At 34.1% G+C, this 72,089-nt stretch overlaps 6 protein-coding genes across 8 annotated transcripts in view; 5 read left to right on the forward strand and 1 right to left on the reverse strand.

Annotated features, from left to right (window-relative positions):
• Positions 1–2,738: 2,738 nt before the first annotated feature.
• Positions 2,739–5,974, forward strand: LOC113176415 (olfactory receptor 8G50-like). Of its 2 annotated transcripts, XM_077797765.1 has the most exons (2): positions 2,739–2,753; positions 5,036–5,974. In XM_077797765.1, exons 1-2 carry the CDS (start codon positions 2,739–2,741, stop codon positions 5,972–5,974), a joined length of 954 nt encoding a protein of 317 aa, XP_077653891.1. The 2 variants fall into 2 exon arrangements, with proteins under 2 accessions (XP_077653891.1, XP_077653892.1); XM_077797766.1 differs by lacking the exon at positions 2,739–2,753 and having other exon boundaries at positions 5,030–5,974.
• Positions 5,975–16,462: 10,488 nt separating this feature from the next.
• On the forward strand, positions 16,463–17,431 carry LOC113176420 (olfactory receptor 8G50-like). The gene has a single exon (XM_026380899.2). The coding sequence runs from the start codon at positions 16,472–16,474 to the stop codon at positions 17,429–17,431; it is 960 nt and encodes a 319-aa protein (XP_026236684.2). The 5' UTR covers positions 16,463–16,471.
• Positions 17,432–29,376: 11,945 nt separating this feature from the next.
• Positions 29,377–30,303, forward strand: LOC113176411 (olfactory receptor 8G3-like). Its single transcript, XM_026380894.2, has one exon. The coding sequence runs from the start codon at positions 29,380–29,382 to the stop codon at positions 30,301–30,303; it is 924 nt and encodes a 307-aa protein (XP_026236679.2). The 5' UTR covers positions 29,377–29,379.
• An 8,799-nt stretch (positions 30,304–39,102) lies between these two features.
• Positions 39,103–40,030, forward strand: LOC113176418 (olfactory receptor 8D1-like). The gene is given in 2 exon segments (XM_026380898.2): positions 39,103–39,360; positions 39,362–40,030. Coding segments are annotated over 2 exon segments (927 nt in total).
• A 13,140-nt stretch (positions 40,031–53,170) lies between these two features.
• Positions 53,171–54,170, forward strand: LOC113176406 (olfactory receptor 8G5-like). Its single transcript, XM_026380890.2, has one exon. The coding sequence runs from the start codon at positions 53,235–53,237 to the stop codon at positions 54,168–54,170; it is 936 nt and encodes a 311-aa protein (XP_026236675.2). The 5' UTR covers positions 53,171–53,234.
• A 16,949-nt stretch (positions 54,171–71,119) lies between these two features.
• Positions 71,120–72,089, reverse strand: part of LOC113176405 (olfactory receptor 8G1-like) — a 2,905-nt gene continuing 1,935 nt past the window's right edge. Inside the window, exon 2 of one of the 2 annotated variants that reach the window (XM_026380888.2) lies at positions 71,120–72,055. In XM_026380888.2, the coding sequence (XP_026236673.1) occupies positions 71,120–72,055 (936 nt within the window). Of the gene's footprint in view, positions 72,059–72,089 lie in introns of those variants that run through there. The other variant, XM_026380889.2, reaches the window with a different exon arrangement.

The raw sequence follows: 72,089 nt of genomic DNA on the forward strand, positions 1-72,089 counted from the left end.
TAACATCTCTATAAAAATTTCACTGAGCAGGGTCCACGCATTCCCATTCCTCTTGAGGGAAGTCAGTGACCATTTCCCTGAAATTCAATAGTTCCATTTCCTGGCTTCTATGGTGCCCAGCATTCTCCTTTTGAGTCATCAAGCATCTGTGTAGCAGAGAGATCTGTGCAACTGAGCCTAGAAATGGATCCAAAGAATTTATTGCAATTTTTATCTCAAAACTCATACATTATTATATAAAGAATGGTAGCAATATTAAATGTAAATTTACTTCCAAATGAATAATTTATTGTGAAGATAATTTTTACATTACAAATATTTTCATTGTCCTGCAACATTTTTCTTTCATTTATAGATGGAAAAACATTTTTTATCATTCTTTATTAGTCAGGAACTCCTCACCAATATCTAAATTTTAAGATTATGTCTGAATGAAACCATTCTATTCAGCCCCAAAGTTACCAATCCCTAGAATTCCTTGTTTATTAATATACATAATCTAAATGTATCTACTAGGATCAAAAAAAATAAAAACTATCTAATTTATACACTTTTGGTGGTATTTTCTGCTTTTCTATTTTTCCCTAGTAGGATAATGATTTAAGAAAATTCTTCTAGTGCATATTTCAATTTTTTTGAAAATTTTAATTTTTATATGTGTTGTCATGAAAGTCACTGAGTTCTAACAATATATCTTACCACATTATTTTTAATCCATAATCAGACAAGAACAATGAATTGCACAAATATGACCATGTTCAACTGTTGAGAACCAAATTTGAAAAAGGAAACTTGTGAATTTTCCCCTGAGTACACACTTGTAGTATGAGATTCCCATGAGAGGCCATTATCATTGATTACTCTTAATCACACTCTGATTAACTATACAGAGTATACAAAAAATAATCATGATCATCACATCAGCCAACATTTGCAGAGGGCCAAGTGGCTTTGGGCATCAGCTTCATGAGAGCTCAAGATTAGTGACTCAAAGAATACCTTTGGTCTGTCACCACCTCTTACCATCAAAGTCATTTTTCCTCCAGAGCAACTAAGTAGAAAAAACAAACAATACAGATCTCTTTTAGAAGAACAAGGGGTGAGTCTGAATTCCAGATCTTGACTTTTAAAATCTTAAAATCTTCTGCTGAACTCTCTCTTTCAGACTTAATAGAAATGCACATGGTTGTTTTATCTGTTTCTCCCTGTTATCAGGGAAGAGTCAAATACCCTGGTGAGCAAAGATTCCCTTATCATCTCTCAGTGTCTTGCAGTATTGAATCATGGAAAATGCTTCTTTGTTTACTCATTACAACCCAGGTAGTGTGAGAGCATTGCTCATTCATTTGGATTCTGTATAAGCTTGTCTATACACTTTTTGCAGTTATGTTATTGATCAAATCTTCATTGAGACTTGCTAAATGCAGGGCACTTACAAGCACTGTAATAAATTTACAATTAAGTGTATAAAAGATCAACTGGAATCAGTGCATGCTACATAGAGGCAAAACTAACATACCCATGGGCACACAAAATTTGTTCTTATTATCTGTGATGTCACTATTAAAGATGGTATATCACATATATTGTCATTGTTCAGCAAATTTTTTTAAATTTATAAATGGGAAAACTATTTTATCATTCTTTATTAGTCAGGATTATATGGGATCTCACAGGATTAAATGATAGAGAAAAAATAAAAAGAATTATGAGTTAAATCTGAGAAACTACCAAAGGTCCTTTTAGATAATAGTTATAACATGTGATACTTGTTTGGACATAGAAGACACTGAGCTACAGCCCCAGGCCCATTAACAATACATGGAATTTTGAGAACATTCAAACCATAGTAGTATGGGAACTCAGATTTATTATTACAGGCAAAATCAGAAAATATATTAAAATTAAAAAACTGAAGAGATAAATATAAAAGTGTGGGAGTTGGGTTTACAAAATCAGCAACATTTTGGCTCAATCGTGAAAAAACGATTTCCTAATGTAGACATACTTCAGCTTTTCTTCTTTTTGGATAGCTTTTGTAGTAAAAATTGAATTGGCCCAGAATTAGGGAAGTTTGTGCTCTATAGGAGGTGACCAAATGGAAAGTCAGAGCAGATATCAAGAAGCAAATTCCTGGTACTTCACTTAAAGCTGCTATGTATTTCTGACAATTTTACAATTGTACTGCAATTAAATCTTGCTTAATAATATCTATTTTTTAACTTGTTGATTTTTGTCTGATAAAGACATAGAAATAATACCTTAATTGGGCATGTTTCTGTTTTGCAGCTACAATTTCTTAATAGTCAATAGCAAGATAGTGCTATGTTTTTCCTGTTTTGTGTTATGTAGCACAATTTGGTGTTACCTGATAAATTTGTAAGTTGTTTGAAGAGAACTTGACAAAAATACAGAGGTGAACATCAAGGTATTTAGGAGAGTAAAAAAAAGTAAGTCATAATAGAATACTGTTTGTGTTTAGAATGGTGTCATTATTATTTTGAAATCATTTAAATTTTTATAAAATATTTGCTGAAATATAGCTGACATAAAATCTACCTTTTCAACTCTTTAATTCAGTGGTTTCTGTATGTTCATATAGTTATACACCTGTCACCATGTTTTAATTATAGAACACCTTCCTGAAAATCCAAATAAGACCCAGGCCCTTTAGCAATCCCATCCAGCACATTCCTGCTCATATCCCTGGGCAGACACTGATCTGTCACTTTATAGCAATGGAATTATACAATGTGTCCTCTTTTCTGTCTGCTTTCTTTCTTTTAAAGTGTTCCAGGTGCATTCATGATGTGCCATATCTCAGGGTCTTTTATTGTTCTTATATGTTCCATTATAAGAATATGCTGCCTTTTGTTTGTCTATTCATTCCTGAATGGACATTGGGTGGCTTTCACTCTTTAGTTCTCATAAGCAGAGGTGCTTTGGACATTCACATATAACTTTTTGTTATAGATGTATGTTTTCTTTTCTTGTGAGTACTTACATAGCAGTGAAATTTTGGGGCCAGGAGATAACTCTACATTTCATATTTTGAAAACCTGCCACAACTGTTTTCCTCCCAGTTTATTTCATTTTGCAGTCCTACCAGAAATTGATAAAAAAGATGAAGACTCACAATCCTTCCCATTCTTGCCAAGACTTGTTTTGATCATAACCTTCCAGATGAATGTGTACTGATTTAGATATTAGGTATCCTACAAAAGTTAATGTATGAAACAATGCAAGACTTTTTAGAGGTTAAACAATTGGGTTATTAAGGCCTAAACTAATCAATGCATTAATCCCCTGATAAAGATTATCTGGGTGGTAACTAGACAGGTAAGTTGTGGCTGGAGGAGGTAAGTCATTGGAAGCATGACTTTGAAGTATATATTTTGTCCCCAGTGAGTGGTACTATCTGTTCTCTTTGCTTAAGGATTATCATGTCCTGAGACACTTTCCTCCATCACACCCATCTACCCTGTTGTTCTGCCTCAAGTCAGGCCCATAGCAATGGAGCTGCCATCTGTAGATGGAGGCCTCTTGAACTGAGAGCCCTAAATAAATTTTTCCTCCTCTAAAATTGTTCTTGTCAGATCTTTGGTCACAGTGCAGAAAAGCTGATTAAAATAATGTGAAATGTGTTATCACCATGATTTCCTTTGAATTTCCTTAATGATTGATGATGCTGAACATATTTATAGATGTTTATTAGTCATTTATGTATCTTACTTAGAATAATGTCTATTAAATTCCTCCAAATTTTTAAACTGAGTTATTGACCTTTTCATTTTTAAATTATTTATGATGGATCCTGACCACAAGCTCCTCCATGATATTGCTAGTATCCACAAAATTTAATTTGCATTGAAAGTATGTTCACAATTTTGTGTATTGTTACAAAATCTCTTTCTTAATGATATCCTTTAAAGGACTTTTTAAAAAAATTTATGATATCAAATTTATTTTTTCCTATGATACTCTGGTTTGGGCATCTTATCTAAGAAATTATTATCAAATACAAAGCCCCAATTATTTAGATTTTTCTTCTAATGTTACTGTCATGTCTCACATTTAGTTTTATGACCCATTTTGAGTTAATTTTTCTGGGTGGCATGAGAAAGATGTTCAGATTAATTCTGTGCAACTAGCTATCTTGTCCCAAATTGTTGAAAAAAAATATTCTTTACCTATTGCATTGCCATGAAACAATTATAACAATTGGATATTTGCCATTAATATGCAATGCATTTTGTGGCTTTTATTTAGTTTATTCCTAAACATTTTATTATTTTCCATGTTTTATAAGTAGATTTATTTACTGTTAATTGTAAATGTGTAAAACAATTGAATTACTATACTGACTTTGTATTCTACAACAGGCTTAAGAATTAAAATATTTAAATAGATTTTCCTCTTATTTATAGGTTCCTTACAGTTTTCTGTATACAAGTTTTTGATACTTACAAATAGAGATAATGTCACAGTTTGCTTTCCAATTAGGACACTTTGTGGTTTTATTTTCTTGCCTGATTTCCCTAGCTAGATCCACTAGTATAAAGTTGAATAAATGTGCAAGGAATGGACATTTTCTCTTTTTCAACATCTTAGGGGAAAGTCTTTCAGTCATCATCATTAAGTATAATATTGGTGTAAGTCCTTTTCATGCTATTGTTATTTTAACAGTGAGAAAAATACATTTCTTTGCCCAGCTCTTGAGAAGACTACTAAAAAATCATGGGAAGTTTTGGAGCACTCAATAAAAATTATCATGGCATTTTCTTGGGTGGTCAGGGAGAAGTTTAACTAAAATCCACTCTCATAGCATGGAACACAAATAGAGACAGTTCTACTTGATATTTATAGGAATTATTGGTATCACAAGGTCTATGAGTAATGACAGGGAAAGAGCTTGTAGAAACCTGGAGATACACGGCTGAATAGATGTTAACTATATTTTATCCTGCATTGTGCAATGGATCAATAATATCGATTACAAACTATTTCTTCTCTTTCTGCTTAGAACTCTCAGAAGAAAATGGCACAAGGGAATCTTTCCATAGTGACTGAGTTCATCCTTTCTGGATTAACAGACAAACCAGAGCTCCAGCTGCCCCTCTTCCTCCTCTTCCTGGGAATCTATGTGTTCACAGTGGTGGGGAACCTGGGCATGATCACACTGATTGGGCTCAGCTCTCACCTGCACACACCCATGTACTATCTCCTCAGCAGTCTCTCCTTCATTGACCTCTGTCAATCCACTGTGATCACACCCAAAATGTTGGTGAACTTTGTGACAGAGAAAAACACCATCTCCTACCCTGAATGCATGACTCAGCTCTACTTCTTCATTGTTTTTGCAATTGCAGAGTGTCACATGTTGGCTGTAATGGCATATGACCGCTATGTTGCCATCTGTAACCCCTTGCTTTACAATGTTACCATGTCTAATCAAGTCTGTTCCTGGTTGCTAACTGAGGTGTATAGCATGAGCTTGATTGGTTCCACAGCCCACACAGCCTGCATGCTAAAGGTGCTTTTCTGTAAGGATGATATAATAAACCATTACTTTTGTGATGTTCTTCCACTATTAGAGCTCTCCTGCTCTAGTACTTTTGTTAATGAGGTAGTAGTTCTGTGCTTCAGTGGGTTCAATATTTTTGCCCCAGCCCTGTCCATTCTCAGCTCCTACATCTTCATCATAGCCAGCATCCTGCGCATTCGCACCACTGAGGGCAGAGCCAAAGCTTTCAGCACCTGCAGCTCCCACATCTCAGCTGTTGCTCTCTTCTTTGGTTCTGCTGCATTCATGTACCTGCAGCCATCAGCAGTCAGCTCCATGAACCAAGGAAAAGTGTCCTCTGTGTTTTACACCATTATTGTGCCCATGCTGAACCCTTTGATCTACAGCTTGAGGAACAAAGATGTCAAAGTTGCCCTAAATAAGCTTCTCAAAAAAAGTAACTTTTCATGAAAAGTGTACTTTCCTTAGAAAAAGTTTATAAACCATAGAATTTTGATAAATAGACAATTAAGAGAACAATGTTTATAATTAGTCATGAGATTACTGCTATTACTTCATTGTTTGGAAGAAATGTACCAAGGGTGGACTGAAATCGCAGGATCACACACAGAAAAGGCACTGGGGTTTTTCAGAATTCATCTAGCTGGATTAACCTGTATTACAATGGAATGTTTTTAAAAATAATTCAAAACCCTCAACATGTTTGATTATGCATAATACATATAAAACATGACTCTGAGCATGACTTATTTGTCTTAATTTGTAGAATAAATACATTTGATGATATTCTTTTATATTCTTGATATTTGTGTATAAAACATTCCTTGCTATATAACTTTGGAATTATGCTATTTCCTGATAATTTCAGACGGATATTCCCATACAGATATTCTGAAAGAATATACAGATATGCTGAAAGAAACCATGTCTTTTTCTTCACACATGTATTATTTCTGATTTAGTAGTGTTATTCTTTTAAACATGAGGTACACCCCCCTACCCCAGAAAGTTTAGAGGTGAAATGATTTAGGTTATAAGAGTTTCAACCAAATCTGTGCAATAATACCCTGATAGGGATTAACTGGATGCAAGGAAGGCAGGTAGGTGGCAGAGGTGAATCCTGGAGCTCTATATTTTGTCTTTGTTAAGAGCTCTTTCCCTCCCTCCCGCTCCTCTCCCCCTCTCCCCCATCCTCTTCCTGGTGCCTGTCTTGAGCTGCTTTCCTCTGCCACACTCTTCTGCCTCACCTTGGTCCCCAAAGAACAGGGTCTATGGACTAGGACCTCTGAATCTGTGAGCTACAAAATACACTTTCATCCTCTAATTGTTGTTGTCCATTCTTTTGGTTACAGTGGCAGAAAAAGGGACTGAAACATGCAGTCATGTGGGGTACTTATATAGTTAGGAATGTTAAAATTCCCAAATTGTTTTCACAATAAAGATGAATACCTCTCACCCCAAAACTCACTATCCATTTTGAAGGAAAAATGATTTCTTTAATGGTGCAAGGAAAGTAAATTGCTACCAAAATAATTCCTCTTTTCTCCCTACCCTAGCAAGTTTCCAAAGGTGCCCTTAAAATAGCAATGAAAAAACTTGAGTAAGTCCTCCTGAGAGGTAACTCACTGTCCCCATCAGTAAGACCCAGAAGCTCTTTGTGGCATCCACTGGTTGCACAACTCCCCTTCCTTCTATTCTGTTGATGGCTCTATCCAGGTGATTTTTTCCCCTCAGTAGAAAGGTTTCTCAGAACATTAATTAATGTGAACATACTTTATATACAAACAGAGATATGAAAAATTGTGTTCTATATATGTGAGTGGAATAAGAATTTTGATGCATTCCACTGTCATGTCTTTTAAAAAAAATAAAAGCAATTAAAATTTTAAAAAAAGAAAGGTATCTCAGAGTTTTGGAAGTCAGATAAATTGCTTTTATGTGACAAGTCATGGCTATGTTCTATGTGTTCTAAGCTTCAAAGCTTTAAGTAGAGAAACATGGATGTCTCCAAGTAACACGTGATCTCCACTGTTCCTCTGCACTACTGTTCCCAGAAGCAGAGCATCAGACGTTATTCCTCTTTGCCCAAAATGAGCATGTAAATTTATAAGTTGTATTTAAAAAATCATCTGTCTCATTTAATAGGCATAAAACAGCACTTGCTTTGTCATTAGTTTGCCTTCAAATGCATAACAAACATTTTAATGCAGTGTCATGTTTTTCTCATGCCATAAAATCATAATTGTCATGAGAAAGGGGAGGCTATTCCCCACTTTGCAAACTAGAAGAAATTTTCTTCCTGATTTTCTGTGTCCTTTCCACTTGATTGTGTACTCCAATTTATGATACTACAACAATGTGTTTATATATCTCAATATATATGTAGGTATGTATAAGATGCTTATATGAAACCATGCCAATATGTAGCAAGCACATACATATGGGTTTTATGTTAGTTTTGCTTGGATATGTTTACAAGGTTTCTGTTCATAGAATTGTGAGATAATACTCTAGGAATTAAACAAATCACCTCCAGCATTTCATTTCATATTAATGGGTGATCAGTATTAAATGACTTTGAAATGTTGTTTGCATTTCCAAGCCTTAGTTTATGAATTAAAATTGTTTTTTTAAGAAAACAGAAATATCTGTTCTGCCTCTAGTAATTCTGAGAACTTGTGAAATATACGTTATTGAAATATTTGCACAACTATCAGATTCCTATTATGTTAAACACTAATCAGTGCCTAAGAAAGCTTGCAGTGAGATAAAAACATTAACGTAATGCAATGACATAGGAGATTGAGAGGAAAAGCTGACCACTTTCCTTACATCCAAGCTTTAGGTGAGGATCTAAACAGCGTGCCCTTGGTTGAATGTATACATAAACTTCTGAGCAGTAAGCATGCAACCTATGCTACATATTCCCTCTCTGCCTGTAGGTGTCGGCAGCCTTTCACTGTATCCTGACCTGTTGCCACCAAGGAGTGGGTGAGTAGTAAAATATCTAGAAACTCTCTGTTGAGTTCTCTAAGTTGTTTATTTGAAATCAATAAACAAAAAACTTGGGTTGCTTGCAATCCCGGGGTTGAAAATTTCCAAAATGGATAGGGAAGTGTACTAAAGAAATAAGTGTGCCTGGTGCTGTGGGTGTACGCCAGTAATCCCAGGGGCTCAGGAGGCTGAGGCAAGAGGATTGTGAGTTCAAAGCCAGCCTCAGCAACTTAGTGAGGTGCTAAGCAACTCAGTGAGACCCTGTCTCTAAATAAAATACAAAATAGGGCTGGAGATATGACTTAGTGGTGGAGTGCCCCTGAGTTCAATCCCCAGTACCAAAAAAAAAAAAAAAAAGAAGAAGAAGAAAAAAAAAAACAAGTGAGTGTTTGAAGAATGAGACCTATTACAAAAAAGGAAAAAGTAACAAGTAGTAGACCTTATTAAATATAATTACAGAGAAATGCGTATAATCAAAAGTTTCAATAATTGAAAGGAACATAGAAAAATAGTAATCTAAGATTACATCTCATCCCATTCAAAATGGCAATTATTAAGAATACAAACAGCAATAAATATAAACAACAATAAACGTTGGCGAGGATGTGGGGAAAAAGGTACACTCATACATTCCTGGTGGGAATGCAAATTGTTGCAAACACTATGGAAAGTGGTATGGAGATTCCTCAGAAAACTTGGAATGGAACCACCATTTAACTCGGCTATTCACTTCTCAGTTGATACTCAAAGGACTTAAATCAGCATATTATAATGATGCAGCCACCTAAATGTTTATAGCAGCTTAATTATCAGTACTAAATTATGGAAACAACTAAGTGCCCTTCCACAATAAATGGATTAATACATTATACACACACACACACACACACATACACACATATTACTCAGCCTTAAATAAGAATGAAATTATTTTCCAGTAAATAAATGGAGCTGGATAATATCATGCTAAGTGAAATAAGCCAATCCCAGAAAACCAAAAGCTGAATGTTTTCTGTGGTATTCAGATTCTAATTCACAATGGGGGGTGTTGGGGAAGAACAGAGTTATTTTAGGTAGAGAGGAGTAAAAGGAAGGGAGGAGGTACAAGAGTAAAAAGAATAGTAGAATAAATCAGACATTATTACCCTATGTAAATATATTACTAGGTAGGATTCTACATCATGTATAACCAGAAGAATGAGAAATTATACTCCATTTTATATAATGTCATGTATAACTAATTAAAACAATTTTAAAATAATATACAGAAAAGGTAGATCAAATGGAGTGGAGTAGTCCTTATAATATCTCAGGAAACCTTTCCTCATTCCTAAGGCCTTGTCTTCATTATCTCAGCTTCCCCATCCTGAAATGACTTCCTAATTCCATCCTGTCTTTGGAAAGTTTAAATACCATTCAATGAAAAGTGTAAGTTCATAATTCTCATGCATTTTTCACCTCTCCAGATTATAATCAGTTACAGCTCTGGTTCATCACACATGATATGATAATGATCTTGTGTCCAGAAATTTTTTTTTCTATTAATCTGTGCTTGTTAATCCTGTACTTACTAAAATATTGTCAAATTCTGGAGAATAAAAATTGGATCTTGTGTCTTGAATTGCATATTACTTCTACTTCTAAATTTTTTGAGGGGCGGGGGGAGGGGTTTACAGGCAATTGAACTCAGGGGCACTCAACCACTGATCCACATTCCAGCCTTATTTTGTATTTTATTTAGAAATAGGGTCTCACTGAGTTGCTTAATGCCTCACTAAATTGCTGAGTCTGGTTTTGAACTCACAATCCTCCTGTCTCAGCCTTCTGAGCCCCTGGGATTACAGGCATGTGCCACCATGCTGGGCTAAAGATTGATAATTGTTGATAAACAACATTTTTTAGGATTTCAAATTATATTTCTAAGTTTTTTCCCTTTAAATATTTAATGATAGATTTTAGAAACTACCAAAATTCCTTTAAACACCATATTATAGGTTCATATCTAAATTTTTGAATAATTCTAAAATAGGATTAATTGTGAAAACTTATTACTATAGATTGCACAAAATCATACAACATTTGATAAAATATTGGATAAGAACACTAAATATAATTTTATAATAGTTTACAGTGAAAAATTATTCCAATAATAAACATGCTTTAATTATCCTTCAAATTTTCTCTTTTTTATTAAGAAAAAGATTCTCATTTTATCTTTTCATCCATTTGAGATACTCCTCAAAGACGTTTGTCAACATATAAAACATTTTACCATGGAAGTTAAATAAAAGTTTAGCATGGTATTTGCCTGAGTTAAAATAATACAAGAAGCACTCTTACTATATGAATTAAATACAAGTAATAAAGGTCAGTGGGAATAAAAATATTTAAATCTAACTGTTTACAAATCCTGCTTTAATATTTTTTTCCATTGCATGGCACACTTTAGACAACTTCTTCAGTGTGCTCAAAATTTCCAAAAATTTTGATTTTTAAATGTCTTGACAGGAACTTCACAAGGTTGTAAGAGTTATCTCTCACAACCTTCTTTATAATCCACAGTCAACAAAAACAATGAATGTTACCCAAATGAAAACATTAAAAACTCAAGAATCAATATGGAAAAAATAAAATTCTAATGGTTGATTTTCCCCAGAGTAGATACTTGTGGGATGAGATTCCAGTGGGAGGTCATTATCATTGGTCCTAATTGGACTCTTATTATCTATACCCAGCATATAAAATCATCATATCAGCCAACCTTTGAAGAGAGAGTTTGACCAGAAATCAGAATTCATGACTCAATGTAAACCTTTGTCTGTCACCTCTTCACATCATCAAAGTCATTTCCCTCCAGAGGAAAAAAATAAAAAACAAACAACACTGAATTCTCTGAGAAGAAGGAAGGGTATGTCTGAATTCCATACCTCTACTATTTAAGTCTTAGAATCTTTTGCTGCAGACTCTCTTAGGAGATGCATGTCGCTGTTCATCTGTCTTTCCCTGTCTCTCTCTCTAAGAGCCATACACCCTTGATACCTTATGACTTCCCTTTCTCTGCTGTATGAAGCCATGGCAAATGCTTCTTTGTTTATACATTTCAACTCAGGCAGTGTGAGAGCTTTTTGTTCATTCATTTTGAGTTTGTGTCAACTCATCTCTGTGCTTTTTGCAATAATTTTATTGATCATAATTTATCAAGACTTGCTATATGCAAGGCACTGTGCTGGCCCTGTAATGCATTTATAATTAAGTATAGAACAAAAGCTGGTAAATAACTCATAGTAATTCATTAGCACAAGCTACATGGAGGCAAAGTAACATGCTCATTGACATACAGAATTTGGTCTTATTAACTGGGATGTCATTGTTAAAGATCTTAACAAAAGGGTCTTAACTGTCAACTAGAATTTCACAGGATAAAGTGATGAAAGAATAGGGAAAGAAAAGGAATTATGAGTTAAAACTGAAGACCTACCAAAGTTCCTTACAAATAATAGTTATATTTATATGATGCCTGTTAGGACATAGAAGAAGAAAAATATTTTTGTTTGTCTACAGAAGCATTCACTGACCCATTCTGGTCTAGAACCACAATACTTTTGTCCTGTAGAACCTTCCCAATCAAGGTGTTTACCACAGTGTCTACTTGGCCTCCCTGTCCCGTTCTTGGTTCTAACACTCTGAAGAGAAAGGATTTCATATTATTCATCTTGCTATCTTTAATACCCACAGAAAACATTTCATATATATGTTTTCTGTGGTATATAAATATATATATATATATCTTTAGTTTGGTTTTTTAAATTTGTTTTAATTAGTTACACATGACAGTACAATAATCTTGACATATGCTACATTTGAATCAGATGGGTTATAATTTCTCATTTTTCTGAGTGTACAGGTTGCAAAATTACATTGGTCATGCAGTCATGTATATACCCACAGCAATAATAATGTCTATTTTATTTAGTTTGTTTTAATATTAAACTTTGTGCACAGCTTAATAGTATATTCTTGAATCACTAACAAAGTTTTTAATTATTAGTTCATATACATTGTAGAGTTATTCCTTGCATGGCATATCTAAGTTATCGATAGATAAAACTAAGTAACTATAAAGATAAAATTATCTATCTCTCTACATATGTGTGTGTGCATGTGTGTGTGTGTGTGTGTGTGTATATATATATATAACTACATATATGAAATTATTGATTAATTGCATTTTTTTCAAGACAAGTCTAAACGCAATGTCCTTTGGGATAATAACTCAAGATTTCTCACTTCATGTGTAGTCTGTAGATGTCTCCTCAATTCACCTATGAAATATTAGTCTCTATTTTACCTACACCTGTAACTTTGTCATGTTCTTAGAATAGTCAGAAGAGATGCACCAAATAGTTTACTAAAATCAGGGTAACTCAGGAGTAAATCCCCTTTTGTACCTTATCAAATAGTAAAAATCTAATGAATCACAAAATCTGACACTTATGAACAGTTTTGAGTCATCAATGTTTTCTTTTCTAAGAACTCAAAATTATTTTCTTTCCCCCAAAGGGATTTTGCCATTTGATACAAAATGGATGAAATTGGAAGAAGCTATGCTATGGGAAATAAGCCAGTCAGAAAAGGACAGATGCTGAATGATCATACCTATATCATGTATTTATAATGGTCATCTCATAGAAACAGAGAATAGAATAATGGGTTTTCAAAGTCTTGTACACTTTGGTTAAAACTGAGTTAAAACTGAAGACCTACCAAAGTTCCTTTCAAATAATAGTTATATTTATATGATGCCTGTTAGGACATAGAAGAAGAAAAATGTTTTTGTTTGTCTACAGAAGCACTCACTTACCCATTCTGGTAATCATGAATTACCAATTTCCTATTGCAGAAATTCATCAACTATTCCAGGATAGAATTGACCCACAATCAGGGTTGGTTGCCTATGGCTGGAGATGGCCTACTGATGAGTCAGAAAACACTTGAAAGCAACATTTTAACATTGAGTACATGTCTTTCTGTGTCTGCAATTTCTTAATAATCAGTAGAAAGAAAGTTCTGTGTTTTCCCTGTTTTGAGACTATATAGCAATTTTTTTTTTGGCGGGTAAGAAATATACCATATTGTTTGAAGAAAAACTTCATAGGCACATTTGGCATGAATACAGAGATGAAGATCAAATATAACCTAGAAGACGAAAGCTTACTGGATGGTGTTTTGTAGGTGATGATGGAATGTTCTCTAGCACCAGCATGGTGTCATCGATATTTTGTAGTTTTTTTAATGATGTGTAACTCACATATTACAATATTGACCTTCCTCATGTTTAGAATTCAATGGTTTTTAGTGTATCTGTGAAGTTGTATGTCCATCACTATGTTTTAATTGAAGAATATCTTCACCACCACCACCACCATGAACATAGCCCAGCCCATTAGCAGTCCCATCCAGCACCTCCCAGCCCACAGCCTGTGGAAGACACTAAGCTACTTTCTGTCATGATGAATCTGCCTATTTTGAACACTTTGTATAAATGGTGTCAAACCATGCATGCTCTTTTCTGTCTGCTTTCTTTCACTCAGAGTGTTTCAGGCCCATCCATGATGTGCCATCTCTCAGTGCTTATTTCCCTTTTATTTATATTGAAGTGCTGCATTTTCCTTATCTATTCATTACTGAACGGACTTTGCATGGCTTTCACTCTCTGGTCTTATGACCAAAACTGCACTAAACATTCACATACAAAAACAATGTGAATGTGTGTTTTCATTCTTGTGGGTATGTATCCAGCAGAAAAATTGCTGGGTGACATGGGAGCTTTATGATTCATGAGATGAAGTAATGAACTGTTTTCACATTATTTCCCACTCTTCCCAACACTTGTATTAATCTCAACTCTTGTTCATAACCTCCATAATGAGTGTGAAATGTTTTCTCACTGTTTTGGTTTTAATTATCTTAATTGAGAAAAACATTTTCAGGTGCTTATTTGTCATTTGTGTATCTCACAGAAAAACATTTATTGAAATCTTTCAGCTATTTATTAATTATGTAATTTTCCTTTTCATTGTTAAATTGTAGAATATATTTTTTTAAAAAAATATTTTTTAGTTGTTGATGGGCCTTTATTTATTTATTAATTTATATGTGGTGCTGAGAATTGAACCCAATGCCTCACACATGCCAGGCAAGTGCTCTACCACTGAGCCACAACCTCAGCCCTGTAGAATATCTTTATGTACACTAATTAGTAACTCTTTTTTAGTTGTTGATGGGCTTTTATTTATTTATTAATATATATGTGGTGCTGAGAATTGAACCCAATGCCTCACACATGCCAGGCAAATGCTCTACCACTGAGCCACAACCTCAGCCCTGTAGAATATCTTTATGTATACTAATTAGTAACTCTTTTTTGGCATTATTAGTGTTCAGCAAATCCAATATATATTAGAAATATTTTACCAATTCTGTGTGTTGTCCCCAAATCATTGTGTTACTAGTATCCTTTAAGAGACCATTCAAAAAAATTTTTTCATGATGCCTAATTTGCTATTATGTGTCTTGTCTAAGAAACCATTATACAATTGAGGACCATAATGATTTATTCTTCTGTTTGTTTTTAGTGTCTCACGCTAATTTCTATGATCCATTTTGTGTTAATTTTTGTGGTTGGTGTGAGAAAGAGGTCCAAATTAATTGTTTTGTTCATAGCTCTCTATTTGTCCCTACACAATTTTGTTGAAAAACCATTATTTCCCTAAGGAATTGCCACAGAACACTTAAACTAACTCCAGCGATCATAGACAAGAGTTTATTTCTATGTTGTTAATTCTACCCAATGGTCTATATATCTATATTTAAGACAATCTCACATGGTCTTGATTGCTATAAATTTCTAGTTTCCAGATGGAGAAATGTGATCCCTCCGACTTTACTCTTCACTCTCATTTTTTTTTTTATTACTCTGGGTTCCTTGTTTATTCAAAAAAAGCTTTATGATAACCTGTCAACATCTACAAAAACACAGCTGGAATTTTCATGGGACTGCACTAAATTTGCATATCAAGTTGGGAGATGTTGCTGTTTCCACAACTTTAAAGCTTTTAACTCATAAATGTGAGGTCCTTCCATTTATGTAAGTCTTTAATTCCCTTCAACAATACTTTGTAATTTTAAGTGCAATATCTTGAATTATTTTCATTTACTTTATTCTTAAGTAATTCATCTTTCTTCATGCTATTGTAAATGGACTTTATACTGTTCATTTTCAATGTGTAATAAAATTGAATTGCTATGTTGGTCTTGTATTCTACCATTAAATTTAAGAATTTAATTACTTCTTAGGTTCCTTATGCTTTTCTATATGCAAACCTATGTCATTTACAAACAGAGATGGTGCCACATTTTCTTTCCAACCTGGATATCTTTAAATATTGTTGTCTCATCTGATTTTCCTAGCTAGATTCACTAAGATTGTGTTGAATAAAAGTACATGGGGTGAACATCTTGTTTTGTTAAGCATCTTAGGGGAAAGTCTTTCATTCTTTCATCATCAAGTGTAATTTTAATGTTTTTTTTATGTTACTGTTATTTTCTCATGAAAAAGAAAAACATTTTCTTATCAGAAGACTTGAGAGGATTATTAATAAGTCATAGAAAGTTTTGGAACATTAAAAGTTACCAGAAAAATTCTTTGGATGGTTAGAGATTCATAATTCTAAAAGCCACTCTTAACAGCACAAAACACAAAGTTCTATCTGATATTTGTTTACAAGTTACATATTACTGGGATCCCAAGGCCTTTGAATGATAACACAGACAAAGAACAGGTACAGAACTGAACTGAACAGACTTGTATTCTATTTCAAATTTCATTGTGTGGTTGATAAAAACCTATTCTAAAAATTTTCTTCTCTTCCTGCTTAGAATTCTCAGAAGAAAATGGCAGAAGGAAATCATTCCCTTGTGACAGAGTTCATCCTGGCTGGATTAACAGACAAACCAGAGCTCCAGCTGCCCCTCTTCCTCCTCTTCCTAGGAATCTATGTGTTCACAGTGGTGGGGAACCTGGGCATGATCGCACTGATTGGGCTCAGCTCTCACCTGCACACACCCATGTACTATCTCCTCAGCAGTCTCTCCTTCATTGACCTCTGCCAATCCACTGTGATCACCCCCAAAATGCTGGTGAACTTTGTGACAGAGAAAAACACCATCTCCTACCCTGAATGCATGACTCAGCTCTACTTCTTCATTGTTTTTGCAATTGCAGAGTGTCACATGTTGGCTGCAATGGCATATGACCGCTATGTTGCCATCTGTAACCCCTTGCTTTACAATGTTACCATGTCTAATCAAGTGTGTTTCTGGTTGGTATTTGGGGTGTATAGCATGAGCTTGATTGGTTCCACAGCCCACACAGCCTGCATGCTAAGAGTGCTCTTCTGTAAGACCATAATAAACCATTACCTCTGTGATCTTTTCCCACTATTGGAGCTCTCCTGCTCCAGTACATTTATAAATGAGGTAGTTGTTCTGTGCTTAAGTGCATTTAATATCTTTGCCCCAGCCCTGTCTATCTTTAGTTCCTATATCTTTATCATTGCAAGCATCCTGCGTATACCCTCGACTGAGGGCAGAGCCAAAGCCTTCAGCACATGCAGCTCCCACATTTTGGCTGTTGCTCTTTTCTTTGGTTCTCTAGCATTTATATACCTGAAGCCATCATCTGTCAGCTCCCTGGACCAAGGGAAAGTATCATCTGTATTTTACACCATTATTGTGCCCATGTTGAACCCTCTAATCTATAGCCTGAGAAATAAAGATGTCAAAGTTGCTTTAAATAAGCTGCTTGACAGATATAGTTTCCTATGGAAAAGAGTATTTTGCTTAGAAAAATGACTATAAATCACATATGTTCGATAAGGAAACCATTGAGCAATATCTATCAGTGAATTATGAGATTATTACTGATACCTGATTGTTTGGAAGACAGGTGCCCAGACTGGACTAAATTCACAGGATCACTCACTGAACATCTCTGGGATGTGTCACAATTCACATTTCCTGAGTAAATTTTATCACTTCTAGGTAGTTTTAAAAATACTGCAAAAACTCATCATATTTGATTATGCCTTATATCCATGATACATGATTCTTTCTGGACAGGATTTATTTATCTTAATTCAGAGAATAAATACATTTTTGATTGTATCCTTTGATATTCTTGATTTTTTCCTGATATTTTAACCTACTATTTGTGTTTCTAAAACTGTTTTCTCAAAATACACAAATTTAACCATTTTTAATATATAGAATATGATCTTATCTTGTTACTATGTATGTGAAACCACACTAGGAAATATGAAGGCTTATGATGGATGATATTTCCTATCCAGAAGAAAATATCACTGTAGAGGAAGAGATTGGGAATAATACACAAGACATTTTAACATGTATCTTTGCAATAATCCAAGCTTCATATTTTTGGGACTAGGCTCCCACCTCTACCTCCCAACACTTCCATACTCATTTTCCCTCATCCTAGAGAGGTCATGCCTCACCTCCTCATATAATATAATTTCTGGTTTAGTTGTGTCATTCTTTTCCTATTGCATCCATATGGGGCATTTATTCATGTAGAAAAGTTAAAAATTGCAAAATTGTCTTTTTAAATAATAAGAACCACTTCCTATTCAAAGCTCACTCTTCATTATGGGAGAAAAATAGTTCTTGGAAGAAAGGAGGAAGTCTTTCTCCCAAAAATGTTCTTTCTTTCCCTTGTCCAATTAAGTTTCTATTGGGACTCTTGGTAACATCAAGGAGAAAATTTTGAATTAGTCCTCCTGAGTGATAATCCTCATTATTGGTAAGTCTCATGAGCTCTCTGTGACATTCAAGATTTGCTCAGTTCCCCAACTTTCTATTCCTGCTGATATTAATATCGGATGATTTTCTCCTCTCTCCCTAGAATATTTTCTCAGAATCATAGAGACCAGATATATCTGTTTTATTTGAGGGTCACTTCAATATGTCACAGCATGGTTTTGTTCTGTCTTATGCTCCTAAGCTTCAAAGTCTTCAAAAATTTGCATTAAGGAGAAAAGCACAGACATATCCAAGTAACATCACATTCTTCTCTGTTTTTCTCTGTGATGCTGTGCCCAGTCAGAACACCTGGGACCACTGAGTCTTCTTTAACTCAACATAAGCATTGAACTTATTTAAGGTAAGTTTTCAGAATCATCTGCCTCATTCCAGATGGAAAGAACACTGCTTATTTTGTTGGCAGCTGGTCTTCCAATACATGACATGAACACTCCAATGTAGTACCATGTTTATCACTCTGCAAAAGAAAAACTTATAATGAGAAAGGAGACCATTCTCCATGTTGAAAATCAGAAGAAACTTCTTGATTTTTTATGTACTAAAAAATTATTTTCATGCCCCTATTTATGATGCCACAAAAATATATTTATTTATGTATAGCTATCCATACGTGGGTATATGTGTGAGATACTTGCATGTATACATGCTAATGTTTAACAAATATGTATATGTAGGTTTTCCATTAATATTGTTTGGGTATATTATATAAGGTTTTATGTATGTAGTAGTAAATTACTAGTCTAAGCATTAAATGAATAACATTCAGAAAATGTTTTCATATTAATAAGTGATAGATATAAGTAACTATCTATAAAATGTTAAATTATTTTTCCAATCATTTATTTATATATTAAATATGTTCAAAGTTATTTAGCAAAATAGAAAGGTCCATACTGTCTCTAGTAATTTTGAGATCTTATAAAATATATGCTGTCAGAGATATTCCAAAATGGAAAGAGAGCTCTACTTTAGCTCTTCTTTTTTAAAAGAAGAGTGATTAAGTAATTTTAAGAGTGAAACTGAATATCTTGATTCTGTAGCTAGAAGATGGCAGAAGGGAGCTAGTCAGTAATTCTTGATTTCCTCACATTTTAGAAAGGACACAATCAAGAAAAAGTAGAATCGAGAGTTAGGTGACAAAATGAATGCTATAAGATTCAATACTTCTAGGGGTATAGCTCAGTTCATATAGTGCTTGCCTTGAATGAACAAGGCCCTGGGTTTAATACCCAGCGCCAAAAAAAAAAAAAAAAAAAAAAAAAGATCCAATACTACAAATAATTCTGAAACGTGAAAAGACTTGGAGATTAGTTACTGAAGTAGAAAATAAGTGTAGGTTTTCCTAACCCAGAACCGGAACTAGGGTGGGGGAAGCAGAAAAACTTAAGCTCACTCATTTAAAAACATTCAGAAAGACAGGCAAAATTTTACGTGTTACCAGACAGAAATGTTCCTGAAGCAATTTAAACAGCTTAAAACCAAATTGTGAAAAGAAAGTTGTGCTGGAAGCCCACAGCCATTTTTGGAGACCCTTAATTCATGAGTCACCCCTTTAAATCAACACAGTATCTTCCCACATCCAGATTCATATTAAGCCAGAAGGAAGTCCTCTGCAGTGGGACATGTTAAGAATCTGGCTACAAAGAACTCCTGGAGGAAGCACTCCTAACTGAAAATCACTAAAACTCCCCCCCCACCACCATGAAAAAGGGGACCAGGTGGAGCAGAGCTGTGTAAGGGAGTATGCCTAACCCAGAGCTCTGCTCAGCCTCCTTGTGACAAAAAGCTCTGCATAGCTGCCACAGGACCCAGGCAGAAACAAGCAGGAAGACAGTCTTGACCCCAAAGAGAAGAAAGTGTATCCAACAGGACCACCAGCCCTGATCTCTCACAATACAGGGAGGCACCAGGGGAAGTCTATGGACTGTCCATTTGATCATGGGTCCTGTACCAGAAGGAAGCTGCCTGAATATCCAGTGACATAGAGATCCTATTTCCACATGGTGGCAGCCATTGGCAGAAGGCCGCTAGAAGATATTGCATGGTACCCCAGAAAACATAAGTGGAAGGCACTTGCAACCTCATCCAGAGAGAGGCCAGTTATGGTAGAAAATTGCCACCTGTCTCCAAGTCTGAAACCTGTCTACAAGTGGCAAGTAAAAGGTCACTGTCTGGACACTGGCTGGACTTCACATCAGTCACCATCAATAGAAGGAATCTGACTTCCATTCATAACCTGGGGCAGTAGAAATTAGAATCCAGGTAAACCACCTGAGTCCCTTTACTACAGTAAAGAACTGCATCTGCAGGGTAATGCTTCTCTACCATGGAACATCTGCAGAAAATCCACAACCAGAGGACCTGTGTTTTTAGATTGCTACAAAATACTGTGCCACCTTGGAAAGAGTCGTACAGAGAGAAATAGGTATACAATGATGCACAGCAGTAAGACACACTCCAGAGCCTGCTTCCTGAACTCCTGCACACAATAGAAACAACCAAGACACAACACTGCACCCTCTAAGCATTCAGCCACAGATGAGCTGACAAAGAAGAACCAACTGATGGCAGGTCCAAAGCAACTAGGGAAGGGGCTCCTGTACCCTAGAAACTCTGGAGGCATCCACAGACAAAAAAAGGATGGATAACTACTAAATGTCTAAAACTCAATGGAATCCAAAGAAGATTCAACAAGAACTTCCTTTGTTTTGCATGGTTTACTATAAATAACTCTAATGTCAACTTTGATCATATAAATCACTCTTTAACTTGATTGAAAGTTGTTACCGTAATAGCTTACATTGTACCTTCAACCCATTTTAATTTGCTTCTCCTAAGGGTTTAAAGCATTAACTGCAATCAATCTTTCTATATTTGTTTCCATTGCTCTAGTTTATAATTACTCCTCTTACCCGCTATTTGTCTTCTTACACATTCACCATTTCCTCAAATACCCACCATCCATCTCTCCTTTCTACCTCATTATGTATTTTTCTTCCCTTTTTTTCTCAATATTTTTTGCCCAATATTTATTCTTCCCCTCTTGTATCCCTAATTTAATATTATAGCAATTTTATTTAATTAAATAACTAATATTTTTACCTATTCCAGAACTCAAATTTTATACCTGGATTTGAGAAACTGTGGAGAACAACATCAAGAAGGTTTTTGTTTCTCATAAGGCTGAATAATACAAGACATGGCTTTGAAGTGATTGTAGTCAATAGGGCTCAGTATCTTATCTCAAGTGGTGATGATAGAGGCAGAGATCATATACTGAGTTAAAGTATCATTATCTGGGTATTCACCCAACACAGGGTTCTTAAGAAAGAGGAGCTCATAAAGTAGTATCTTGCTTAAAAGAAGTGATAACTATCACAATGGATGAGTAGTCTTACAAACAATATGAAAAAGCCAGGGGATCAACCATCAGCATCCCATAATGCATCAACAACTGACTCCATCAACACCATAGTGAATGAAAAGTCAGAGAAGGAGTGTATATATAAAGAAAATGTAAACAGTGAAATTAGAAGGGAAAATACAGAAAGTGAAAGATCCCTTCAATAAAAAGAGATTCTGAAAAAGAACCAAATGGAAATTCTAGAAATGTATAATAATTTTATAAATATTTGGTTTCAACTAACTATATTTATTTATAACTCAATAAACCAATTAAGAATTCAATGGAAAGCATTACTAATAGATTATCCCACGTTAAAGATAAATTTTCAGGCCTTAAAGACAAAGGATATAATCTTCATTATAAGACATACTTAATGAAATATTTCATGAAGAATAAAAGGGAAAAAGTGAAAAGCAGCTTAGGGAAGAATTACACTAAAATAATAGTCAATCAAAGAAGAATCAAGTCTGATTTAAACATTAGAAGTGCTTCAAAAGAACATGAAATAAAGAGTCTCTCTCTATAATAACATTGAATGTAAATGATTTTAATGCTTCAATCAAAAAATGTAGGTTGGCAGGTGGACTGGAAAAAAAAGTACTCAACAATTTGCTCTTTGCAAGAGACTCACCTGATAGGCAAAGACATCCACAGACTGAAGATTAAATGTTGGAAAAAGATATACCATGCAAATGATACTCGTAAACACACAGGGGTAGCTACTCTCACAGAAGAAAAAAAAAAGGATTTTGACCCAAAATTGATCAGAAGAGACAAAGAAGGTCACTTCCTACTGTTTAAGGGAATCACACAACAATAAGATATAATATTCTAAACATTGATGTTCCAAACAATGGTGTGTCTATATACATAAAACAAATCCTCTCAACGTTAAGAATCAAATAGACCACAATACACTAATACTGAGAGATTTAACACACTTGTCTTACCACTAGATAGATAATCCATACATTAACTAAATATTCTACAGAACTAAAAGATACAATTAATAATATGAAGCTAACAGATATCTATAGAGTATTTATTTCATCCATCAATGACTGAATTTACTTTCTTCTCAGCAATACATAGAAAATTATATAAAGTAGACAGTATTTTAAGTCCCAAAGTGAATTCTAGGAAATAAAAAAAAAACACTTAAATTTTATTAGATCATAACTAAATAAAATTGGAAATAGATTATAAGATGAAAAAGTAACCACTCTAACACCTGGAAAATAAATAATATGCTTTTGAATGATGAATGCCGAGCAGAAGAAATCAGAAGATAATTTTTTTCCTAAGAATTAAAAAAAATTCTTAGAAGTAAATGAGAAAATTCATACAATATATCAAAATCTTTGGGACAGTATGAAGGCATTTTTAAGAGGAAAGTTTATGCATTGAGTTCATACATTAAAAGAATAGAAAGATAGCAAATAAATAATCTACCAGTACAACTCAAGACCTATAAAAACAATAACAAACAAACATCAATAATTAGAAGATAAGAAATAATGCAAATGAGCTCCAAAAAATCAGTGAAATTGAGAATAGAATAAATAAATAAGATAAATGAAACCAAGAGTCGTTTTTTGAAAGGATAAACAAAATTGATAAACCCTTAGTCAAACTAGCCAAAATAAAGAGATGAAATACTCAAATTAACAAAACTAGAGATTAAAAAGAAAATATCACTACAGACACTACTGAAATCCAGAATACCATCATAAAGTATTTTGAAAATTTATAATCCAGTAAGCTAGAAATTTTTGAAGGTATTGACAAATTCCTGGACAGATAGGACCTGGCCTATCTGTAGGATTTTTATATAGCATGAGTACATAAAAATCTTGAGTGAATCAATATCAAGTAATGAAACTGAAGCAGCTATCAAAAGCCTTCCAACAAATGAAAGTCCAGAACTGGACCATTTCTCAACTGAGTTCTACCAGCCCTTCAGAAGAAATAATACCAGTTCTCCTCAAATAATTCATGAAACAGAAAAGAAGGGAGCACTGCCAAACTCATTCTATGAAACCACTATAACCCTGATACCAAAACCAGACAGAACTTATTAAACACAATTTCAGGAGAAAGTATGTAATCCAAAGTTTTAATAACTGGAAAGAATGTATGATGCATATTCTATTCCTAGGTACTGGATAAACTTGGATAATGTTCTCAGACATAGTTTTTTTCATTTCTTTGATATAAACATTATTCATTTAAAAGAAAATAGTTCTGCATTTTACCCTTAACATGTTTAGGGTTCATTAGGATATCAAAGGAGTACACTTTAGGCAGAATCATATTTTTTTGGACTTTTCTACTACTTATAATTAGGTATGAATGTTTCTCTCTCTCTCTCTCTCTCTCTCTCTCTCTCTCTCTCTCTCTCTCTTTTCACTCTGACTTAACTAGCAGTTGAGTCAGGCATGGTTCTGTGGTTCCTCACAGATAGAATCATTTTACTTTGTTGTTCTACTATTCTATATACAGCATCCATCCCATCTGTTGTCTCTCATAATGTCTATTGATCCCTTCTTCATCTCTACCACCTGACCATCAGACAGAAATATATGGAAGGTGAAGGAAATGTCCCCAAATTGAAGGACACTGATTGGAAATGATAGACCTCACCTCCAACTATATCCCTTTCATAAGGACTTACTCACACAGACAAATCCAACTGAAAGTTGGGATGAGTAATGTTTTGCCTATCTAGATGGCTGTTGGTTGAGCTAAGACTCAGGACATTTATTATTGAGGAACATGGAAAATGAATGTTAGGAATGACTAAAGGCTTTTTCAGCACTTTTGATAAGTATATTACAGTGTAAATAACTTAATTTTGTTCTCTCTAGAATTTAACATTTGAGTTTTAGCAGTATATCTATAAAGAGTTATGAGAGTAAATGTGATTAAAATAAAATGTGTAATACATACATAACATATAAAAATTTGATAACTATTAGAAAGGTGTATGTTGTGCTGAGTAGAGTAGTACTAATAATATCTCAATAACTTTGAGTTCATTCTGATGACCTTACTTACTCTCACAACTTGCCTATCCTGAAGTTGCTTCCTGACTCCATCTTGTCTTTCCAAATTTACGTGTCATTCCATGACTAACACAAATGTGTAATTCTCATGCATTTCTCACCAGTCTAGGTTATAATCAGGCAAAGCTCTGGTTCATCACACTTAGTATAATGGTGCTGTGTGTGGTACTCTTCACTATTAATGGATGCTTGTGGATAACATACTTTTAAAAATTGCCAAATTGCCAAGATTTTGTCTTGCACCACATACTATTTCTAGTTCTAAAGTTTTATCATTATCAATGAGCAATGTTTACTATAGGGTGTATCAATTTTTCTAAGTTGTTAACTTTGGAAATTTAATGAATAAATTTTAGCAATTTGCAAATATACCTTTCAAAACCAGGTTAAAACTCCATATCTAACAATGATTTGGAGTATTCTACAGTAAATTTAATAAAATTTCTTTTGATTTTTATTTCAAAAACTACATATTATTTATTGAATAGTGGGTAAAATGTTAAATGTGACTTTACTTTGAATCAAATAGGTTAGTATGAACATAATTTCTGTAATATACTTTTTATAATTTTTTTTTAGTTGTAGATGGACACAATATATTTATTTTTATGTGGTGCTAAGGAACAAACCCATCACCTCACGCATGTGAGGCAGGCACTCTACCCCTGAGCTATAGCCCCAGCCCGATTGTTTTATTTTAGTCAGATTTTTCACTGCTATGACCAAAAGACCTCACAAGAACAATTAGAGAAGGAAAAGTTTATCTGGGGGCTCAGAGATTCAAAGATATTAGTTCATAGACCGACTCCATTCCTGGGAGCTCCTGGCGGAGGAAAGCAGCTGGGAAGAGAGGGATTTCTGCACTGTAAGGACAAAATATATGCTCCAAAGGCATGCTCCCAGTGACCCACCTCCTCTAGCCACATGCTACCTCCCTGTAGTTAGCACCCAGTTAATCCCTACTAGTGGATTAAGACGTCGATTAGGTAAGACTCTCATAACCCAATCGTTTCACCTCCAGGTTTTCATGCATTGTCTTACACATGAGCTTTTGGGGACTCTTCACATCTAAACCATAACACACGTATTTTCATTGTTATTTTTTTCATTTAGAAAATGAATAAAAATCATCTCTTTGTTAAGAACTCCTCATGAATCTTGGCAGTATTTGAAATATTTAAAATTATATTTTTTCAGATTAAGAGCATTCAGTCCACACATGAAAAGAACTCAAGAATTACTGGTAATGAATTTATCATAATGCTCTACTACAGTTAGTGGCAGTCCAGGAACAAATATTCAAATCTTCCAAGTATTTGTGGTTTTCTTTGATTTTCTATTTTACTCTAGTAAAAAAAAAAAAATCACTTCATACAATTCCTTTAATGTGTGTCTTAAATATTTTCTGAAATTTTTAAGTTTTAAATATTATGGCATGAAACTCACTAGAGCTCTAACAATATCTCTCATAAACTTGTGTTTAGGATTCACACCCATGTGACAATACTAAACATTTGAGAACTAATGTGAAAAAAAAAGAAAATTTAGAATTTTGGTTGATTTCCCGAGGGTAGACGCTTGTGGGAAGAGGTTCCAGTGGGAGGTTATTATAATTGTTTGTTCCTAATTAGATTCTTATTGTCTATACCCCCCATATAAAATGATCATGTTAGCTATATTTTGCAAAGTGCCAAGTGGCTTTGGGTATCAGATTCAGAAAAGATCAGAATTAGTGACTCAAAGGATACCTCTCACATCATCAATCACTTTTTCTCCAGAGAAGTGGAAAAGAAAAAATAAACAACATTGGACCCTCTGAGAAGAAGGAGGGGTATGTCTGAATCCCAGACCTTGACTTTTTAAAATCTTAGACTCTTCTGATGCAGTCCCTCCATAGTGTTAATAGAGATGCACATGGCTGTTACCTGTCTCTCCCTGTCCTTAATATAAGAGCCATACCCTGTGGTGAACACAGGTTCCCTGATTAACTCCCTGCAGTCTAAAATCATGGAAAGCAGTTCTTTGTTTATTCATTTCTACTTAGGAAGTTGGAAGGCTTGGTTCATATACTTTGAACCTGTGCTCACTTACCACAGGTTTCTTTCCACAACCTTATTGATCAAACTTTTATTGAGACTTTTTACATACAAGGCACTGTGCTAGCATTATATTCAATTTACAATTTAGTGCAAATGGAAAGCTGGTAAATGACTTATAATAATTCATCAGAATTAAGCACATTCTACATGTAAAAATAAGGAACATTCAGGAGCACATAGAAATTGGTCTGATAAATGGGGTTTTACCATTATAGATGTTAACTAAACTACCTTAAGTATTAAAAAAGATGTAATACATTAAAGTTGATATGTAAAGAGAAAAACTAAAGGAATATTATAAACTAAAATTATAAGACTAACAAACATTCTTTTTTAGAATAGCCACATTATAATGTTTGTTGGGACATAAAAGAAGAAAACTTTTGCTACCAGATGTACCAATCTCTGAATGACTTTAATATTAGTTTGAATGTTAATTGAAACAATAGAAATATTGACAATGTAAGTTTAATATTCAGCAAAAAATGTGTAAATCCTTGTATTATTGTATATATTTATGTAGGAAAGAGCAAAACCTTTTCTAAAGAAAAATAAAAAAACAAAAATTCCCCAGCTCTTATTATGGAAATGAAAATGTTGACTGATGAAAGCCATTTCAGAGACAAACTGAGTGGTTTACAGTGCAAATAACATTGTCTTTTATTAAGTTCTTATTGGGATTTGGGAACTAGGCATTGTTTACTTCAATTTTCAAGTGAGGTAGATGCAAGTATTTATATTTTTTCAGAGGCATAGTGAGTAGGAGTAATTTTCCTAAGATCTCACAGAAAATACAGGCTTGAGATGAAATTTGAAGTCAGATTGTCTACCTAATATCAGGACACATTAGAATTATAAAATCATGAAATATTGGAATATACTTAAAGATTATTTAATATTCCCATTCATCACTTGCCATGTCCTTCAACAACATCTCCAAAATGACTATACAATATGTTCTAACATTTCTGACTACAAGTAAATCAAGGTATGTTTGACTGTTAGAATAGTCTTGGTTGTGAAATCATATATTTGATTCTACAGTTTCCAGCAATTAACTTTAACACACTCCTTTCAAAACATACACAATTAGTCTATCACCTCGTTTATATAGCAATGTGTTGAATATCTGGATGTATATATCACATTGCACATGTATTTTTACTATACTAGCTAATTAATCAAATTATTTTAGTCATCTTGAAATGACAAGATTTCTCTTTTATTTTCAGAAACTATCTCATTTTCCTTTATCCCATATAAAATGTTGTTCTCTAAACTGAAATCACTAATTCAATTGTTGCTGAAATGTTAAGAATCTTTTTCCTGTATCTACTTGACTTCTTCTCAAATGAAAACTAAAGATATATTTGCCTTTTGAAAAACCATATAACATCATTGGCCATTATTGAAGTTGGACTAAACTTTCAATTGTTATTAATTTATGCTCACTGATTACATAGCCTCCACCTTTATATTCTATAGACCACACATACAAAATACATGATTATAAAAAGTGACCAATTAGAATACAGCTGGTATTTGTCTTCCTAATCCCTTCTTACATTTTGGAAATAGTGAGTAGTTTTCTAACCTCCACCAGTTCAACCATGAAGAGCAATTGAGATAGACCAGTTATAGCCTATGGCTTCTCTGACCAGAGTGGAGCAATCCATGAGATAAATAGTTATCATCATGATTGTCCCCAGAAAACATGCAAATCATAACAAGTGGGGATGCATCCTCACTCTTGGAACTGCTACTGAGAAAAGGATGCCAGCTGCCAAGAAATTATGTGGTGTAGCAGAAATGGGTAAAGAAAATTGAAGCACAGAGAAGTGGTTTTTAGATATAAACACACAGTATGGATAGTTATCCAGTTTTCAAATATTTTGAGTTGGAATTCTAGTAAGAAAAATAGCCAATAAAACTACTAAATATATATATATATATATATATATATATATATATATATATATATATTAAAAAATCATAGAAAGCATTTGCTATTTTTCCTTATTATAAGTCAAATGGAAATCTGATCTTTGTGCCACTTGATACATCTGATATTAATATAGTATATAGAATATGAAAGAGAAAAACAGAGTTCTCAAAAACCACCTTCCTTCAAACAGGTAAAAATTTTTAAAAATGGTGCTCTTTTGAAAACTTACAAACTACCTTAATTTTAAAGTCTTTCACATCAGTAATTCCTCTTTTGATCAAGCAGAAGCACTGTATAACTCAGAGAAACAGAAGCAAAAGATATTCTTGCATTACATTACCTCTAGTAATGGCTAAAAACACCATAGAATACCCCAATACATGCACACACACATAGATCAGCAGGAAAGTTCACTAGTTTTCTCTTTTTGAAAATTTAACAGGATAATGGAGAATGGAAATCATTCCATAGTGACAGAGTTCATCCTGGCTGGATTAACAGACAACCCAGAGCTCCAGCTGCCCCTCTTCCTCCTCTTCCTGGGAATCTATGTGTTCACAGTGGTGGGGAACCTGGGCATGATCACTCTAATTGCACTCAGCTCTCACCTGCACACACCCATGTATTATTTTCTCAGTAATCTGTCCTTCATTGATATGTGTCATTCCACTGTCATAACTCCCAAAATGCTGGCGAACTTTGTGATGAAAAAGAACACCATCTCCTACCCTGAATGCATGACTCAGCTCTACTTCTTCTCTGTTTTTGCCATCTCAGAGTGTCACATGTTGGCTGCAATGGCATATGACCGTTACGTTGCCATCTGTAGTCCCTTGCTCTACAGTGTCATCATGTCTCATCACCTCTGCTTCTGGCTCACAGCCGGAGTTTACATTTTGGGTATCATTGGGTCTACAATTCACACAGTCTTCATGTTGAGACTTCTCTTATGCAAGACTAACGTGATTAATCATTATTTCTGTGATCTCTTTCCACTGTTGGAGCTATCCTGTTCCAGCATCTACATCAATGAGCTATTGGTTCTTTTCTTAAGTGCCTTTAACATTTTGACTCCTACCTTAACCATCCTTGGCTCCTACATCTTCATCATAGCCAGCATCCTGCGCATTCGCTCCACTGAGGGCAGAACCAAAGCCTTCAGCACCTGCAGCTCCCACATCTCTGCTGTTGCTCTCTTCTTTGGATCTGCTGCATTCATGTACCTGCAGCCATCAGCAGTCAGCTCAATGGAACAAGGAAAAGTGTCCTCTGTGTTTTATACAACTATTGTGCCCATGTTGAACCCCCTGATCTATAGCTTGAGGAATAAGGATGTCAAATCAGCCCTGAAGAAAATGCTGGATAGGTGAGCATGTTCATGAATAAAATCAAGGTGTTATTATCTTATAGAAATAGGTCTTCAGTTTGCCTAGCCTGTAATTCAGTAGGTTTATTTTTAAAGCTTTGAAATATTAGTCATGCTTTCCTATGTAAAATATCTCCCAAATTATCCTCTATTCCTCTGTCTTTAGACATATATTGTATTAAGTCTATGTGAAGAAATACAAAGGATAAGATCAAAAGATACTTGAGGCTTCAAAGGGATGTGGCTTTATATTTTAATAATAGTAGAGTAGTGATGATGGTGGTGGTGGAGATAGTGATAACATATGCTATTGAAATTTTATTAAATGTCAAAAACTGTGCCTATAATTTTAAATGGATCACTTCATTGAATATTTACTGTAATCCTTCAGAGAAATGCTTATTTATTAATTTATTTTTTGGTACTAATGATTGAACCTAGGTGCATTTAACCACTGAGCCATATCCCCAGCCCTTTTTATAGTTAATTTAGAGACAGGATCTTGCTACATTGCTTAGAGCCTTACTAAGTTGCTAAGGCTATCTTTTTACTTGTGATCCTCCTGACTCAGCTTCCATAGCTGCTAGGATTACAGATGTGCACCACTGCACCTAGCAACAATCCCCCTTTTCAACAAGAAATAAATTGAAGCTCACTATTTGACTGAATACCCCGGGTCTCAAATAGAAAATAATTGCGCTTAGAGAGCTTGTTCCCAGACTTATGATGTTACTCAAAATGATACTTGGTCTACATAACTAACTGTGGGTCTAGAGCCTTTTAAGAATTCCTTTCTACATATCAAACATCCCCCATTTCTCTATATCACTGTTTCTGTCTTCCAGATAATTTCCATGATATTTTCACCTAATATAATGAAAATAATAAAAAATACTTTGAGCCCATACCGATGAAAGAAAAATAGAACAAAATTATGAGTGCTCTGTTGCCATCTCTAGACCCTTGTTCACAATTTCATCATATCTCATTAGAACTCCTTTTCCCTGATTTTAGGGGTATTTAGTATATGTGTGGTTTATTAGCTCAAAGTCTGTATGATTTGGGTTAATTTTTTCAAGTTTGATGTCATCAACCATTATTTCTGTACTTCATTATTTCTCCTTAATTCTCTCCCAATTTAATACCTGTGTCAACAAATGGCTGATTCTATGTTTTGGTTCACTTAACATCATTGTCCAAATCCTAACCATCCTTGGCTGAATATCTTCATCATTGCCAGCATCCTCCTTTATTGGTCCACTAGGGCAGGTCCAAAGCCTGTACCTCCTGCAGCTCTCACATGCTGGTGCCTGTAGTCTTTGTGAATCTGCATCTATCATTGTTTATCTCTATGAATCAAGGAAATGGATATTATGTGCTTTATGCTATTATTTTTTCCATGCTGAACCTCCTTCATTCTACAGCCTGAGGAATGAAGATGTTAAAGTTGCATGAAAAGAACAAAAAATCTTTATTATGAACAGAAGTAACAGAAAGGTGATTTATTCACCCTGTCACTATATTTTTTGAGTGGACCTATTTCATCTTAGTGTATCTATCAACATTTTGGTGGGATTTTACTGCCATTTTTTTCTACCTCCATGACCTTTTTATGCCATTTTCCATGTGAGCTTTTATCTTACAAGTATTACTAAGGCACAGATTAGAAGAAATACTAAAAATGATATGGACAAATAAACCAATTAAAAGCAACCCAATCACTTTATTTCTGTTCTTCTGTGCAGTTGTTTTAAATTCAGTTCAATTCTAAGACATAATAATAAAAATATCATCTTCCAGCAGTGATTACAAATGTTTTTAATCTCTCCATATGAAAAATATAGCTACATGGCAGTTGTAATCACTAGTTTGTTCACAATTTTGGCCTTCCCTATGCCTCCATATATATAATTTGTTATTCATCATACTTTTTTCTTACTGAGACAACCTAATCAGAACTTTAAAGTTTGAGTTTCAGATATAAACATGCTGTGCTTGTGTTATACGTCATACCCCCTGTATTGCCTTTATTCTTCCAGTGTATGTGTGCCTTCTTATTGTCCAATTGTGCTTGATTTTATTCTCAGGAAGTTTCCTGTACATATAGTACATGATCACACCCTCAGAACCTGAAACAATCCAGTAGATTCAAAAAAATTTTCTTGTTTCTTCTTATGAAATATTTATAGGAAAACCATATAAACCATATATATTTACCATATCCATTGATTAATATCCATAAATGTCACATTAACAAAGTAGCCGTATATGTTTCACCTCTACTATATTAAATTTGGAAGAATTGTTCAAGGATCCAAAAGGTGATGGTGGCATTTTGATCTATTGGAATATTTACTATAAATACCCCAGGATAATGAGTTAAAATTTGTACCAGAATCTGTCTTAGAAAAACGTAAGCTTCAAGGCCATAGGGTTTTCAAGTTACTTCCTCAGGAAATTCATCTTTGAAAGCCAAATTTTGCCATGTTGTCCCTCTATGTTGTCTCAAAAAAATGGCTGTGGTGTTTTAGATTGTACTGCTTATGACAATCACATGATCATTTGAATGTTTGTTCTTTATATTTCCCTTTGTTTCAATGGATTTTAAGCACCAATGAGACAAGAATTCCTCTGCTTTCCCATGTCATGTTGTTTCAGACTGCCTCTCCTTTGAACAGCCATGAGGCAAGGTTTTATTACTGTGATATCTGAGACCCAGCTTGCATTGAGGTTGTTTCACTTCAAATCTACAACATGAGCTTTTCACTTTCACTCTGGAAATTTCTCCACACTCCTGGTGCCCACTTGGTCTTTGTACAAGTCAGCCCATGGAATTCTTGTCCCTGTGGTTTTCCCTACCCTGCAGACTGGAGACTGTGTAAGAACAGTGCATCTTCCTGTCCCTCTGGGAAGCCATCTTGGAAAACAGCACCTGGGCTCTCAGGAGGAGGGGGCTTAATTGAATCCCCCTGGCCCATACCAACACCTCATGCCACATTACAATGTTAACTTTTCCTTCCTCTAAAAATCTGTAGAAACTATTTAAAAAGTTAACAGATTAAAGTACCACATTACACAATAATTTCAAGCATTTCAAGTAAATTCCGTTTTTAAAATATTGCAATTATTGTCTCAAAATTATGTTTATGAATATTTTGTATAAGAATGTTAAGTATAAATTTATTTTCAAACAAATAACTTAATCTTCAGATGGACACAAAGTAATTTCTATAATGCATACATTTTTATTGTTCCTCAATATTTCTCTTTTATTTCCAGAAGAAACAGAAGTCATCATCATTCATCAATTAGCTCCTTAAGAACTCCTGACATGTTTATGGCAATGTTGATCAGATGCTTTTATTTAGTTCTTTATTTAAAATCTTGCAAATTTCTGCAATTTTCTTTTATTTTTGTATTATTGGGTATCAAACTCAGGGCTTTGTGCATATGAGACAGACAAATGTTCTATCACTGAGCTACACTCCAGCCCTATCATTCCTATCTTATGAGTAAATTATGATATTTAATATGGTTAATTAAAATCAGTGAAAATAAAAACATGCAAATCTTGCTTAGTTTATTTGGTTGCTAGGGCTGTTAACAAACTGTTATACACTGAGTAACTTAAAACAACTGAAACTTTTTTTTTCTTTTTAGTACTCAAGACTACAGTTCTGGAATTAAGTATCAGATAGGGCCCTGAAGGAAACTTTGTTCTATGTCTCTTTGTTAGCTTCTGGAGATTATTCTTAATCCACCCTAGTTTTCTTTTTTATATATAATAATAATAATTATATGTAATAATAGTGATGATGATGTCACAATTACAGTAATTGTTACTGAGATGTTTTGAAACGTCAAAAATTGTGTCCATGATAATTGAATGCATTATTCTACCTCTATGTAATATTTACACTAACTTAGTAATATTATACTGCAATCATTCATTTTGTAAAATCAAAACTTAGAGAGTTTTGTGTGCAGGATTCCGAACATAATAAGCAATCAAGCTTCATAATCAAGCCTGTTAGTTTGACTCTATTAGCTGTGATTTTACTTACACTGTGTTCTGACCCAGGGAATTGTGGGCTCATCTTAGATTCCCCAGGCACTCCCTTCTAGGCATTGAACCTTCTTATTTCCCTGTAGGACGGTATTGCTGTCCTTTGAATATCTTTATGCTATTTTTCTTTTATTTTTAGGTCAAATTGAAGCAATCTAAATCTTTCATATCTGTTCTGATCAAAGCAAAATAGACAAAAATATCTTTTTATAACATAAACACAAACATAAATTGTAATAGATGATTGCAACCCTCTGCATGAAGATATCACACACAAAATTGTCTGATCAGTATATGAGTAATGACAAGCAGTTTATGAGTCAACTGTTCTTAAGTCCCACAGATGCTTCTAAGTTACAGCATGTCCATGTGGTTCATGTTCATTTGTCCCATAATTTTCATGAGGAAATATCAACAATTTTCTCTGGTCATATGTGTGTGTGTATATATATATATATATATATATATATATATATATATATATATTCATACTTAAATGCAAATTACAAACAGTTGATTTTCATATTAATTTTAACTTCAACATATTTTTCTCTTATTTCATTTCTTTTTTGTCTCTAGGCATTTAGTATCCTCTAAGTATATAATTTTTAAATTGTGTGTAAGGATATACAACATGTTATTTTTACATAAAATGACATAGTGAGATAATTATAATCAGGCAAATTAGCATAGCCATCCTCTCAGATACATTATTTTTTTATTTGGAGCAGGTAAGAGAACCTGAAATATACTCTTTTAGCAGATTTTCCAGTATTATTAGCTTTAGTTATATGTTTTCATCTATTTACCTATCTATACACAGACACATGCATAAATATGCATCATGAAGTAATATTCACCTCTAAAGGAGGAGATTCTGAAATTTCAATGACTTGGATGAACCTGGAGAACAAAATGGTAATAGAGTTCAGTCTGACACAGAGAAATCAATAGTGTATAACCTCACTTTTATGACTTTAAATGGCATCCTAAATACCTGTCTACTATTTCTTCTCAATTCAAACATATTATTGTCAAATAAGTACACATTGGATAAACTCTGTTTTATTTTTCTAGCATAAAACTTGTGTTGTCTTCCATTTATAATATATATATATATATATATATATATATATATATATATATATATATATATATTTTATTGCTTCTGTATAAAAAACTATAATAAAATTAGTGGCTAGAAACAACATGCATTTATTATCAAACAAATAGGTAGGTCAGAAGTCCAAAATAAGCCTCAGTCAGTCAGAATCAAAGTACTGACAGAGCTGATCCTTTCTGGAATCCTTGACTTTGTCAACTTCAAGAGGCTGCTGAGGTTGCTTGGTTTGCATGTCACCTCCACAAGACTCCAACCTCTTGCTTCTATTGTTCTGTCTCCTACCTACTCTATTCATCTTGCCTCCCTTCTATTGGACACTTAAGTTACATGTGGCCTTCCCAAGTAACCCAGAAAATCCTCTGTCTCAATACTCTTTAAAATAGTTACACACACACCAAAGCCCCTTTGACCATTTTTTAATATATTCACAGTTTCTAGAATTGACACCTGGACATTTCTGTGATAACATTCAGTCTACTAATGTCCATGCTTTGTCCCAAAGATTCATTTCTGTTCAACATGTAAAATATACTCATTCTTTTACATGATTCCCTAAAATTCAGAAACCCATTGCAGCATGAAATCAATCTAAAATGCCATTAATTTTCATATCATATCAAAAGTCCTAAATATCATTAACTAAATCATTTGAATATTATATATGGAAATCTGAATGTCATTCATTTTCAAGAAAACTTTCTCTCCATTTATTGAATCTGGGGAACTATAAAAAAATTGTTCACTCTCATAACACAGTATGGTGATGCTGGTTAAAAAAATTCACACTCAACCCAGCACCAGCGCTCTGTCTCACTTTTTTGCCTTTTACTCTCTTTACAAGTCAACCATTAGTCTGCACCCTTGAAATAGTGTGAGTGATAATTAATGTTCTGCTAAAGAATCCCAGAATCTTGCAGCTATTACACTGCAAAGCTAAATCAGTTTTCTGAAGTCCGGGTATGTGATTATTAAAAATTCAATTGCTGATTTTATTGTGCAGCATAGTGGTCAAGCCTTACTTATTTTATTGTTTTCCTCAGAGCTCCCAATATATGACTGTCTATATAATTTTTTAGATTCATTCACTTCCTTGATTGACATTTAATTCAAACACCTTTTTAAAATAACATAAGATTATAAGAAGTAAGAGGAAATGCAGAAGCTAATAGCTAATTACTAACCACTTCCTTCAATTATAAAAACTAGGAAACATTCTTTAGATCAACAAGAGCCCAAAACTTAAATATTATCTCAATTTTCTCAATCCAAATATCACAATTCTTATAGAACAATTAAAAATAGATAAGACTTTTTAAATCTTTTTTATTTGTTCTAATTAGTTATTCATGGCAGTAGAATGCATTTTAACACATCATACATAAATGGAGTATAATTTCTCAGTCTTCTGGTCGTACATGATATAGAGTTACAATGATTGCATAATCATACATGCACATAAAGTAATAATGTCTGATTAATTCTACTATCATTTCTAACCCCACACCCCTTCCCCTCCCTTCACTCCCTTCTGTCTAATCCAAAGTACATCTATTCTTTACTAGCCACACCCACCTTATTATGAATTAGCATCCACATATCAGAGACAACATTTGGCCTTTGGTTCTTTGGGATTGGCTTATTTTGCTTAGTATAATATTCTCCAGCTCCATCCATTTACCAACAAATGCCATAATTTCATTCTTATTTAAGGCTGACTAATATTCCACTATATTCTCTCTCTCTCTCTCTCTCTCTCTCTCTCTCTCTCTCTCTATATATATATATATATATATATATATATATATATATATATACTCTTTTTAAGAGTATAACTTAAGTGTCCAATAGAAGGGAGGCAAGATGAATAGAGTAGATAGGAGACAGAACAGTAGGAGCAAGAGGTTGGAGTCTTGTGGAGGTGAGATGCAAACCAAGCAACCTCAGCAGCCTCTTGAAGTTGACAAAGTCAAGCTGATCCTTTCTGGAATCCTTGACCTTAATCAGTTGTAGATATAAATATGAGATGCAGAAATTTGTGCTTGATCTCTGCTGTTCCTACTCTGAGCCCCCTTCAGGATGAGAGGTGTTCTCAGACTGCTCACCATGCATGAGCCCTAAGTCCTTTTGTTCCCCATCATCTAGAATCTCCCTTTCCCAGAAAGTGCTTTGAAATCTGGTCTATCGTATAGTATCTAAAAATGTTCACATTTCCTTATAGGCTCTCATCCTCGCAGTTTTGTGACAAGTTAAAAAACAGAAGATATGAAGACATTAATCCATATGTGAAGTAAACTGGGTCAATGAGGGACCCTGGCAGTCTTACTTCTTGGACTGTAGCTCTGACTCTACAATACTTTGTGCCTATAACTTTTAACCATGAAAATAAGGACGTAAATTGTAAACAGTATTTCAGGGGATTTTGAAACATTATATAAAATATAGAAAGCATGTGAAAGTAATATGCAATCAGTGAGGAAGGAAAAGAAGGAGAAAGGAAGGACAGGAAGAGGAAGATGATAATCATTATTCTCTCTAGTTGCCTTTTCTAATACTTAAAAAAAAAAAACAGAATAACTGGTACCCTAAAAACACATACACTCAATCAAACTGTTTCCTTCAGGGACCCAATTAATGTTGGAAGAATGTGAACCAACTCACTGCTTCTTCTGGGAAGAACACAAGACTCTTATTTCTTCAGGTCCATGGCCTTAACACCCATTGGTACTGAGCATAGGAAAATTCAAGGTTTACACCAATAGCAACATTTTTTCAGGAACCCAAGCATCATCTTTTTCTGCCATGTAAAAGCTTCTCAGTGGGGCATAGGTATCTTGTAAATAAGGGGATAGTTGTTCACTGCTAAGGTTGCAGCCAACTGACTGTTCTGGGAATCTTGAGGTCTGAGAAGACTCATGAGCTAAGCACCTGTCCTTCACTGCCGAGTGCAGTGGTGAAGCCCTCTGCCTGCCATTCTTTGCCAGCTCAATGGAGAGCAAACAGTGCTTTGGGAGCACTTTCACTTCTTCACCATGGGTGTCTTGGACAGGGATTTTCACCCAGGGAGTGATAATTAGATGTGTTATATACAACTTATGTGTTATGACAACTTCATGGTCATCTTCACTCCAACTGCAAGTTAGAGAATATTTTCAATGCTTTGTCTAAGGTTTCATTCTTTCCTTGTTTGCAGATATTATGGGAGATGTTTTGGCCTCAGAATGTGAGAAAATTGGGAACAATGAAACAATGATTAGAATCATCCATTATTTTTTCTACTGTCAGTACATAACTATCAGTAATTCTCCCCATACAGCATGATTTTAATTTGCTGCCAATTTAGGACAAAGGTTTCTGAGTCAGTCCACTAACACACTTTGTGATCTAAACTCTGGATCAACTTGGAGAAAGTCCAGGGTGATTTAGGGAGATTGGGCACAGACATGGGAATCTCAGATGATGAAAATTGTGACTTAGTCTTTCTGTCCTTGTTAACTTTCCTGTGCATGTTTTGCTTCATTTGAAAGGGGAATGATGGTGCTCTTTAATATGATTCTTAACTTTCATTTCTACAGAAATCTCAAAGAAGAATGGCCATAGCAAACCATTCTACAGCAATGGCCATAGCAAATCATTCTACATCCACCTTGTTTGCCTTACTGGGTTTAACACAGCAGCCAGAGCTCCAGCTGCCCCTCTTCCTCCTGTTCCTGGGAGTCTACATGGTGTCAGTGGTGGGGAACCTGGGCATGAGCCTCCTGATTGCAGCCAGCCCTCTGCTTCACACCCCTATGTATTATTTCCTCAGCTGCTTGTCCTTCATCAATCTCTGCTATTCAACAGTTATCACCCCCCAAATGCTGGTGAACTTTGTAAAAAAAGAAGAATACAATACTTTATTCTGAGTATATGGCCCAGCTCTTTTTCTTTGTGGTCTTTGTGGTGGCCGAGGGTTACCTCCTAACTGCCATGGCATATGATCGCTACGTTGCTATCTGTAGTCCACTGCTTTATAATGTGACCATGTTCCCTGGGCTCAGCTCACTGCTAGTGCTGATCGCCTTCATCCTGGGAGTTCTGTCTGCTGTGGCCCATACAAGTGCCATGATGAAACTGAGCTTCTGCAAATTCCACATCATCAATCATTACTTCTGTGATGTTCTTCCCCTCCTCAATCTCTCCTGCTCCAGCACACACCTCAATGAGCTCCTACTCTTTGTTGTGGCAGGGTTCAACACCTTGGTGCCTACCCTGGCTGTTGCCATCTCCTATGCCTTCATCTTGTATAGCATCCTTCGCATCCGCTCCTCAGATGGTTGGTTCAAAGCTTTTGGAACTTGCAGCTCTCTTCTCATAGCTGTGGGGATCTTCACTGGGTCTATCACCTTCATGTATTTCAAGCCCCCTTCAAGTAACTCTCTAGACCAGGACAAGGTGTCCTCTGTGTTCCATACCACAGTGATCCCCATGCTGAACCCTTTAATATACAGTCTGAGGAACAAGGATCTGAAGAAAGCATTGAGGAAGGTCTTATCAGGGCAATGAGATTATTTTTTTGAGAGTTTATAGATGGGAAAAATGAATAATATGCTTTTTAAATTTTTATTTGTTGTTCTGATGTAATATGCATAATATCAAGGATTTCTTTTCTTTTTTTTCTGAGAATTGTACCCAGGGCTTTCTGCACTTTGTGTAATTAAGTACTCTACCATCAAACTACATCCTCAGTTTCAAGATCTACGTTAAAAAAAAGTACTTTCCAATCTAGTGTCAACTCAGTGTTTAAATAAAATAGAAAACATTTTGTATTAGCATTCCTGTGTTTTGACAGAAAAAATTTGTGTTTAGATAGTTTTGTTTCCTTACTGTGATATAAGATAAATGTTCTTCTCTTCCCAATATTCCATGCTTACTTATTGAAGACTGCTATGTGAAGGATACTGAGTTATTGATAGAACAACAGAAATTGACTAGAAAAAGAAGAAAAGAAAGAGAGAGAGAAAGAATTAGAGAAAGAGAGAAATAAAACAAGCAAACACAGGAGAAAGAGTTACAGAAGAAGAACCGTAATTTTAGTCAAAAGGTCTTATTAAATTTGCTTTCATTATTTATTTTCCATTTAACATATGCAAAAATCCTTTATTTCCATTTCTTTGGTTGTTTTGAACCCTCTCTACTGAGATACAGAACAAGGGAAGCTTGTGCCACATTCTGTCTTAATTTGTTATCATATCTATATTGTTAGTCAATGTAGTTAGACATGAGAAACCATGTAGGAGCATAAGAATTAGGGAAAAGAAAAGAAAGAACATATCTTTAGTCCCAGATGATATAATTTTCTATCTTGAAATCCCTAGAGACTCAATGTTCAAACTAACACAAGATAAGATGCGGCAAATTAACCCTCATAAATTGTTTAAAATACCAACAAGAAGATAGTATACATGCTACTATATTTTTTTTAAAAAAAATGTAAAATCAGTTTAAGAGAAACATTCAAGTACTCCTGAAAGGTAGAGAAGTGGAGTTGAACAAATGAAAAGATACTTGCTTTTCTTAGAATGGTTAAACATTTAAATATACTAGTTTATCCCTGAGCATAGTGGTGCATGCCTGTAATTCCAGCAGCTAGGGAGACTGAGGCATGAGGATTGAGAGTTCAAAGCTAGCCTCAGCAAAAGTGATGAACTAAGTACTCAGTGAGAACTTAATTCTAAATAAAATACAAAATAGGGCTGAGGATGTGACTCAGTGGTCAATTCCTGGTACCCTACAAAAATAGAGTACTTTTCCCTAAATTAACTTATACGTTTAACACAGCTTCCATATAAATATCAAAATATATTTTTTATGGTTCTAGACAAGTTTCTCAAATTTACTGAAATATCTTTATTAGCTTACTGAAGTACATTTGAAATATATATATATGTAAAATTTCATTAATTTTAACACATAAATATACCTTTGAAACTGTCACCACACTCAAGATAATAAACATTTAGTTCAACCTCAAGAGTGTTTTTTTTACATCTATCCCCAAACAATAACTGATTTATATTTTGTCTCAGCATATTATTGGCATTTCCTATTTCATGCAAATGTAATCATGTAGTATGTATTAATGTGTCCTTGGCATTTCTTCACTCATAATAGTGATTTAAATATCCATTTATGAATTCATTTTTATAGCTTATCTTTTATCTGTTGCCACAATATATCCATTTATTTGTTAATGATCATTTCGGTCATTTTAGCTATTACAAATAAATTACTATGAACTTTCATGTAGGGTTTTATGTGGACAACATATATTGATATTTCTTTTGAGCAAACACCTTCAAGTAAAAAACACGGATTGTATGATAGGTACATACCTATTTTTAAAACTTCCAAACTATATTCTGATGTGGAAAATTTATATTTTCAATAGTTATGCAAGAGAGTTACAATTGGTCTATATCATTACCCAACATTTGGTTTTATATTTTTCATTTTAATTTTAGGAATTGAAATCTGTAGGTATTAATGTCTCATTTTTTTTTTTTTTACTTTTTCTCCTAACAAATGATACCAAACTAATGATACTATGTTTTCATGTGCTTCTTGTTTATTTACTTATTTGGGAAGTGTCTGGCTAAATTTTTCTGCATGTTTTGTTACTGAGTTTTTGAGTTTTTATTATTGAATTGTACTTAACTATTTATTCTGGGTTTACTCTCTTTCTGGATTCAAGACCTCTATCACATGTGTGTTCTGCAAATATTTTATCCTAATCTCTGACTTGCTTTTCCTATTTTAAATAGTGTGTTGTTTAAATAGAAAGTTATTTAATTTTGATATTAAATTTATCATTTTTAAATTATGTGTTTCTGGAAAGCATTTATATACTTCAGAGTTACAAAATACCTACTCAGAGGTTTTTTTTTTTTTCTCTAAAATTTTTATAGTTTAGGTTTCACAATTGGGTCTCCAAACCATTTTGAGTAAATGTTTATACAAGCTTTTAAGAATCCTCAGGGGCTCTTCTTTTAAGAGTCCTCAGTGTCTGGGGATGTAGCTCAGTGTGAATGCACAAGGCTCTGGGTTTGATTCCAAGTGCTACACACACACAAACACACACACACACACACACACACACACACATAATATCCTCAGGTAGTTATTTTATTGTTGTTGTTGATCAGATTTCTTTTTTTTAAATGGGTGGGGGGATCACTGGATTTCTGATTGTCATTATTGAGACTGGTGGGCATTGTTAGGTCATATTTATAATGGTTCATGTCAACATTGTTTCTGGACATTAGAAGTAATATAAATGATCATATATAAGACATTATTATTTTTCCAGCTTTACAGAGGCACAATAGTTTTGAACTATGAAATATAAATCAGAAAAATCTACCAAATGAACTATATAGTACATCCACACACAAAAAAAAATTTGATTTTTGGAGTATTCATATCACTTATACAGTGAATAAAATAAAAGAAAAACCACAAAACGAGTAATAGATCTGTGAAGGAATATAAGTAGAAACAAATCAACCCAACTGAATTTTAAATTGATAATATAAGCACAGTGGTGGGGGAAATAGCTTTGGGTTGTAACATTAGTCGTGTTGTTTTAACACTGTTTCTTCAGGTCAAAGAAGAACAAAACCAAAACTAAACAAACACACACAAAAAAAGAAAACCTTGTCAACCAATACATAGCTTTCCTAATAGGTGTTTTGTTGTTTTTTGTTTGTTTGTTTGTTTGTTTGTTTGTTTCAAATGTTGTGGGTTAACACAGGTCTCCAATATTAGTAAAAAAAAAAAAAAAAAGAAAGCAAATGAGAGCCAAAGAAGAAGAAAGAAAATAATCAAAACAAGTGCATAACTAATCAAAACAAATGAATAAATGAACAAGAAAAATAAATTAAATAAGACCAAATTAAAATTAATAAAAACCAAACAGAAAACAAAACAAAGTCTTTATTTCTGAGATCAATAAAATCAATGTCCTTCTAAATAGACTGATCAGCAGAAGAATAAATAAATTGCCAATATAAAGAATGAGTGATGTGACATCTGCAAATTGTACACATTTAAGAATGAATAATATGAGTAATTATAAAACATGACTGAGCATGATTGAGAAATTTCTGGAATGCACATGAACATAGATAATACTGTGACGGATACAAACAACCAAAATTCACTGAAATGGAAGTGGATAACTAGGATTTCCCTCTATCTTTTTAATTGAATTACAAAATTTTCATACAAAGAAAATGAATCAGATTGTTTTTATAGTAAATCCTATTAACCAGTGAAGGAAGCAAAACTACCAACTCTACAAATGCAGTTCCAAAAACTTGGAAAAAGACTTCCTACCAAGTTCTATGAAGCTAGAATGCCCCTGATATGTAAACCTTATAAAGACATCACATGAGGGAAAACTGTAAGCAAACCTCTGTCTTGAATAGATGTAAAATTCTAAACAAAACAGATCTAATATGTTAAGGAGAAATATGTTATGTCAAAGTGTAGTTTATTCCAAGGAGTTAATATTGGTCTAACTTTCTTTATTTTTTTTGAATATCAACATAATTGATAATAGTTTTAAAAACTTTAAAAAATTCAATAACAAAAAAGATAAAACTCAGCATTATTTTCTGATCTAATTGAAAAAGCTCTTAATGAACTAGAGAAATTTTTATTCTGAAAAATAAAAAAAACATAGAGTGAATGTCATATTTAATTATGAATGACTGAATGATTTCTCCCTGAGACTAAAAGCAAAAATATAAGCATTCTTCACTCCAATCAACTAATTTGCTGGAGATTCCAAGCATTTCAGTAAGTAAAATAAAAAATAAAAGATACAAATGTTGGAAATGAAGAAGTATAACTATAGAAAAATCTACTGAAATCCTCAAAACCACTGTTGGAAATAATGGGTACATTTAGCAAAACTTCAGGGTATTAACATACAAAAATAAATTGTGTTTCTACATACTAACAAGAAACCACTAAAACTTAATATAAAAATAAATCTATTTATGGGAGCATTAACACATGGGAACTATTTAGGTATATAGCTGACAAAACATGTGTTAAAAACTTTCTATACTGAAAAGACAAAATATTGCTGAGAATAGATGTCAAAAAAAAGGTATGGTGTGCCATGTTCGTGTATTCTTATTACAATGCTCTTCAAATTGATCTTAACATTCACTATGATCACTAAACCTACCCAATGTGAAAACCTATTATAAAGTTGCTGTCATAAAGACAGGAGTTTGGCATCAAGATTCACAAGTAGACAACAGAAAAGAACAGACGGTGTACAATTTGATCCACACATATATGGACAACCAATGTTTTACAATAGCCCAAAGGCATCTTAGTGATCAAAAGGTAGTCTTTTCAACAAGTATTATTAGAACCAATTCAGTGATGCAAAAATTAAACTTTGATCCATACTTGACACACACATGATGGATAGAATACCTAAATGTATAACCTGAAACTGAAGTTTTTCGAAGAAAGCTTTCATAAAAATTTCTGTGATCCAGGTTTGGATATAACAATCAAGGCACAACCCTTAAAAAACATAATGATAAATTGGGCTTCATTAAAATCTTGAATTTTTATCACTCAAAAGGCATTCAAAGGGGAATGAAGGGCTGGGGATGTGGCTCAAGCGGTAGCGCGCTCGCCTGGCAAGCGTGCGGCCCGGGTTCGATCCTCAGCACCACATACCAACAAAAGATGTTGTGTCTGCCGAGAACTAAAAAATAAATATTAACAATTCTCTCTCTCTCTCTCTCTCTCCTCTCTCACTCTCTCTTAAAAAAAAAAAGGGAATTAAAACAAGCCATGGACAGTGATAAAATATTTCACATCACTTAACTGACAAGTAACATATTCAGAATATATAAAGATATTAAGAGCTATTGAGACTACATTAAAAAAAAACTTTAGAAAAGGAGAAAACTGGACAGACATTTTACTAAAAAAATATATAACAGTTAGAAAAGATGTTCAACATTATTACTGTTTAGAGAAATGCAAATTAAATCACACAATAAAATACCACTATATATTTTATTAGGTAATCAAAATAATAATAGTTCAAGAATGATCTCATGAAATGTTGCTGAAACAATGAACTCAAAACAATTATTCTAAGTAAAATAAGGACCATACAGAAGTTCAATAACTGAATGACTTGATTTGCATAAAATTCTTGCAAATGAAACTAACCTATAGTAAAAGATAACATGGAAGTGTAGGAGGAAGGAATTGCCAAGGAACAAGAGTAAACATTAAAATATGATGGCTACATTCTCTATGCAGATAGTAATGATGATGTAGTTACTGTGTACATATGTCAGTATTTATCCAATTATACCCTTTAAATATGTAGAGTTTGGTGTACGTCTATTATGCCTCAATAAAGTATTAATAAAATAAGAAAGAAATGGAGGAGAATTATAGCAGCTGAGTTGGTCAGTTCCTCTAAGCAAGCGTAGCTTTTAAACTCTTGTTTTTATAGGGAATATTGAGAACTGGGTGGAATGCATGGTGCACTATCTTTTAATATGTTTTTGTATGCAAGATTTGCCAGCATTTCATTAAGAATTTTTGCATCTATCTTTATCAGGGATATTGTTCTGAAGTTTTCTTTCCTTGATGTGTTGTTGTCTCATTTTGCTATGAGGGTAATACTAGCTTCATAGAATAATAATTTGAATTGGTTAAGTTCTTCTTTGAAGGTCTGGTAGCACTTCGCCATCTGGTCCTGGGCTTTTCTTTGTTGTCAGGCTTTTAATGGTGTCTTCAATTTCATTGCTTGAAATTCATTGGTTTAAAAAATCTTACAAAGACACAAAAATTACTTTTAACTTTACTTGGATATCTTGAAATTTTAGATTATTTTAAAAGTTTTATACTTAGCAAAAGCAGTCTGGTTTCTCTGTTTCAATGTGCATTAATGTAGAAAGGAGGTCTGAGAAAGACATGCTGAGAAAAATCAATTATCACCACTGTTATGAAACAGAGTACAGGGAAAAAACAACAAAAAGTATACAATGTTCTTATGAAAAGATAGGAACTGTGCTAGGGTCCTTGCAGGTGTAATGCTATTTATTGTTCTTTAGGCAATGGTATTTACATCTCCGTATTCTAGAGATTTGGAAAAATAAAATATTTTTTCCTAGTCACCTAGCAATAATGAAGTTGACCTGGGATTTGAATCTAGAAATAAAATGTCACATCACAATTTAAGTGCTTAAAGATAGAAGTAATTATTGCATTAAACTTAAATTTCTGATTGTATGATGTATGAGTTCAACTAGTCAGACTATTATCTCCAGCTTTTACAGAGGAACACATGAAACACAAATTATTGAAAACACAGCAGAGTGATCAGCAGAGAAGACTCTAGGGTTTTTCTTGCAAACCTTTTCATAGTTTGGGAATTTGAGTAACTCTGACCACTACACTTAATCATGAAATCCACCTAATGTAGATCAATCATAGTGCTCTGCTACCCTGGCCCTAGTGTTGGAACTGATGAGTTTAATTTAAGCTATTCTATTACTTTGCCAAGATTCTTCACATTAAATCAAAGGAAGACAATCACCTGATCTTGCAACAGTTGTTAATAATACCCCTAAGGTCTGCAATCCAGTGACTTCATATTTATTTTAAAGTTGCTAACCTACTATGAGTGACATATAACTCATCAGAATATGTTGTGGTTCACTAAAACCTGTTAATCGCACTGTGCTGTGAACCACCCATATCATCTAGAAGCTTGTAAGAAACAAAGATTCCAAACTCCATTCAGAGGAGCTTGATCAGAATGTGCATTTTGAGAAGTCCTTGGCTTATCATGATGGTCCAAGCTTTATGACTAATTAGTAAGTTTAGAGTTGACAGGAATCTACTTGAATGGAAATTAGACAATTGGGGAAATTATCAGTGGTAATAATTATCAGCTCTTTTCTCAAGAGCTTATTCTCAGAGAAATGAAAATCCTTGGAGAATATTTGTCCCCTTAATGCTTGTTACATGGCAAATCTAAACTCTGTACATAAACTCTTCATGGCACATCAATCTGGAGTTTGTAAAAGGTGACTTTGAAGCCAGTCTGAAGCTGGGAAGCACAAACTGAAAAGTTAAACTTGGAAGTGCTGACAGGTTTGTGGACAAGCTTCAAAGCACCTGAGAGACTGCAGCATGCTGGGTTCCAGAGACTGCAAACATCAAGCTAGTGCTCTTTTCTTCCAAGTCAAAGAGGACACTGGAAATCAAAGTTGGCATTGAGGTTTCAGGCAGAAGAGAGGTGAGTGTGATCATTCACCTGTATTTGGAGACTCCTTGGTCTGGGAGTAAGTGCTGTGAACATTTAGGAATATATTCCCCAATAATTAAACTCATTTATTTAATTATTCATATTTTCACAAAATGCTTTTTTATCTTCCTATGATATGCCAGATGTGTGTTAGTCAGGAAATGAGGGAGAATAACTCTGATCATTATCTAGCATATAATGTAGTTCACAGTTTTAAAAAATGTGCTGTTTATCTCCAGGTGTGGCGCCTGTAGTCCTGGCTCTAGGGAGGCTGAGAATCACTTGAGTCCATGAATTGGAGCATCTTGTGTAACAGTGAGACCTTGTCTAATTCAAAATAAATAAGTAAGTAAATAAATGCTGTTTAGAAATTATAACATTCTGAGCATTAATAGGAAAGCCTGCTCAATTACAAGAAATTGAAGAATGTTTCTATCATGACTACAATTTTGAGTTATCATAACTGATTTGATAGTTCCATTTATTTTATTTTATTTTATTTTATTTTATTTTTGAAGAGTTAAAATGTCTAAACATCATCCTCAAAGATGCTGATTTAATACATCTAGTATAAGGAGAGCAAGGTATAAGGATTAAAGAAGTAAAACATCCAGAACCTCTCTGTGTTAAGAAAATTTTGAAAGTTGACAAATAGAGTTTGAGAATATTTTTAAAAGTTCCAAAACTATTAAGGACACATTTAGAATAGAATTCAAATGTCAATTATTAGAATGAGAAAGGAAGGGGAGGTACCAGTTTAATTCAAGTACCTTCACATGTGATGTGGAATGTTGGTATGATATTCAAAGTTGTTAGTTCTAGAGACACCAATATGAGCAAATTTTAGAGCTACAGACATAATCTTCAGGAGAACTGGAAAAAAATTATTTACTTGAGCTTTTCTACAGAGAATAAGTTGTCTCTGGAGAACAAGGCTAAGAACACAGGGAACTTCTACTTTTATTTGTACACACATTTACGTATTTTTTAAAAAAAATTTGTAATTGTAGATGGACAGCATGCCTTTATTTTATTTGTTTCATTTTTATGTGGTGCTAAGGATTGAAACCCAGTGCCTCACACATGCTAGGCAAATGCTCTGCCACTTAGCTACCCCAGCTGTATATTTTTTTTTAAAGAGAGAGAGGAGAGAGAGAGAGAGAGAGAGAGAGAGAGAGAGAGAGAGAGAGAGAGAGAGAGAGAATTTTTTAATATTTATTTTTCAGTTCTCGGCAGACACAACATCTTTGTTTGTATGTGGTGCTGAGGATCCAACCCGGGCTGCACATATGCCAGGCGAGCGCGCTACCGCTTGAGCCACATCCCCAGCCCTCCAGCTGTATATTTTTATATTCATAATTTTTAGTTAATACCACAATCTTCCAACAATCTCTGACTCTGAGGATGAATCATACTGAGAAGCCCCTCAATTAATAGTCTTTGTGCTCAAAGATGTTGTATGTGTGTGTAAAGCAATCAATCCTATAATCAAGCCTTATCCACGACCATATTATGAGACCCTGTGCCACCAGCCTTTATGGAATAAAAAACTCTGTTCATGTCAAGTCAATATTGAGTAACTGTAATATTGGCTTTAACATAAGAGTTCCTAAAGCGAGACGAGTTGGATGCTACAAAGCTGGGTATTCACTGATCCTATATGTGGATGTTCCATGGGGACAGATTCGGGGAGAAAGGATATAAGGCATGAACTTGAAATATCACAACAACACAATTAGTGAATCAGAGTTAATTGAATCATGTATACTGTGAAATCTCATGACCAGACAACTGATTATTTTTAAATTCCATTGGAAATGTTATACAAACTGACCACATTCTGTATTATGAATAAAACCTCAGCAACTTACAATTACTTATATAATTCAGAGTATATTCAGTGACCAAAATGAAATCAAGAAAGACATTTTTAAAAAGAAATAGAAAAAAAACCCTGTAGACATCTATAAAAATTTGTGTCTGTTCCATTTACATGAAAAAATGAAACAGAAATTATAGAATATTTTAAACTGATAAGTCATAAGTTTGATGTGTTAAAATTTGTGAGATACTGCTAAAGTGAGGCTTTGAGGTAAACTCATAAGTAAAATACATAGAAAATAAAATCATAAAGATTATTAATAAAATAATTTAGAAAATATAAATAATTTAAATAAAAATATAACTCATAAAATCAATATTGCAAAAGTTTATTTTAATTGAGTAGTAAGACTGATAAGCTTTGATCACGACAAAAATAGAAGAATCTTAACTTACTTGTTTCCAGAATGAAGAAATAGGAATCACTGTGTAGTCTACAAATTCTTTTTTTTTAATCTTAAAAAAATCATTATGAAAAACATAATGCAATGCATTGTATAATTTGTAAGGTAAATAATTTTTTATTTCAACTTAGGAAAGTTGAGAAGAAGGATAAAATCTGAAGAAATGATACTTATTAAATAAATTCAATCCTTTATTAAAAATTTGCACACAGAGAACCACAGGTCTAGACTGCTACATCAGTGAATATGTCTATTTTGAAATCCATTCCCAAAGGTGAAAATGTTAATACAGTTCATTTTATTTCCTATGTTTATGGTTTGCACCTTTTTAATGCTTGGTAGTAATGCTTTTTAGTGACTAATAGTATTCCATTCTATACATATACCACAATTCATCCATCAATACATCTTGAATTAACATTTAGGTCATTGCTAATTTTTGATTGGTGTGAATTAAATTGCCAAGAACTCTTTGTTCAAGAGTTTGCAAAGACAATTGTTTTATATATTTCTTAAGTAAACATTGAGAAGCAGAGTTGTTAGATTATATAATTATTTTCTTTTTAAATTTACAAGAACATGCCAAGATGTTTTCCAAAACTGACTTTGTATGAAAAGCACTGTTCTTCCTCAGAAAAACTTGGTATATCCAGCTGATTTCATTTTGTTTTTGATGTTTTCCATTTACCTGGATTTGTAGTGCTTCTTTATTATGGTGTGGATTTATTCCATTGATGATAAAGTACAGTGGATATATTTCATACCCTCTTTATCTAGTTATATATATTTTCCTATATCTGTTCATATTTCACTTTTTTTACTGCTTCTTTATTATGGTGTGGATTTATTCCATTGATGATAAAGTACAATGGATATATTTCATACTCTCTTTATCTAGTTATATATATTTTCCTATATCTGTTCATATTTCACTTTTTTTTTTTACATTTGGTTATCTTTTGTTATGGTTTAGATGTGAGATGTCCCCCCAAAGCTCATGTGTGATACCATGCAAAAACAAAAAAAAGTTTAGAGGTTTATATAAGAGCCTGAATCTAATCAGTGCATTAATCCCCAGATAGGAATTAACTAGGTGTTGACCGTAGGCCGATAGGGTGTCACAGGAGGAGGTGGTCCCTGGGGGTTTGCTTTTAGGGTATGGATTTTATACTCATTGAGCAGAGATCTCTCTGCTTATGTTGTCCTGAGCTGCTTTCCTCTTCTGCACCCTTTCACCTTGATGTTCTGCCTCACCTCTAGCACAGAGCAATGGAGTTGGCTGTCTTTGGGTAGAGACCTGTGAAACTGTGAGCCCCCAGATAAACTTTTTCTCCTCTAATTGTTTTAGTTAGTTTTTTTTTTTTGATAGCAGCAATGCCAAAGCTGACTAAAACATCTTTATAATAAAAATTATACATTATTTATATATTTTAGGAAAAATTCTTTTTCCAGACATATGTATTACCTTGAGCTTGCCTTTTCATTTTCTTGACAGTATCTTTAATTTTGTTTTAAATGTTGATGAAATACAATTGAATTATTTCTTATGAGGTTTTGTGGGGTTTTTTGTTTGTTTGTTTCTGTAATTTATGTGCATATATATTCTTTCTAAGAAATTGTGAGCTGTTTTAAGATCTCCAGAATTTTCTTCTGTGTGTTTTTTTTTTTTAACTGGATGCTTTATAGTTCAGCTTTTATCTTCGATCTGGTTCATTTCAGATTGATTTTGCTCTGAAACATGTTGAGATTTTTAGATTTTCCATATTTCTCATTTTTTTGTAATTCAATTCCAATCCATTTGGAATTTTACTTTTGGTGTATGTAAAATAGCAAATGTGAGAAATAGAAAGTCTATTGATCCATTTTCAGTATATAATCTTAATTGGATCTAATTGTAGCCATTTTAATTCTAGCCCTTCTTTTTGATCACCCCAATTTTAAAATTAGCCAATTGCATAGATCATAACCCTGAGCTACAATGAAGGGCAGCGCTAAGTTAGGGATGTGAACAGACAGACTGCCCCCCCCCCCCCCCCCCGCAGGCAGCTTGTTTGCCAGGTTCTGGTAGTACACCCTTCGGGCGCGGGTAAATGTCTTCCTTGCCCAGCCACTTTCCTGCACACGTTTCATTTCTTGTGGCACCTCAGTATTTCTAACAGTTTAAGTCACCTATTTATTATTCAAGAAGAAAAGGGATAAATTTTTAAATTCTATAATTCTGAATTTTGTGCACCTGCTTTGTACTTGCTTCTAATTCACAGAAGTTGAAGGACTAGAAAGGAAAAAATGAGATTCTGAGGTAGCTGATTCTAAAATTTGAAATCAGAAATTATCACTTATTTTCCAATTGGTAGACTTAAAAGTCTCCACCAGTTTTATTACAAGGTAGGTAATATTGTTCTCTCTTACGAATTTGAAATCCACAGCATGAAGACATCATCTTACTTGCTCAAAGGATGTCAGGTGGTAAGTGTGTGAACAAAGGACTTTGACCCTAAGGCCTGGCCATTTAACCTCTAGTCATCTGCTTCCCTCAAAGGAAAGCAAAGGTATTTGGTCCCTGAATCATTAAATAGCTAACTGTGAGACACTCCACTTGGTGATACACACGGTAGACTTTATAGATCATGCTTCATCTTAATATATTTGAAACCCTCAATATTTTGTGTGGAAACCTTATTTGTTGATACTATGTTAAAAATAATTGAAAACTCAGGTAGGTTCACCCCTACCTGAAATTAGTTTTAGGTTATTAAACGCCATAGCAGTCAAGCAGGGCTTATTCTTTTCAAAATGTTACTTTCCCAGCTTCACTTATTCACAGTTGCTTCTCTAAATACATTTCCAGGTCTTAACCTAGAAATTGAAACATTGAAATTATACACTTGGAAGGTTTTCAATTATTATGAACATAAGTTAAATATTTTATATAAAATAATTATTGTGTTTGAAAGAAAGTTTAAAATATTGAATTGTAACAAATTTTATTTAAACAAATTCATCCAGAGTGAAATAATCACATAGAAATCAAGGAGCACCCTCCTGCACAAAGAGAATAGCAATCAACTACATCCATCAACCATGTTTTTCTGTCTCCTTCAGAAATTAAACAGAGGACATGGCAACAGGAAATCACTCCACAGTAGCTGAGTTTCTCCTCGCTGGGTTAACTGACAAACCAGAGCTCCAGCTACCCCTCTTCCTTCTCTTCCTAGGAGTCTATGTGCTCACAGTGGCAGGGAACCTGGGCATGATCACACTAATTGGGCTCAGTTCTCACCTGCACATCCCCATGTACTATTTTGTCAGCAGTCTGTCCTTGATTGATTTGTGCCATTCTACTGTGATCATCCCCAAAATGCTGGTGAACTTTGTGACAGAGAAGAACATCATCTCCTACCCTGAATGCATGACTCAGCTCTATTTCTTTCTCATTTTTGCCATCTCAGAGTGTTACATGTTGGCTGTAATGGCCTATGACCGCTATGTGGCCATCTGTAGCCCACTGCTTTACCATGTCATCATGTCCTACCAGACCTGCCTTTCCTTGATTTTAGGGGTGTATATTATAGGTGCAGTTTGTGCATCAGCTCATACAGGTTGCATGATTAGGATTCATTTCTGCAAAATGGATGTGATCAACCATTATTTCTGTGATCTTATATCTATTCTAAAACTCTCCTGTTCTAGCACTTACATCAATGAATTACTGATTCTAGTCTTTAGTGGCATTAATATCCTTGCCCCCAGTATGACCATACTTAGTTCCTACATCTTCATCATAGCCAGCATCCTGCGCATTCGCACCACTGAGGGCAGAGCCAAAGCCTTCAGCACGTGCAGCTCCCACATCTCTGCTGTTGCTCTCTTCTTTGGATCTGCTGCATTCATGTACCTGCAGCCATCAGCAGTCAGCTCCATGGACCAAGGAAAAGTGTCCTCTGTGTTTTACACCATTATTGTGCCCATGCTGAACCCTCTGATCTATAGCCTGAGGAACAAAGATGTCAATGTCGCCCTGAAGAAAATGCTGGAGAAAAGAAAATTTCTGTGAGGAGAAATAACATGAAGAATATTTATTATATCTAAATCTTTGGCTATTACATTATACAAATTGATATATTTCATCAGTCTATCTATCATTATTCTCCTTCTATGAACTTAATTTATTTTTTCTGTGACCTTATTAATGTCATTTATCTTTAGGTTTTTCTCTCATAAGTATCACTGAGACACAAATTAGTAAAATACAATGCCATGTATACATGAAACCACCCATCCATCTCCATTACCTTCTCCATTTTTCCCATTTGTTTGATGAAAAACATAATCCTCAGCATAATTGAAACACCATCCTCCAAATGTGATTACCAATCTATTTTCCTCTAGGCACTCAAAAAATCACACAAATCATATCAATAGTATGTATGTTATCTTTAGCATTTGCATATATTCCACCTAAAAAGTTTTTTTCTACCATATTCGATTCATGCATTTTCTTTTGAGAATTTTTCTTCTACTATTTTCCTTAAAAAAATAAAACCTAATCAAAAATTAAAATATGAATTATAGATCCATGTCCATATTGTGATTATGCCCAATCCAATATACCTTGCTTTATTGTTTATTATTCTAGTTTTAGAATAACTGCCTGCTATTGTCCAGTTCTTCACTGGACTATAACCTCCAAGAAGGTAGTGCTCTGCATATATTACTCAGGCTTCAGCTTCAGTAGCTAGATCCCTAGTAACCCCTTGATAATCTTCTCCTATAAAATATTTATATGAAAGTCAATATATATCCTGTATAGTTGTTACTCATGAACCCATTCAAGTACTACACCCCACTTTTTGTTGTTAAGTCAAATATATTATGCCTAAGTTTTCAAGAATATTCAAGATATTTGGTATCATCCTTAGTTATTTCTAAACACCAATTTAGAAATATTCGTCTTGAGTTACTTATGCAATAAATCTTAGCACCATTGTGAATTCTAGATTACTAAGTCCTTAGATCCCATTGATAACCAAGAATTCTCCCAAGCAAGTCTAATTTATTCTTGAATTCAGACATGCACATGAGACACACATTTTCAATAGACTTGAAATCCAATGAGCCAACATGATAAATCATGTGGCAGAGTGATGTCTGAGACCCAAACAACACAGTGTATACTACTATACCCACTGCAGGAAACAAAACCACCCACACAGGCAAGAAGAAATTCCTGTTCTCTCTAGACTTAAGAGGGAGGGTACTAACTAAGTAAAAATAAAACCTTTGTTTGCTGTATCCAAGGATTATTATATTTATCTTCTTTCCCATTTTCTTTTTGTCTTTTGAGGGATGATAGAAGTGATTAAGTTTCTCTGCTTGTCTTCCAGCTTACCTAAAATGCAGCCTGTTTTTATCTATATCTTTGTTCACAGACCTTTACGTATTCAATTTGTATTATGTTGAAACCCTCAGCTGGAGGGAAGATAGGAGAATAAGTCTGACATATAAAAGGCAGTTTCCTGGCCATTCTAAAACTAACACAGTGCACTAATAATATAAACTATATCAGGAGCTTCATTATCCATGGACTTTATCTCTGAGTCATCAAAACTCCTGGTGTGAATCCCTTAATCCTATTTAAGATTGAGTTAAATGATTTCTCTAAACAAAACCAAACTATTGGTTTACTTGTTATTACAAATGTATGTCCAGATAACTAATGCAAAATGTGTCAAAATGATAGAGAAAAGTAGACTTTAAAGACTAAAAGAACTTAAACATCATTTCTTAAGAGAATACATTTTTGATACTTGAACTAAATTACTTTATACACCGTCCCTCTCCTCTTGCTTTTAGATTACTGCCGCCTTTTCTTTTAATTAGTTATACATGACAGTAGAATACAGTTTGATACATCATATATAATGGAATATAATTTCTGATTGTTCTGGTTATACATGATGTAGAATCACACAAGTTGTATAGTTTTTATTATTTATTTCAATTGACAAAAAAGTATGTATTTACTGTATATAACTTGATGCTTTGATATGTATGCACATTACAGAATGGCTAAATGAAGCTAATAAACATAGTCTCTGTCTCACATGTTTATAATTTCCATGATGAGAACATCTAAAAATCTACTTTCTATTTTTATTGGTTCTTTTTAGTTATACATAACAATACAATGCATTTTGATATAATTATACAAACATGGAATATATTTTATGATAATTAGGACCCAATTCTTATAGATGTCCACAATGGTGGGATTCACTGGGTTATTTTCATATGTGTACACAGGAAAATTATGTCAAATTCATTTCACACCACTGTCTTTCCTTTCCTATGCCTGCTCCGTGTATACAACATTTTGGTATTAACTGTAGTCATTTTGCTGCAAAACAGGTCTCCCAACTCAGGATATGGTTGTGTAACAACTGCTCAGACTCAAGACTCAGTTAACTGAGGTGCAAGCTGATTGGTTTTTTTTTTTATTTTTTTCTTCTGTAAATTGCTTGCTTGCTAACTGGAAAATTCCAGCCCTGCATAGGTCCCACTAATATTGTTTTAACTTCTGTGATTGACTTGCTTGCAAGAGTTTCTCTCTTCTTAAAAAGATCCCCATAATTCCATACCTATATATTTACCTATGGGAAATGAAAGCATATGTTTATAAAAATACTTGTACAAGAATATTCACAGTTTATTTGTAGTAGTGTAATACATATGTTCCTTGATGTGTTATATTCACACTTATGTTTTTTTGATGTTGTGATGGTATGAAAGAAATTTGCATTCAGTAGAAACCATGCTTTGAATTTTGCATTATCATCTTTTCCAGACCCGCAGACATGTAGTATGACATTCATGATGCTAGGCAATGTCAGAAAACTGCAGCTCCCAGTTATCTATATAATCATAAAGGGATACAAGCAATACTTCTTGGTGTGCTGTGCTGCTAAGCTAGGATGGTCAGTAGCTTAGGTATACCAAATACTGTGTTTTTTTACAATATTGTCAATTTGTTATGAGTATATCAGATGTAACCCCATGGTAAGCCAAAGAGTATCTCTAACTGGAAATGACACAAATGTCTATCACTATAAAACACTTGTAGCCACAAGTGCCCATTGCATTGCCCATCCAATGTAATGCTACTCGTTAATCAAAGCAATTAACAACTGATACATGTGCAGCAACACAAGGGAATTTCAAAAAAGTACCTCTATACAATCTGTTAATATAAAACCATAGAAAATGCAAACAAATCACCAGGCTTGGTGGCACATGCTTTGTAATCCCAGCAGCTCAGGAGGCTGAGGCAGGAGGATGGCGCGTTTAAAGCCAGCCTCAGCAAAAACGAGGCACTAAGCAACTCGGTGAGACCCTGTGTAAATAAAATACACAAAATAAGGCCGGGGATATGGCTCAGTGTTCAAGTGCCTCTGAGTTCAATCCCCAGCACCACCCAAAAATAGAAAATACAAACAAATCTATATTGACAGAAAGCAGATAATTGTGTACCTTTGAACAGAAATGATAGATTGTCAAGTGGCAGATTACCGTCTATTAATGGTGATTATGTTCATTAGTTTTATTTGTACTGATGATTTCATGTTATATGTGCTTATGTATACTGACTTACACAAGTGATGATGGTTTTTTGTATGTGTATATACACACCACATATATACATATATATAAATTTATGTTTACGCAAATACACAACTTACCAAGACACCAATAGGTCTCCTACACACTATTCTATACATGCCAGAGACAATAGTATCTCTGACTTACCAATCTTTTATTTGTACTCTAAAAATTCTCAAAAAGAATTTTAAGATTTTATAATTTATAATTTTAAGATTTTCTTCAAAAACAATAATAAAGTCCTTATCTGGGGATATAGATCATTGGTAAAGGGTTTGTGTGAGGTGGTAAAAGTGACATCCAACACAAGATAAAACTAACAATGATGATAACAATAATAATAATACAATGGAAAATATGGACAATAATTGTATGCTAACTACATAATTGCACATAATTATGTCAACTATATCCCGATAAAACTCATTAATCTCAAATAAAAATTTGATAACCATTTTAAAGAAAATAAACAGATTAAAAGCTATTGATTAATTACTTTTTCTCATAATATGTTATCTATACTTTATTATTTAAATATCTTTTTAATGTACATTCCCATGTAGTACTTAAATTACTGGGTATAGAAGGCTTTTCAATATTAATTACATTAAATATCTCTTGTCAAGAATAATTTAGTACTTTATTTTGTATCCATATCAATTGATGCTTGCTGAGAGGAACAAAAGATTAAATTCTGAGAGCAGGAATGCAAAACATGAAGTATGGCCTAAAAAATTTAGTAATTTACATTTATGGTGATTCTATCATTGATGCTCAACTTTGTCCTCAATAAACCATGGGAGAGAGAGAAATGAATAGATCAGAACCTTCTTCATAAACACAGATCTGAAGCCTGTTTCTAAATTGATGTGTTTACAGCTTCTAAGTTTTTATTTTATATGTAATTATCTTAGAAATGAAGGAAAGGAGAAGACTACCTATGAAAAATAGGTTTCTGCTCATATTGTAGGAAAAAGAGTTATCCAGAAAGGCAGAGGAAAAGACTGAAGACAAATTCTGCTCTGAATTAAAGTTTGGACAAGACCACTTATATAACAGCTGACCTTGCTGAAATCAGTGAATTCACTGACTGCTTCCTTTGTCTCAAGCATAATTGGGACAATTTTATTAATTCTACAAAGACAACTTAGCCATGGTCTTTGACCATGGAATTCACACATCATGGGAAGAGCTGAACATAACATGGAATCATTCATAACAAAAAGTGTAATAACAATGTTAGGCACTTTTATACATCTGTTTATGTGTCAGGCATTAATTGGAACACATTAATCTATTAAGTCATCAAATTCTCCCAAAAGCAACCTCTAGAAAGGCTTTGCAGAAAGGTCATATGCAAGTCACACCTTTAATAGTGAACAAAATATATCATGGAACAGAAGAAATGAAAGATGTTAATGCAGGCAAAGAGGTGAGAGAAAATAACTCCTTATGGTCATTAACAACCAGAAGAGAGGAGGTACTAGTGAAACAACCTTAAACAAAAGTGCTGAAATTTCACAAGTAGGTGACACTATGTAAAGCTAAGGAGATTTAACTGTGGTAGTAACTGTAGACAATATGAATCCATTCAAGGTGTTAAAGCAGAGGAATTTCAAGTGAGACTAGTCTGCACTGAGAGTACTTATCAGACTATACATGACATTTGCATTTGTTGGAAATACTGAGCCAGCTCTGTCTGCACACTTTATCGATATAGAGCTTCGTATATTGGTCTGGGTCAGTCATCCTCAGGGGATTCCCCAAACCTGAAACTGACCTCATATATTAGATCTGTATATCTGGTTTACTTAGTTTATTTAACAAACATGAGAAGAAGCTGGAACAAAATCACAAGATGTCTAATTGCTCTATTCTCATTCATTCAACCGTATCAACATTTTTCCCCCCTCAGGAGGCATTGTGTTTTGTTTTGTTATATGTTACCATGTTGGCTGATGAGTTTCAAAGTTCTTGCACAAGTCTATAAACATGCTAATCTACATAGAAGATGGGAAGTGGCAGAGGGAAAGAGATCAGCTTCAGGAGCGGAGACTCCTTCAGAAAAGGATTCCTAGTCCAAGTGGAAAATAGACCCAAAACAACCCGAAGTGAAACTACAGATTAATAACTATTTTATCTTATTGAATGGAAAACATTATGGGCAGCAGGATGCAACTGATATTCATGCACATAAAACACATGACCACTGGATGTATAAGTAAAACCCTGAGAATCTCAATGTCTTCTGCTCACACCCAAATGACCATCATCACTTCACTTCTGCCCATCACCAAATTTCTCCAGCTAGTGACTTAATATCTAAGCAACCACTTATTTTTTGCCTCGTGGTAATCTTAGTACAATGCTCTTTCTTGTGACCCTAAGAACCAAATATATATGCACCGGTACAGACTCTTCTGACAAGACTCCATGACACAAGCTTAGGCGAGTTGCCCTTCACTTCTGTGCCCCAAAGTTCATATACTCACTCATCCTGTCCTTCAAACTGCCCACATATTAATCTTTAGTTGTCTGTCAAGGATATTATATTTTCTAGACTTGTTTAAAGAAGAGTAAAAAATAAAATTGGGATAAAGTATGCACACAACTAATAGGGCAAAAGTGAATACTTAGAAAATATTGCAAAGTAGATTGTGTGCTCACTTCCCCTATATTGATTTCCTAAATGTACTTTTTAAGACAGAATAAGAATCATCTTACCTGCAAATACTCATCATCCTGATTTAGTGATGTCTGTGTTCCCTCAGTGTTAGACTTTTTTGTTTTAAATAACATTTCCTTATTAAGTGGTACTTAGATGTTATTAGACTTTTTGTCTTGAAATTTTTTAGTGATTGTCCATACTTCACAACATACACTTACATCCAATTTATGTCTAGTTTCCAATGACACAATACCACTTAACAGGTAGTATAACCAGTTTATAATAACATAGTAATCCTAATTCTTTTTTTCTAATCCTTATCTCTCTTTATGGCTGAGTAACATTCCATTGTGTGTACATATACCATAGTTTCTTTATTCATTCACCTGTTGAAGGGCAACTAAACTGGTTCCATAGTTTAGCTATTGTGAATTGAGCTGCTGTAAACATTGATGTGGCTGTGTCACTGTAGTATGCTGAGACATCAACATTTTGTTTATTGTTCCTTCTAATTGAAAAAGTTTTTTACCAATCCCTTTCTCTCTGTTGTGTGGTAAATATTTATTTTCTTTTATATATTAAGTAAAACTGTACTCATCATATACCATCGGCAATTTCTTATCATTGATGTCATCTTCCTACAAAATACTCAGAAAGTGGTAACTTCTAAGGACCATTTTTTGTTTGTTTTGTTTTGAGCTTGTTTATTTCTTTCTTTTTAGAAAGGCAGGGTTTGGCTTTTGGAATTTCCTCCAATTCCTAGACTCACTCAAGTGATCCTCCTACCTCAAACTCCCAGGAGCTGGAACTATAAATATGACATGACTCTTGGTGTTAAACAATCTGTTTTTCCAACTGTGAACTATACTATAGGCCAGAAGATCATCTAGAGTTATTTTCCATCATATCCCCAATAACTAACACACATCTGGCATATCATAGGAAGATAAAAATGCATTTTGTGAAAATATGAATAATTAAATAAATGACTTTTATTATTGGGAATATATTCCTATATGTTCACAGCACTTACTCCCATACCAAGGAGTCCCCAAGTACAGGTGAATGAACACACTCACCTCTCTTCTGCCTGAAACCTCAATGCCAACTTTGATTTCCAATATCCTCTTTGACTTGGAGGATAAGAGCACTAGACTGGTGTTTGCAGTCCCAGGCACCCAGCATGCTGCAGTCTTCAGTGCTGAAAAGGCTGAGCCTGGTTCTCCATCTCAGGTATTTTGAAGCTTGTGCACAAACCTGTCAGCATCTCCAAGTTTAACTTTTCAGTTTGTGCTTCCCAGCTTCAGACTGGCCAACATACCTCACCTCTTACAAACTACTGAGGACTTCTGATTGATGTGCCAGGAAACATTGTCTAGAGTTTATATTTGCCAGGTAACAAGCGTCATGGGTTCCTGAGAAAGGAAGCAATTACCACTGATAATTTCCCCAATTGTCTAATTTCCGTTCAAATAGATTCCTGTCAATTCTAAACTTACTAATTAGTCATAAAGCTTGGGACATAAAGATCAGCCAAGGACTTGTCAAAATGCATATTCTGATCAAGCTCCTCTGAATGGGGTTTGACATCTTTGTTTCTTACAAGCTTCTAGATGATATGGGTGGTTCACAGCACAGTGCAATTAACAGGTTTTAGTGAACCACAACATATTCTGATGAGTTATATGCTGCTGTAGGTTAGCAACTTTAAAATAAACATGAAGTTACTGCATAGCAGATCTTAGGGGTATTGTAAACAACTGTTGTAAGATCAGGTGATTATCTTCCTTGATTTAATTTGAAGGATCGTTGCAAATAATACAATAGCTTAAATTTAACTCATGGGTTCCACCACTAGGTCCACAGTCACAGAGGACTATGATTTATCTATATTATTTGAATTTTATTGCTAAGTGTAGTGGTTAGAGTTACTCAAATTTTCAAATTGTAAAAGGGTTTTACAAGAAAAACCCTAGAGTGTTCTCTACTGATCACTCTGCTGTGTTTTCAATAATTCATGTTTCTTGTATTCCACTGTAAAATCTGGAGATGGTAGATAGTCTGATTATTTGAACTCATACACCATACAATTGGAAATGTAAATCTAATGCAATAATTACTTCTATATTTAAGCACTTAAATTGTGATGTGACATTTTATTCCTAGGTTCAAATTCCCGGTCAACCTCATACTTTCTAGGTGGCTAGAAAAATAATTTTAATTCTCCAAACCTCTAGGATACAGAGATATAAATAATAAAGCCTTATAAACAATAAATAGCATTACACTTGCAATGTAATGAACACAGTTCCTGTTTCTTCGTAAGAACATTGTAGACTTATAGTTGTTTTTTCACTGTACTCTGTGTTTCATAACAGTGGGGTGATAATTGATTTTCTCAGCATGTCTTCCCCATAGCTCCTTTTTACATTAATGCACATTGAAACAGATAAATCCAGAATGCTTTTACTAAGTATAAAACTTTTAAAATCATCTAAATATTTATGTTCTCTATGTAAAGTTAAAAGTAATTTTTGTGTCTCTGTAAGATTTTTATAATCTTACAACCAACTCTTTTTTTTTACTTTTTCAAAATTTATTGAAAAATTTAAAACAGTGACAGCCAAGCAATAAACTAAGCATGAAACCTGTGTGACTGAACAGTTTGCACGCTCGTAAAGCTGACCTTGATCAAAATATTTAATAAAGGTTATGATGTGACTCAGATGATTAAATTACATACCAGCCATGGAAGCAAAGCAGGGCTGCTGGGCCAGGTCCTACCCCTTTAGCAGCTGGAGGAGAGGGGAACTCTAGAGTACTTGGTGACACGCCAAGGTAGGTGGACACAGGGAAGTACCTGGGGGATTCTCGTAGTGACTATAATAATATATAGTGATGTGTCAGAATCTCAGCCTTAGATATGCCCCTTCTAGTGTCCACTGGCTGAAGATGAGTCCAGCTTCTGATGGGTGAACCAGGCGCCTCGTATCTTGCAGCCCATTCTCTTAAGTATGTGAGGAAGTAAGTTTTAATCCAAGATAGGCTAATTGGAGACCTTCCCTGTGATGTTTGTAGAAGCAGAACTTTCCCATCCCACTCCCAATTGCTGTCTTAGAAGACGAACAGATCAGGACTTTTCAGGAGCTTATGTGTTTCAGAGTTTAGTGGATCCATTTTTCTATTTTTTTTCCTCTAGGGTCTCCATACATACTGTTGTTTTTTTTTAAGTAGACTTTATGTTTTAAAGCAATTTTAGTTTCACAGTAAAATTGGGTGGAGAGTACAAAAAGTTCCCATCTGACCCTTGACCCTACATGTGTACAGCCTCCCCAGCTACAAAAATCTTGTGCCAGAGTAGTGTATTTGCTACAGTCAATGACAACCAACTCTTTTTATGGACTTTGTCTCTGATATCTCAACAAGTCTCAGGTAATATAGGCTTTTGGGAGCCTCTCAGTTTCATCTCACCATCTTCCTTTAGCTTTTCTCTCTTTCTTACCCCTCTATAATACAGAAACCCTTTTTAATAGTGAAGGCAGATTTATTACCCTTTTAATGGGATTTTTTCTAAGTGCATATCAGTATATCTCTGAAGTTGTGCTTAGCACTAGTTAATTATGTATTATTATGCAGTATTTATGGGTTTTAAAAAAATATTAGAATATAAACTTGACATAGTGCCTACCAACAGTGTATAGCATACAAAGTCTCCAGAAATTTGTTAATGGAATTTTTGGTAGAAAGTTTGAGAAAAGGTATTAAGGGGGGGGATAACACATTTCAATGTCTGAGTTTAAAGGAGTAAGCAAGGCAGTGCTTATAAAATTCAACTTTTCAGTACATACTAAAATGTGAGGTTACTTCCACTCCTTTGTGTGTGAATATTGCAATCAGGACAGCTACAGATTTGCTTATGGCCATATAAATCACTATGTGCATAGGGTGGAACAGTGCAGCAGAGCATTCTAAGGTTTTAAAAGTCAAGGTCTTGAATTCAGGCAAAATCTTTTCCTTCCATAATTCAGCAGAATTCCCTTGTTCTGTAGTATAAAATGTTTCTGGTGGGCAGTTCTGAGCACTAACCTTGCAGGCCTCTTGATATGAATGTCACTAGCCCTCTACATATGTTGTCTGATATAACATAAATACAATCTATGATAGTAAGGGTCTGATTAGGAACAATCATGATAATGACTTCCTGCCAGAATCACATCACAAAACTATCAAATCTTGCAAAAAGAAGCAATTATAAGTTTCTTTTACCTCTAGTGGTTTCCCCACATTTAATATTTCACATAGCTGCAATGGGTTTGTCTTGCAGACAATGGGATAGAAAGTAGGATGCAAAAGATAGTGTTGGCACTTCAGAGTAATTCATATTTGGTCAACTGAAAAATTCAGAACTTCAAGATAGATGCAGATCCTCATAATACTAGCAAACCAAGTTTAAGAGCTTATTAAAAAATTTTCACCATGATTAATTGGGATTCATTCCTGGGGTGCAAAGAGAGTTTAATATATATAAATCAATAAATGTTATATACCACATCAAAAAAAAGGAGAAAACCTGTATGATATCCTCAATAGATGCAGAAAGTATTTGATAAAATTTAACATTATATTTTCAAAATAAAAATGCTAAATAAATTAAAAATTGAGGTAATATACCTCATATAATTAAAACCACATATACCATAAGCTAACAGCCAATAATGTACTGAACTAAAATGAGGAAATTTCTCTTTAATATCTGAAACAAGTCAAGGAAATTTTTCTAGCACTTTTAATGGTAGTGGATTACATAAAGCAATCAAGGAAAAATAATAATAAAAATAAAATAATAAATATAAATAATAAAATAATAATAATAAAAATAATAATCATTAAAAAATGGAGGACTGGAGATGTGCTTGCCTGGGTTCGATCCTCAGCACCACATACAAATAAAGATGTTGTGTCCAACGAAAACTAAAAAATAAATAATAAAATTCTCTCTCTCTCAAAAAAAAAAAAAGGAAAATACGTCAAATGCCACTGTTTGTACATGAAGTGATATTACCTATACAATACACCAAACTCACAATAAAAAATCTATTAAATCAAACAAAAGTGTATGGGCTGGGTTTGTTGCTCAGTGTAAAGCATTTGCCTAGCATGTGTGAGGCACTAGGTTTGATCCTCAACAACACATAAAAATAAATAAAATGTATGGTGTTCACCTACAACCAAAAAAAAAAAAGTCAGTAATGTGATTAATATTCAATAGCAAATTATCTAAAATACAAATCAAGGAAGAAACCTATTTATAATAACTATAAAGAAACTTAAGAACAAATTTAATTAAAAAGGTGGAAAGATTTCTACAATATAAAGTACTCATGAAAGAAATTGAAAAGAACACAAAACATGGAAAAACTCTCTTATTCATGAATTTGACATATTCAATATTATTAAAAATCCCATTCTACCCAAAGTTATCTATGAATTGAACAGAATCCATATCATCATTTCTGATATGATATTCTTAAATTAATTATGTAAAACTTAAAATTTATAAATAACTTAAAATTTTTATGTAAGAACAAAAAAACTCCAAGTAGCCAGAGCTCTCTTAAGCCAAGGAAGAAAGCAGGAGGCATCACACTATCTGACTTCAAAATATACTATGAAGCTACTATAATCGTAACTATATTTATGGTATTGGCATGAATTCAGACACACAGACCAGTGGAACAGAAAAGAGCACTGAGAAGTAAACCCACAAATCTTAAGCCAATTGATTTTTGACAAAGATGTTAAAAATACACACAGTTAGTATTCAATAAATGGTGCAGGGAAAATGGAAATCACACACAGAAAAGAGAAACTGGACTTCTCTCTCTCTTACCACTCAAAATGAATTAAGGAGTAAGTTTAAAATTGGAAAACTAAATCTACTTAAAACTTAAATTTAATGGAAATACTTAAGGACACTGAAATGGGCAACAATGTTTTTGGACAAGACCCTCTAACACAAAAAAACAAAAACAGAAAAATTAGATTATATCAAGCTATGTTCTTTGGCTCTAGCTTCTTAGGAGCCAAAAATATAGTTAATAGGGAGAAGAGACAACCTATATAATGGAAGAAAATATCTGGAAACTCTCTGACAAGGCATTGACATCCAGAATATACAAGAAGCTCCAAAAATTCAAAGCAAAAAAAACCCTAGTAGCCTAATAAAAAATGAATAAATAACCTGACTACATGTTTTACATGTTTCTCAATAGAAGACATACAAATGGCTAATAGGTATATGAAAAAACACTCAACATCAATAACCATCAGTTAAATACAAGTCAATCCATAATGAAATTATCACCTAACCTTAGTAACAATAGCAATCATCAAAAGATTAAAGAGGCTTTGGGATAGGACTAAATGATAGAGAATCTTTTTAGCATGCATGAGGCCCTGGGTTTTATCCCTTGAACTGAAAAAAAAAAATAAGGAAGGAAAGAAAAATATGCAAGAGAGGACGTGGAGAAAAGGAGGCATTTATACACTGTTGGTAGGAATGTAAATTAGTAGAGCCATTACAGAAAACAGTATGTTAATTCTTCAAAAAATTAAAAATAAAACTGCCATGTGATCCAGCAATGCTCTATTGCTTATATATACACAAGGGAATGACATCTACATTCCAATATTCATTGTAGCACTATTCATAATAGCTAAGAAATAGAAAAATCCTAGATGTCCAATGAATGGATAAAGAAAATGTTATACCTTATAGAATATAATCATATTCATTACCCAGTGTAAGGGTTCTGTGTTTGGGATTGTGGTCTCTGATGATAGTTTTATGACTGTGGCATGCTTGGTGGCTAAGGAAGTTTCTGTGCAAAGGCACAGAATGCCTAGCTGATAGGAAATGCCTGGCTGCTATAGCAATGCCTTGCATGAGGAGGCTCTGTATTAGAGTCTTACCAGCCTTAACCTTGATCTCAGGCAAACAGCTCCTTGGAAAAAAGAAACTCTCTTGTTAGACAACCACAATATTTCATCAAGCTCCCCATATAATAGTAACTTTAAATAATGGACTTTCTTGAGAGCTACACAAAGCTCCTAACATTGCACATTGCAACTATAGTATATAACTGAGGAATAAGCTGTGTAATGTTGCTAACTATAACCTGCCTAATGACACAATGAGAAATATTGTACTACCGATGTCAGTGACCTAGTGTAACTTATTAATATAAATAAAGCTGGCAGCTTGGACAGGGAGCATTCTGCCATTCTGTCATTCTGCCCTTGCACCTTGCCTCTGTCTCCTTTTGTTTCCTTTAAAACCCAAAATAAAATTCTTTCATTTGTGAACACATGGATAGAGGCAGAGAACCTTAAGTTTAGTGAAATATCCCAGGCACAGAAAAACAAAACTTTATGAGCTTACTTATGTGTGCAATCTAGAAAAATTGTTCTCAATACAGTTGAAAATACAAAGCTGTTACTAATGACTGGGGGTAGAGGACATATGTTGGTCCAAGGATGTACTATTTCCAATCAATGGAAGGAATAAATTCAAGATATCTATAGTACAAAGTTTGATTATATTTAATACCATTTGTTGCATTCCTAAATATTACAGAGTATATTTTAAGCATTTTCACTACAAAAAAGTCAAAATATAAAGCAATTCATATGATAATTACCTCAACAATGTGTGTTTGTATATATTTGTGTGTATATAGAGAGAGATACTCATACACAATATGGTAAGCATAATAAACATAAAATATCAATTAAAATAAATAAAATGTTTTTTTAAACTTTATTTTTTTAAAATTTGGAATTAGTCTGTTAATTGTTTAGAAATATTTGCAAAGTTGAGTTAAAATTGGAAAGAGCTACTGTTGGAGCAAGTTATTTAAATGCTGCTACAGGCAATGGTGGCTTAATTTTCCAGTACATCCTGATAGATGCACACAGGTGCACATGGTGTTTTCCTAGATGATCTTTCTGAGGAACAGGAAGATGGACAGTGTCCTTACACAATATCCTGCCCCACTGGGTAAGCCTAATATATGCATAAGAACTAGTGGGCTCACTTGTAGAAAAGGCAAGTGGATACCTAGAGTTGTAAAGAAGTTTCCAGAGTAAAATTTAAAAGCTCTAGTTGCTGATTTGAAGCAAAATACCATAAGTGAAGGCTGGTTCTTGGATTACAAAGGATTAAAAAGTGTTCCTCATGTCTGCTGAAATGAGAGGCAAAGAGAGAATGTGACATGGGAAACCATGAGAGTCTTGTATGATCATTAATGAATGTTTGAGTGTATATTCTTTCTCCTTTGGAGTTTATAGTCCACTGAAACAAGGGAAATATAATGAACAAACATTCAAATCATCATATGGTTTTCAAAAGCAGTAAAGACTAAAAAGAAACTATTGTTTTCTCTGAGAGAAAAGAAAGAGATAATATGGAAAATTTATTCAGGTGATTTTTCAGAGAGAATTTTCTGAGGAAATAACTTTTACATTTCTATAGCTTTGAGAGGTACATTTTTTTTTCTAAAACAAATTCTGGTAGATGACTCACACATTATCCAGGGGGTAACATAGTCATAGAATATAAGCCATAATTTGAGAGACATTATTTCCCTCAGCTTCAAGTGGGAAAAAAAAAAAAGATTGACTCTAGCTCAGATTCAGAGTCCACAATCAATTTAGCATTTGCTCAGGCAATTAGGAAATCTACTTGGTATGATAAATGTAACATATGACACACTATTAGTGTTCCCAGTGGACCATAGATCTACAATCTCTGCCTGCCGTTCCACTAAAGTCTGGGACAAACTACAGTTTTCATGATGCAAAAGTCTGTGAAAACAAGAATAATAAAATAGGCTGCATGGCTGGTGACATGATCAAAACAACTATCCTCATCAAGAAAAAAAAAATTAAATATTTCTCCTGGATATGACAATATAGGTCATTACAATTAATCATACAATATTCTCCTCCCCCACTTCAAGCATATTATAATATATTTACATATCTCGCTGAATATCTACTTAGGATATAGATTTCTCAATGGCAACATAGAATATATTATATTCGGCTCTGGGTATGCATAATTGCTGTAATTCAGATTGGGTTATTAAATTTCAATTATCTGCCTTCAGACTTGCTAAATTGGTCTACCATGTGTCAGATACACTTATAATTCTTTGACTTGCCTATGTGACATGCTTGAAAATCAAGGAAAAATAAGTACTGCTGTAGGGACTTCTCGACTATTCATAGGTTTCAATAAATTAGGAGATCAGGCATTCGTAAATTACCACACCTACCCTGAGATTGGCCACAAAAGTATGTCAGGATGAAAGCTTCTAAAGCTTGTGTACTATAGGTCAAAACATCATCGTTATCTTACAAACCCCTGAGGAATTCTCCAAAATTAAATATAAGGGTTCTGGACAGCAAAAAATAATTTTAAAACCACAGGCAAACCCATGGAGAGATGACCAGACATTAATTGATGCTGATAGGATTGGGTAGGTTGCAGTTTTCCTTGAAATATTTCATAAAAAAGAAAATGATGAAATTGTCAAGGAGTTAAGAGGTGGCAGCAGCTGTTCTAGGTCCTAGATGTGGCAGTAAGCAAGATATACAGAGAGGACCTGTGGCAGGAGCAGAATCCTGTGCAGTTTGGAAAATAGGCAGGGAATGTTCTCTCTGATATGAGGTAACTGACTCATAGTGGGGTAGGGAGAAATAAACACACTCTAGATAGGGCACAGAGGTGGAGGAAAGGGAAGGGGCAGGGGTTTAGCAAGGATTGTGGAATGTGATGGACATCATTATCCAAAGTACTCGCATGAAGACATGAATTGGTGTGAACATACTTTATATACAGAGATATGAAAAATTGTGCTCTAAATGTGTAACAAGAATTGTAATGCATTCTACTGTCATTTATTTTTTTAAAAAAATCAATTTAAAAAGAGAAAAAAAAGAAAATAGTCAGGGAAGAGCAAATTTGAAGAGTAAATTCCCTCAGGTATACTGGGTTGGGCATGACCTGAACATATGTCTCTCTGAACTTAGATTTTAAAGTATTGTTTAAGTCTGAAGTAAGAGAGAAAAAAAATTAGAAAGACAAATAGGGCATATGGAAGTAAGGGGAGCCCCGAATAAATTATATTCTGCTCTGGGTATGCAGAAAGGTTATCATCCACATTGGGTTATTGGAAATTAGACAAATAGGACATATAGAAGAAAGAGGAGCCCCAAAGCTAGAAATTATAGTACAATATTTATAAGCTTTATGCAGCTTATATAGATGAAAGAAAAAAGGGTGGTAATCAACTTTGGAAGATGTCATTTTCATTATAGTTGAGAAATGAGTTTTTGTCAATTGTATAGTAGAATTGTAAAGTGAGGGGGGTTAGCACTAATGGTTATAAGGATATTTGCCATTATTAGCATTTCTTCTAATTTTTTCTTCTGTGATACACATGAGATAGAACCATGCTGAGAAAAAAATCAAAAAAACCATAGTCATAGAAATAATATAAAAAATCCTAGCAAATGAGGAAAAATATTTACAAATAGACTAAACTACATGATATTGATTCATAACATGAAGTCAATGACTTAGATCAAATAAATCATCCACACATTATTTCTCTTCACAGAAATGTTTTTCTGTGTAGCATTTTCTTCAGGGCAACATTGACATCTTTATTCCTCAGACTGTAGATCAGGGGATTCAGCATGGGCACAACAGTTGTATAAAACACAGAGGACACTTTCCCTTGGTCCATGGAGCTGACTGATGATGGCTGAAGGTACATGAATGCTAGAGAACCAAAGAAGACAGCAATAGCCACAATGTGGGAGCTGCATGTGCTGAAGGCTTTGGCTCTGCCCTCATTGGAGCGAATGCGCAGGATGCTGGCTATGATGAAAATGTAAGATCCAAAAATCGTCAAGATTGGGACAAAGATGTTAAATGTGCCAAAAAATAAAATCAGCACTTCATTGACATAGGTACTGGAGCAAGAAAGCTTCAGGAGGGGAAGAAGATCACAGAAATAATGGTTGATCACATCAAATTTGCAGAATTGGATCCTAATCATGCAGCCTATATGAGCTGATGCACAAACCACACCTATAATATACACCCCTAAAATCAGGGAAAGGCAGGTCTGGGAGGACATGATGACATGGTAAAGCAGTGGGCTACAGATGGCCACATAGCGGTCATAGGCCATTGCAGCTAACATGTAACACTCTGCAACAGCAAAAAGCAGGAAGAAGTAGAGCTGAGTCATGCATTCAGGGTAGGAGATGATGTTCTTCTCTGTCACAAAGTTCACCAGCATTTTGGGAGTGATCACAGTGGAATGACAGAGGTCAATCAAGGACAGACTGCTGAGGAGAAAGTACATGGGAGTATGCAGGTGAGAGCTGAGCCCAATCAGTGTGACCATACCAAGGTTACCCAGTAATGTGAACATGTAGATTCCTAGGAAGAGGAGGAAGAGAGGCAGCTGGAGCTCTGGCTTCTCTGAGAGTCCAGCCAGGATGAACTCAGTCACTCTGGAATGATTTCCTGCTGCCATGTCCTTTATTCTGTTTCTGAAAGGGAGACAGAAA

This window comes from Urocitellus parryii, chromosome 4 (assembly GCF_045843805.1).
Source record: "Urocitellus parryii isolate mUroPar1 chromosome 4, mUroPar1.hap1, whole genome shotgun sequence".
NCBI classification, from domain to species: domain Eukaryota; kingdom Metazoa; phylum Chordata; class Mammalia; order Rodentia; family Sciuridae; genus Urocitellus; species Urocitellus parryii.

Bases quoted from the DNA above. Each gene is read 5' to 3' on its own strand.
- LOC113176420 (XM_026380899.2), top strand. From the start codon at position 16,472: ATGGCAGAAGGAAATCATTCCCTTGTGACAGAGTTCATCCTGGCTGGA.
- LOC113176406 (XM_026380890.2), top strand. From the start codon at position 53,235: ATGGCAACAGGAAATCACTCCACAGTAGCTGAGTTTCTCCTCGCTGGG.
- LOC113176411 (XM_026380894.2), top strand. From the start codon at position 29,380: ATGGAGAATGGAAATCATTCCATAGTGACAGAGTTCATCCTGGCTGGA.